Source organism: Mytilus californianus, unplaced genomic scaffold, assembly GCF_021869535.1.
Source record: "Mytilus californianus isolate M0D057914Y unplaced genomic scaffold, xbMytCali1.0.p SCAF_9, whole genome shotgun sequence".
Taxonomy (NCBI): Eukaryota; Metazoa; Mollusca; class Bivalvia; order Mytilida; family Mytilidae; genus Mytilus; species Mytilus californianus.
Genome location: NW_026262745.1, coordinates 55,313,031 through 55,385,119, shown reverse-complemented (window position 1 = coordinate 55,385,119; position 72,089 = coordinate 55,313,031). Strand labels below are relative to the sequence as shown.

The 72,089-nt window shown below is 32.4% G+C and overlaps 3 protein-coding genes across 3 annotated transcripts; 2 read left to right on the top strand and 1 right to left on the bottom strand.

Annotated features, from left to right (window-relative positions):
* Window positions 1-21,177: 21,177 nt before the first annotated feature.
* On the bottom strand, window positions 21,178-31,504 carry LOC127715405 (uncharacterized). Its single transcript, XM_052221440.1, has 6 exons — window positions 31,372-31,504; window positions 28,142-28,188; window positions 23,690-23,801; window positions 22,694-22,740; window positions 22,102-22,152; window positions 21,178-21,615 (listed from the first exon to the last, which is right to left on the bottom strand). The coding sequence occupies exons 1-6, from the start codon at window positions 31,479-31,481 to the stop codon at window positions 21,365-21,367; spliced, it is 618 nt and encodes a 205-aa protein (XP_052077400.1). The 5' UTR covers window positions 31,482-31,504; the 3' UTR covers window positions 21,178-21,364.
* A 5,282-nt stretch (window positions 31,505-36,786) lies between these two features.
* Window positions 36,787-54,653, top strand: LOC127715414 (uncharacterized). Its single transcript, XM_052221444.1, has 6 exons — window positions 36,787-36,837; window positions 40,473-40,587; window positions 42,294-42,477; window positions 52,297-52,599; window positions 53,772-53,832; window positions 54,324-54,653. The coding sequence occupies exons 2-6, from the start codon at window positions 40,525-40,527 to the stop codon at window positions 54,430-54,432; spliced, it is 720 nt and encodes a 239-aa protein (XP_052077404.1). The 5' UTR covers window positions 36,787-36,837; window positions 40,473-40,524; the 3' UTR covers window positions 54,433-54,653.
* A 1,342-nt stretch (window positions 54,654-55,995) lies between these two features.
* LOC127715233 (ankyrin repeat domain-containing protein 50-like) lies at window positions 55,996-65,101 on the top strand. The gene is made up of 4 exons (XM_052221254.1): window positions 55,996-57,264; window positions 58,678-58,710; window positions 59,080-59,217; window positions 62,470-65,101. The coding sequence occupies exons 3-4, from the start codon at window positions 59,163-59,165 to the stop codon at window positions 64,968-64,970; spliced, it is 2,556 nt and encodes an 851-aa protein (XP_052077214.1). The 5' UTR covers window positions 55,996-57,264; window positions 58,678-58,710; window positions 59,080-59,162; the 3' UTR covers window positions 64,971-65,101.
* The last annotated feature ends 6,988 nt before the right edge of the window (window positions 65,102-72,089 follow it).

Sequence of the window (72,089 nt, the reverse complement as noted above, 5' to 3'; positions counted from 1 at the left end):
AGTTTTAGCCGCAAAGGGAGTTCCTATGGGAAATTGCATTGTCTATATTTACAGAATTGCAACCTATATAGGGTTAAAAATTAGAACATACAGAATTTCACAAAATCTTGTTTATCGCAGAGATTTTGAAGAATTTAACTCAAATATGAAGTTTTATAAATATTTCATGAAGATTGAGAAAATCCTGGGCCTAAACTATGATGAGTCAGCATAAATTCACAGTTTACAGTATGCATTGTTTACTTAAAGCCCTGAATTAAAAATAAATTCATAATATATGCCTATTTGTAATTTAAATTGTTTAGAAGTGCTTATATTTACTCTTCGCAGTCATTGCAACTCATTGATCCTTCTTAAATATTTAAGGTGGGGTGTTTTTGTCCTGTCGATAACCCAAAAGTAAGCCGTAACACCTAAATGTGCTTTTTTGTAACTGCGGCATAAAAAGTACAAGCTAGAATTACAAAAAGACGTCAATAAAACTTACAATAGTGTGTTCTATCCTAAATATGTACCAAATATTCCACATTGCTAGAAACAGGGAAAAAAAGTTAGGAAATGTGAGGCCCCAGGGGCAAAAAACAGAGAAAAATGCCTCCCCCTGGTTCATAAAACAGATAATTTAACTTCTAAATGCTATGATTTTATTATTTTAAAGGTCTTTTGTAAAGAAAACAATAACTGTGCTAGGAAGTTATGCAAAAATCAGATGTAAGCAGTCATTTCTATCAAACTTTTAGTGAATTTATGCACCAGACTGATATCTTCATAAATACAACTTTTGCAAATATGGCTTTGTTTAAACACTTCTAGTTTATATATTAACTAACTTATGTTAGATATATGGTTAGGGATGATACTGTTGGAACATGAATTCTAAACTGACCATTTGAGGCAGAAATTGTGAACTTTCATTGACAAATAGGCATACAGTAAGATGTGGACTGGAGACACAGGCAGGATTGGATACTTTGTATAATCTTGAATGTTGGAATGATTAACTACTAAACATAACATTTAAAGTATTTCAAAATGCTTTTAATTTGTTATCAGTATAGTTTCAAACAGGTTTTAGACAGTTCATGTCAGAAAACATGCACATAGGGTAAGCTGGCAATAATTAAAGTCTTGTTTTCAAATTCTTTAAAAAATTGAAACAGGGGTAGGGGTATAAAATGTACTGTAAAAGGAAACTTAGAGTATATGCAGTGATTTCTTTAAGGCTATATTTCTGATAAATAAGTATTGTTGTGAGAAAAAGTGTTTTAGAGAGTTTTCTATTTGAATAAATGTTTGTATAGGTTGCACTTTGTAAATACAGCTGTTTCTCAAACCACGCCTCTTTTGGGGAGATATATAATATTCATAGATATGTTAATTTGTTAACGTACTAGTTCCCATTTATGATCTCTGTGTTTCATATCATAGAGACATCACTTGGGAATGTAACCAGTATAGAAAAACATGGTAGCGCCTAAATTTTAATTCTTAGGAGGTCCAAAAATGGAGGTAAGGGTAGTATAGAATTTTAGTATAAGTTTAAACTCTTAGAAGTTCCGGGCATATAAATGTTGAAAATATGCCGCACAGCCCTATATTTTGACCTTTGAATAAAATAGTAGTGCATATAAACTTTCCGTTCTAGGATATTATTTTTCACGAAACTTCATAGTAAAAGTGTCACAGTTTTAGCCGCAAAGGGAGTTCCTATGGGAAATTGCATTGTCTATATTTACAGAATTGCAACCTATATAGGGTTAAAAATTAGAACATACAGAATTTCACAAAATCTTGTTTATCGCAGAGATTTTGAAGAATTTAACTCAAATATGAAGTTTTATAAATATTTCATGAAGATTGAGAAAATCCTGGGCCTAAACTATGATGAGTCAGCATAAATTCACAGTTTACAGTATGCATTGTTTACTTAAAGCCCTGAATTAAAAATAAATTCATAATATATGCCTATTTGTAATTTAAATTGTTTAGAAGTGCTTATATTTACTCTTCGCAGTCATTGCAACTCATTGATCCTTCTTAAATATTTAAGGTGGGGTGTTTTTGTCCTGTCGATAACCCAAAAGTAAGCCGTAACACCTAAATGTGCTTTTTTGTAACTGCGGCATAAAAAGTACAAGCTAGAATTACAAAAAGACGTCAATAAAACTTACAATAGTGTGTTCTATCCTAAATATGTACCAAATATTCCACATTGCTAGAAACAGGGAAAAAAAGTTAGGAAATGTGAGGCCCCAGGGGCAAAAAACAGAGAAAAATGCCTCCCCCTGGTTCATAAAACAGATAATTTAACTTCTAAATGCTATGATTTTATTATTTTAAAGGTCTTTTGTAAAGAAAACAATAACTGTGCTAGGAAGTTATGCAAAAATCAGATGTAAGCAGTCATTTCTATCAAACTTTTAGTGAATTTATGCACCAGACTGATATCTTCATAAATACAACTTTTGCAAATATGGCTTTGTTTAAACACTTCTAGTTCATATATTAACTAACTTATGTTAGATATATGGTTAGGGATGATACTGTTGGAACATGAATTCTAAACTGACCATTTGAGGCAGAAATTGTGAACTTTCATTGACAAATAGGCATACAGTAAGATGTGGACTGGAGACACAGGCAGGATTGGATACTTTGTATAATCTTGAATGTTGGAATGATTAACTACTAAACATAACATTTAAAGTATTTCAAAATGCTTTTAATTTGTTATCAGTATAGTTTCAAACAGGTTTTAGACAGTTCATGTCAGAAAACATGCACATAGGGTAAGCTGGCAATAATTAAAGTCTTGTTTTCAAATTCTTTAAAAAATTGAAACAGGGGTAGGGGTATAAAATGTACTGTAAAAGGAAACTTAGAGTATATGCAGTGATTTCTTTAAGGCTATATTTCTGATAAATAAGTATTGTTGTGAGAAAAAGTGTTTTAGAGAGTTTTCTATTTGAATAAATGTTTGTATAGGTTGCACTTTGTAAATACAGCTGTTTCTCAAACCACGCCTCTTTTGGGGAGATATATAATATTCATAGATATGTTAATTTGTTAACGTACTAGTTCCCATTTATGATCTCTGTGTTTCATATCATAGAGACATCACTTGGGAATGTAACCAGTATAGAAAAACATGGTAGCGCCTAAATTTTAATTCTTAGGAGGTCCAAAAATGGAGGTAAGGGTAGTATAGAATTTTAGTATAAGTTTAAACTCTTAGAAGTTCCGGGCATATAAATGTTGAAAATATGCCGCACAGCCCTATATTTTGACCTTTGAATAAAATAGTAGTGCATATAAACTTTCCGTTCTAGGATATTATTTTTCACGAAACTTCATAGTAAAAGTGTCACAGTTTTAGCCGCAAAGGGAGTTCCTATGGGAAATTGCATTGTCTATATTTACAGAATTGCAACCTATATAGGGTTAAAAATTAGAACATACAGAATTTCACAAAATCTTGTTTATCGCAGAGATTTTGAAGAATTTAACTCAAATATGAAGTTTTATAAATATTTCATGAAGATTGAGAAAATCCTGGGCCTAAACTATGATGAGTCAGCATAAATTCACAGTTTACAGTATGCATTGTTTACTTAAAGCCCTGAATTAAAAATAAATTCATAATATATGCCTATTTGTAATTTAAATTGTTTAGAAGTGCTTATATTTACTCTTCGCAGTCATTGCAACTCATTGATCCTTCTTAAATATTTAAGGTGGGGTGTTTTTGTCCTGTCGATAACACCAAAGTAAGCCGTAACACCTAAATGTGCTTTTTTGTAACTGCGGCATAAAAAGTACAAGCTAGAATTACAAAAAGACGTCAATAAAACTTACAATAGTGTGTTCTATCCTAAATATGTACCAAATATTCCACATTGCTAGAAACAGGGAAAAAAAGTTAGGAAATGTGAGGCCCCAGGGGCAAAAAACAGAGAAAAATGCCTCCCCCTGGGTCATAAAACAGATAATTTAACTTCTAAATGCTATGATTTTATTATTTTAAAGGTCTTTTGTAAAGAAAACAATAACTGTGCTAGGAAGTTATGCAAAAATCAGATGTAAGCAGTCATTTCTATCAAACTTTTAGTGAATTTATGCACCAGACTGATATCTTCATAAATACAACTTTTGCAAATATGGCTTTGTTTAAACACTTCTAGTTCATATATTAACTAACTTATGTTAGATATATGGTTAGGGATGATACTGTTGGAACATGAATTCTAAACTGACCATTTGAGGCAGAAATTGTGAACTTTCATTGACAAATAGGCATACAGTAAGATGTGGACTGGAGACACAGGCAGGATTGGATACTTTGTATAATCTTGAATGTTGGAATGATTAACTACTAAACATAACATTTAAAGTATTTTAAAATGCTTTTAATTTGTTATCAGTATAGTTTCAAACAGGTTTTAGACAGTTCATGTCAGAAAACATGCACATAGGGTAAGCTGGCAATAATTAAAGTCTTGTTTTCAAATTCTTTAAAAAATTGAAACAGGGGTAGGGGTATAAAATGTACTGTAAAAGGAAACTTAGAGTATATGCAGTGATTTCTTTAAGGCTATATTTCTGATAAATAAGTATTGTTGTGAGAAAAAGTGTTTTAGAGAGTTTTCTATTTGAATAATTGTTTGTATAGGTTGCACTTTGTAAATACAGCTGTTTCTCAAACCACGCCTCTTTTGGGGAGATATATAATATTCATAGATATGTTAATTTGTTAACGTACTAGTTCCCATTTATGATCTCTGTGTTTCATATCATAGAGACATCACTTGGGAATGTAACCAGTATAGAAAAACATGGTAGCGCCTAAATTTTAATTCTCAGGAGGTCCAAAAATGGAGGTAAGGGTAGTATAGAATTTTAGTATAAGTTTAAACTCTTAGAAGTTCCGGGCATATAAATGTTGAAAATATGCCGCACAGCCCTATATTTTGACCTTTGAATAAAATAGTAGTGCATATAAACTTTCCGTTCTAGGATATTATTTTTCACGAAACTTCATAGTAAAAGTGTCACAGTTTTAGCCGCAAAGGGAGTTCCTATGGGAAATTGCATTGTCTATATTTACAGAATTGCAACCTATAGGGCCGAGCCACCTTAACCAGACGTCAAATGTTCTCTTAGAATCTTACTTGGCTGTACTCCAGTAAATACTCGACGTCTTCCCTTCAAAGGTGTAATCGACGCCAGAATGATTGCAGTTGGCCTCTGACACAGAGCACCACGGACATGTTCGCGATATGCAACTTATAACCGATTTTAACTTGCCATCATCAAAAGACTGGTAGTACTAGTGAAGCGCAGGTGGAAGAAAGGTCCGCTGATGTAGGCCCTGAGGTATCCGGTGCCCTCAGGTATCCGGGGGAATTGGTAATCGATTAATTCGCACGAAAATATAGTTCTCTATTTGGATCAATCTTAATACCAAATTGTAATGTGACTTAATACTAAAGAGCAAAATAGATACAATGTTTGGGTATATAATTATGCTGTAATTAAATAATCTCTTCATTCTAAATGTAGAACTTCATGGACGTTGTATTGTTTATGTTATGTATTTGTTAAGGTGAACTGAGTTTATTGGAGATGAAGTGGTTGCATTTTGTGGGTTTCTGGGGTGACCTCAGGTAACCCCCGTAATTAAAGAATAGTAAATACTATGCTATGGTATATAATTATGCTGCAATAAACTATTTTTTTCATTCTGAGTGTAGGACTTCATGGACATGATGGACATTGCATAGTTTATGTAATATATTTGTTAAGATAACTTGAGTTAAATGGGTTATATTTCTTGATTTTTTGGGGGTTACCTTAGGTACCCTTGTAATGAAATAATAATAGATACAATGCTAGGGTATATAATTATTCTGTAATAAATTATTTTCCTCATTTTGAAATGTAGGCCTTCATGAAAGTTATATTGTTTGTGTAATGTATTTTTAAGGTGAACTGAGTTAATTTGAGTAAAATGGGTTTTATTCGGCTTTTTTGGGGGGTGACCTCAGGTACCCCATGATGAATGAATAAAAGATACTATGCTATGGTATATAATTATGCTGCAATAAACTAATTTCTTCATTCTGAATGTAGGACTTCATGGACATGATGGACATTGCATAGTTTATGTAATATATTTATTAAGATAACTTGAGTTAAATGGGTTATATTTCTTGATTTTTTTTGGGTTACCTCAGGTACCCTTGTATTGAAATAATAATAGATACAATGCTAGGGTATATAATTATTCTGTAATAAATTATTTTCCTCATTTTGAAATGTAGGACTTCATGGAAGTTACATTGTTTGTGTAATGTATTTTTTAAGGTGAACTGAGTTAATTTGAGTAAAATGGGTTTTATTCGGCTTTTTTGGGGGGTGACCTCAGGTACCCCATGTAATGAATGAATAATAGATACAATGCTAGGGTATATAATTATTCTGTAATGAATTAATTTCTTCATTTTAAAATGTAGGATTCATGGACGTTGTATTGTTTGTGTAATGTATTTGTTAAGATAACTTCAATGGGTTATATTCGTTTTTTTAAGGGTGTGACCTCAGGTACCCTCTGTAATAAAAGAAAAATTGATACAATGCTAGGGTATATAATTATGCTGTAATATTTTACAACAGATTACATAAGGGTTTTATTAAACCAGTCCTCCTACACTACAGATTACCTGATTTCACCTTCATTCAACCAGTCTTTATACACTACAGTGTATTCAGATTTGTTTTATAAAAGTGACCTCAGGTAATCTGTCTATAAAGACTCGTTTAATAAAGATGACCACAGGTAATCTGTGTATGCAGACTAATTAAGGTGACCTCAGGTAATATGTATGTATGAAGAGTGGTTAAAAAAAGGTGACCTCAAGTAATCTGTAGCGTATTGAGATTTGTTTAATACAGGGGACCTCAGCTAGTCTGTTGTGAATGTAGACTGGTTTAATAAAGGTGACCTTAGGTAATCTGTAGTGTTTTGAGATTTGTTTAATAAAGGTGACCTCAGGTAATCTGTCTATAAAGACTGGATAAATAAAGGTGACCTCTGGAAATCTGTGTATGCAGACTGGTTTAATAAAGGTGACCTCAGGTAAGCTGTTGTGTATGAAGACTCGTTTAATAAAGGTGGCATCAGGTAATCTGTAGTGTTTTGAGATTTGTTTAATAATGCTGTCCTCAGCTAGTCTGTTGTGAATGTACACTGGTTTAATAAAGGTGACCTTAGGTAATCTGTAGTGTATTAAAATTTGTTTAATAAAGATGACCTCAGGTAATCTGTCTATAAAGACTGGATTAATAAAGGTGACCTCAGGTAATCTGTGTATGCAGACTGGTTCAATAAAGGTTACCTCAGGTAATCTGTTGTGTATGACGACTGGTTCAATAAAGGTGACCTCAGGTAATCTGTGTATCAAGATTTGTTTAATAAATGTGACCTCAGGTAATCTGTCTATAAAGACTGGAATAAAAAAGGTGAATTCAGGTAATCTGTTGTGTATGAAGACTGGTTTAATAAAGGTGGCCTCAGGTAATCTATAGTGTTTTGAGACTTGTTTAATAATGGTGACATCAGCTTTTCTGCTGTGAATATTGACTGGTTTAATAAAGGTGACCTTAGGTAATCTGTAGTGTATTGGGATTTGTTTAATAAAGGTGACCTCAGATAATCTGTCTATAAAAACCGGATTAATAAAGGCGACCTCAGGTAATCTGTGTATGCAGACTGGTTTAATTAAGGTGAACCCAGGTAATCTGTTGTGTATGAAGACTGGTTTAATAAAGGTGACCGCAGGTAATCTGTGTATTAAGATTTGTTTAATAAAGGTGACCTCAGGTAATCTGTCTACGAAGACTGAATTGAAAAGGTAACTTTAGGTAATCTATTGTGTATGAAGACTAGTTTAATAAAGGTGGCCTCAAGGTAATGTGTATATGCAGACTGATTTAATAAAGGTGCCCTCAGGTAATCTGTGTATGCAGACTGGTTTGACAAAGGTGACCTCAGGTAATCTGTCGTGTATGAAGACTGGTTAAATAAAGGTTGCCTCAGGTAATCTGTAGTGTTGTGAGATTTGGTTAATAATGGTGACCTCAGCTAGTCTGTTGTGAATGTAGACTGGTTTAATAAAGGTGACATTAGGTAATCTGTAGTGTATTGGGATTTGTTTAATAAAGGTGACCTCAGGTAATCTGTCTATAAAGACCGGATTAATAAAGGTGACAGCAGGTAATCTGTGTATGCAGACTGGTTTCATAAAGGTGAACCCAGGTAATCTGTTGTGTATGAAGATTGGTTAAATAAAGGTGACCTTAGGTAATCTTTAGTGTATTGGGATTTGTTTAATAAAGATGACCTCAGGTAATCTGTCTTTAAAGACCGGATTAATAAAGGTGACCTCAAGTAATCTCTGTATGCAGACTGGTTTAATAAAGGTGACCTCAAGTAATCTGTTGTGTATGAAGACTGGTTTAATAAAGGTGACCTCAGGTAATCTGTTGTGTTTTGAGATTTGTTTAATGAAGGTGACCTTAGGTAATATGTTGTGTATGAATACTGGTTTAATTAAGGGGACCTTAGATAATATGTTGTGTATTGAGAGTGATTAAATAAAGGGGACCGCATGTAATCTGAAGTCTATGAAGACTGTTTTAATAAAGGTTACCTCAGGTAATCTGTGTAGGCAGACTGGATTAACAAAGGTGACCTCAGGTAATCTGTGTATGCAGACTGGTTTAATAAAGGTGACCTCAGTAAATATGTTGTGTATGAAGAATCGTTTATTAAAGGTGGCCTCAGGTAATCTATAGTGTTTTGAGATTAGTTTTAATAATGGTGTCCTCAGCTAGTCTGTTGTGAATGTAGACTGGTTTAATAAATGTCACCTTAAGTTATCTGTATTGTATTGAGATTTGTTGAATAAAGGTGACTTCAGGTAATCTGTCTATATAGACTGGATTAATAAAGGTGACCTCAGGTAATCTGTTTATGCAGACTGGTTTAATAAAGGTGACTTCAGGTAATCTGTAGTGTTTTGAGATTTGTTTAATAATGGTGACCTCAGGTAATCTGTGTATGCAGACTGGTTGAAAAAAGGTGACCTGAGGTAATCTGTATGCAGACTGGTTGAATAAAGGTGACATCAGATAAACTGTTGTGTATGAAGATTGGCTTAATAAAGGTGACATCAGGTAATCTGTAGTGTATTGAGATTTGTTTAATAAAAGGTGACCTCAGGTAATCTGTTGTGTATGAAGACTGGTTAAATTAAGGTGACCTCAGGTAGCATGTTGTGTATTAAGAGTGATTAAATAAAGGTGACCGCATGTAATCTGAAGTCTATGAAAACTGCTTTAATAAAGGTTACCTCAGGTAATCTGTGTATGCAGACTACTTTAATAAAGGTTACCTCAGGTAATCTGTGTATGCAGACTTCTTTAACAAAGGTTACTTCAGGTAATCTGTTGTGTATGAAAACTGGTTTATTAACGTCCTCGCGCAACTTGGTAATCTGTGTATGCAGACTGCTTTAATAAAGGTAAATTCAGGTAATCTGCTGTGTATGGAGATTTGTTTGATAAAGGTGACCTCAGATAATCTGTGTGTATGAAGACTGGTTAAATGAATGTGACAGATTACCTGAGGAATGTATTTAACTAGTTTTCATTCACAACAGATTACATAAGGGCTTTATCAAACCAGTCTTCATACACTTCAGATTACCAGATTTCACATTCATTCAACCATTCTTCATACACAACAGATTATCTGAGGTCACCTTTGTTCAACCAGTCTGCATGCACAGATTACCTGAGGTCACCTTTATTAAACCAGTCTACATTCACAACAGACTAGCTGAGGTCACCTTTATTAAACAAATCTCAATACGCTACTTACTACCTGAGGTCACCTTTATTAAACCAGTCTTCATACACAACAGATTACCTGATGTCACCTTTATTAAACCAGTCTGCATACAGAGATTACCTGAGGTCACTTTCATTAAACCACTCTTCATAGACAGATTACCGGAAGTCACCTTAATAAAACAAATCTTAATACACTACAGATTACCTGAGGACTTTATTAAACTAGTTTTCATTCACAACAGTTTACATAAGGGCTTTATTAAACCAGTCTTCATACACTACAGATTACCTGATTTCCCCTTCATTCAACCAGTCTTCATACACTACAGATTTATTGAGGTCACCTTTATTTAACAAATCTCCATACACTACAGATTACCTGTGGTCACCTTTATTACACCAGTCTTCATACATAGCAGACTACCTGAGGTCACCATTATTAAACAAATCTCAATACACTACAGATTACCTGAGGTCACCTTTATAAACCAGTCTTCAAACACAACAGATTACCTGGGGTCCCCTTGATTAAACCAGTCTTCATACACAACAGACTACCTGAGGTCACCATTATTAAACAAATCTCAAAACACTACCGATTACCTCACCTTGATGAAACCAGTCTGCATACACAGATTACCTGACGTCACCTTTATTAAACCAGTCTGCATACACAGATTACCTGAGGTCACCTTTATTGAACACGTCTTCACAGACAGATTATCTGAGGTCACCTTTATTAAACCAGTCTACATTCACAACAGTCTAGCTGAGGTCACCTTTATTAAACAAATCTCAATACGTTACAGATTACCGGATGTCACCTTTATTAAACCAATCTTCATACACTACAGGTTACCTGAGGTCACCTTTATTAAACCACTCTCCATACACTACAGATTACCTGAGGTCACCTTCATTCAACCAGTCTTCATGCACTACAGGTTACCTGAGGTCACCTTTATTAAACCAGTCTTCATACACACAGATTATATGAGGTCACCTTTATCAAACAAATCTCCATACACAACAGATTACCTGAGGTCACCTTTATTTTTTTATATAAATGATAAAGTAAATGACATTGCTAATGATATTAGACTTTTTGCAGATGACACCTCTTTTTTTGGTATAATAGATGATGATCATGGTGTAGCAGCTGCTTTTTTAACTGATGACTTGGATGTTATGTCAAATTGGGCAAACTCATGGGCTGTTCAATTTAACTCAAAGAAAACTAGAAATATTGTATTTACTAGAAGGGAAAGGGAGCATCCGCCTGTATTATTTTGGGGAAAAATGGCAAAGAGGTTGAGAAAATAAATATTCAATGTCATCTTGGTATAACATTTCAGTCATCAGGTTCATGAAACACACATATTGATATTATTTATAAAAAAGCATGCTCTCGTCTATCTGTGCTTCGTCAGGAATAGATTACCTTAGCTGCATTTGGCAAAACGTTAATGAATCCTCAAATAATGGTCCTCAATGCTCTTCAACTTCGTACTGTATTTGGCCTATTTAACTTTTTTGGATTCGAGCGTCACTGATGAGTCTTTTGTTGACGAAACGCGCGTCTGGCGTAAATACAAAATTAATCCTGGTATCTATGATGAGTTTATCGTCAAGTTAAACATTTATTAAATAGGAGTTCACTTATAGGTATTTATTATGCTCTTATTAGACCTATATCAGAGTATGGTGATGTTTTTTTGGGCAATTTCTCCCTGCATCATGAGTCTGAGCTTCTTCAAAATATTCAAATAGAAGCTGCTAGAATTATTACAGGATTACGATGTAATTCCTCAAGACAAAACATTTTTATTGAACTAGGTTTAGAAACTCTGGAGAATAGACGTAATAAACATAAGCTTATACTATTCTATAAAATATTAAATGGGATGACACCTGCATACTTATATCAGTTAGTCCAGCCATATCTTCCCAGACAAACCCCTGATTCTTTGAGGAATGAAAAGAACACTTTTCACCCGCATCTTGCTAGAACTAGCTCTTATTTTAATAGTTTCATTCCTTCCCCTATAAGACTTTGGAATAGTCTTCCTTTGAGATTACAAAAATCCCCAAATTTGGGTATTTTTAGAAGTGGACTGGACGAGTTTTATAGGACTGATGATATATTTAAACCTTTCAACTTATGGGATAAGGAAACTTAATATAAGTCATTGTCAATTCAAAAATAGTGCTAGCAACCTAAAATCTCATTTGTTTAATCAGTTCTCATCCGAGAATACTTTTTGTACAAACTGCAATCACCCTGTTGAGGATAACCAACATTTCGTATTTATTTGCCCCAAGTACAATGCTGTAAGACAGATCCTACTTGATTCCATTTACTCCATTGCTGATAATGTTGACATAAATATTGAATTATTACTTTTTGGAAACAGATTATTTACATATGATATGAATATTGCTATTTTTAAATCTGTTCAGAATAATATCAGTGACACTCAACGTTTTGTTCGAAATTTACTTAATTTTTGTTGTATTTAGTTTTTTTCTCCTCCACTTCAACATTAATTCATTTATTCCACTAAGCAAGCTTAGTGTCTCTTTCAAGCCATATATATATATATATATATTTCTAATGACTTATAAAGGATATTTGCATGTTTCAAGGTACTTGAATAAATGATGAGTAATTGCCTATATACTTAAATATACTTTACATTTAGTAAGTAACACTGTAAACATATATTTGCTCGTGTGTGCTCATAAGTAGCATGCACGTTCCACTATATTACATTATTTTAAATACAGTTGTTGATAATTGAATTATACCTTGTACATGTAATATGGAGAGAGCTTTTATATGCTGTGCCTGTTGCTCAATCCTTTTCATATCTTAATGAATAAAATATGTTAAATATCAAAGTCACCTTTATTAAACCATTCTTCATACATAAGTTTCGTGGAACTTTATTAAACCAGTTTCCATACACAACATATTACCTGAGGTAACCTTTATTAAACCAGTCTTGTGTACTGTCACAGTCTAAATAGAAAGTAGAATAATGTATTTTTTGTTTATTCTATTTTTAGATCATATTATTACTACGCATATGGGGCACTATTTGCAAGATACCTGAGGGCACCGATTACCTGAGGGCCTACATCAGCGGACCTTTCTTCCACCTGCTAGTGGAGCAGGATATATTTACTCTTTCGGAGAACCTAATGTCAATGGTTGGTTCTTGTTGTTTGATCTTTAAAAGTTTGTTTTGGTAGAATTTGAAGGCTCTTGTTTGACGTTTTGCTGCTTGTGCTTTTGATCATGGTATTGTCTTTAACTTATGACTTTTATTGTCCACTTGGTATGTTCTTAACTTGAGTAGAAAAACTAACTCAAATTTCAATTCGAGGTCAACCCGATCTTCAACAACATGGAACTGTGTGATTAAACCGAGTTTTACATGGAAGTGACTTGTTGAAAATAAGACATCTTTATATTGTGTAAAAAGAAAATCAATTAATGAGTTTATTTGAATAATCTCCATAATTAAAAAAAAATTAAATGAAAGAAGGAAGTCTCACTCCAGAATTCATAGTTTTACTAATAAAAGGTAAGTCTATATGTTTGTTTTTGTTTATTCATAAATTACTGGAAATACACTCAAACTTCCCAAAACTCGATTAAAATTTAAGTTGTCTAATGTCTTTGTCTCTTGGTAAAAGAATAAAATAATTCAATCTATATGTATTCTTCTATATTCCAATGAAGACATGTACACTATTTGTACAATTAGCAATATTTTTCAATGTCTTAAACAATATATACTGTTTAGCTTAAATATGGTATTTTCTTTAAAGGGAGTTAAATATAATATGTGAATAAGTCTTTAATAGCGAATTTCACCTTCCCAAATTAAATTAAGACTAGTACATCAACTACTACGAATAGTTATTACACATTGACAATTTCGCCTGAAACAATGGAAAGCTGATACCAGGTGCTACTTAGTCTGAGGGAGTTTCTTGCTAACTTTATAATGTATCAACTGAAAGTGTTCAAACTGTATGTTATGTTTATATACTATTGTTTTTTTTACGATTTATTAATTATGTAGCAGAATATTTTTTTTTACTTAATTGTAAAGAATTCGCAGGGAAGGTTAAAAATATTGAGCCATATATATGGCGAATGTCAGAAGTGAGCCGAAAGATACCAACAGGACATTAAAATTCATAAGTCGAAAATAAACTGACAACGCCATTGCTAAAAAAAGAAAAAGACAAACAGACAAACAATAGTACACAAAACACAACATAGAAAACTAAAGACTGAGCAACACGAACCCCACCAAAAACTGGGGGTGATCTCAGGTGCTCCGGAAGGGTAAGAAAACAATTATTAGTAGTAATTTATAAAGTAACATTTATTGTAAATAAAAGATTTTTTGACTGGAATTTCCGATAATATTTAGTTTCATAATGCCATGTGTGTAAGAAGGAATTTCTTTGTTTAAGTATATCAACATGAGGTCAAGGACTGCATGTTCAATGCATGATCATCTAATTATATTATCTGATTGGTCAGTTCTTGAGATTAGTAATCAATATCATATTTCTACATGTGCTCGGACATGCGGCCATTCGCCTTTGTTCTGGGAGAGAGAAAAGATCGTTTATGAATTTTAACTGAAAATCCTCCCATTCCCCCCCCCCCCCCTTTTTTTTTAGCATTATTATACATGTATATAAGACATTTATTTTTCTTTAAACATCAATGTAATTTAACGACAATATTCGTAGTATAGTGTTTATATACTTTGTATTTTTTGGTGAGTTAATTTTTTCAACGCACTTTTATTTTTGTAATTTTTATGATGTTTATTATGTAAGGGTGTGGCACTTTTTCAACCCCACCTTTGCTTATTAAAGTCATTGTCATTTATGCAGTACTAATATAACTGTTAAGATGTAAGTTGCTTTTTTAAATTAATTTCTGAATAAATCACATTTTACTTAACTTGTGTTTTATTAACAGCAAACATAGCTCTGACTCTTTGATCTAGGTCATTTATATGTCGTAACTACAATACCCTTCCCTTTTCACGAATGTGACTTACCGAATTAGACTATTTACCGGATTTGTAATAACATAAGCAACACGACGGGTGCCACATGTGAAGCAGGATCTGCTTACCCTTCCGGAGCACCTGAGATCACCTCCAGTTTTTGGTGGGGTTCGTGTTGCTTAGTCTTCAGTTTTCTATGTTGTGTCATCTGTACTATTATTTGTCTGTTTGTCTTTTTATTTTTGGCCATGGCGTTGTCAGTTTGTTTTCGATCTATGAGTTTGACTGTCCCTCTGGTATCTTTCGCCCCTCTTTTATACAGTTTTCTAGTTGTTATCTGTGTCTATGAACATTAGCTGACAAAAAAATATTTTACCATATTTCCAGCTGTTTTAATCTTCATAATAAAAATACACAACAACATTTAAAAACATTTTGTTTTATTATCAGGCTTATTACCTTGTGTTTATGATGCATACCCCTTCCTGGTTCTATTTGCAGTGAGCTATTAAAAAACGGCAAGAAACCTCTACGAAAACAATCCTAAATATTGTTTTTACAACTTTCATCTTTTCCAAAATATTTTAGATATTGATGAAGGATTTCTACAAATCAACACAATAGTACTGTATCCAGTGATAGTTTCCAAAGGATCGTTCATACAAATAATTTTCCTGGTAATCTGTCATTAACCTTGGTTGTACGAAATCACACATAAAAATTGACAGGAAATGCTTCATAATCTATATTTCTATTTATAAAATATATCATTCTTATCGTAATTATAAAGTTCTTGGGAATAGTATCATTGATTTCCTGTAAAATAAATGGCGGAAGATACTAAGGAATATTCAATACTAAAAAGTAATTCTGCATCCTTTATTCCAGAGGGCCATATTTCTGGGTCAATTTAAGTTGTTATATTACGCCGTCTGAATATATACTGAACGTTTGCCACTGAACAGTAAATAGCATGAAAAAAGCATCGAAAAAAATAATTCCTACATATATTTTTCCACGGCGGATTAACAAAACATATCGTTTACTAAGACCAATACAGGTTGTTCGTCAGAGTTTGAACTCCAGTTAATGTTTCCGTTTTACAGGAATTAAGTGTTGATCAATGGTATTCGCTACTGTTATTTTGGAATATATTTTCAATTGATATAAGATATCTATAAGGTATCCCAACATCTCAGTTTTTATTTTTAATTGGTGGTGGGTTTTTTGTCTCGTTTCTGATTACCCCTAGCTCTTTTTTTTTAAATTCAAAAATGAAATCTGCAGACCTCCTGATCTTCCAAAAATTCGATAGGATTAATCACCAACAATATCAAAAGAAAAACATAATTGTGAAAGTAAGAATAAAAACATAAGATGATATGGAAAATTAAAAAAAAAAAACGTGTCATAGTTTCACATGTTTCCATATATATGTAAATATCTGTCCGATAAATCGTAAAGATGTATAATTGGAGGGGCCTAGCTGTGCTAAAATTTCCACGCCAAACCACGCCATACCGTACACTAACTGCCATTTTACAAAAGTTACAATGTGGGAATTTTGTGGTCGCATATTCTTAGAGGAATCGCATTTGAGTGGTTTTGTTGTCTGTTATTACATGCGTCAAATTTCTTTTTTTTTTTGTGTAGTATTCAAAATGATTGTATCACATGAACAACAAATGAGTTAATAAATTGTTGACACAGAAATATATCTCGCCTTTATTTGAATATGAATGTAAATGTTTAAGTATTTCATTTAAAGAAGTAACTAAATGTTAAATTACAAAAAAAGAAGTTCTAACGTAATTACATTAACATACCCAGTATTGAAACGCCTTTAGTATGTGTTTCCCCTTCATTTACCTTATCACAAATTTTTCCGTGTAAACTATGCAAATTTTTCAAAATGGCCTATGACAGATATAAAAAACAAAGTTATCTCCATGAACATTGCATTTGCTGATGATAATACAAATGTTAACCAAATATCACTGACCCAATACCAAATGAGGTTTTTCTCTGACTGTTAATGACGTCTTAACACTAAATCCATTGGATGTTGGATGTGTACTGATTGATATTTTAGTCTTAGATGCATGATTTTTTTATTAGCTGTTATTGGCTCTGAACTAGCTGTCCTGAACTTCTAGTACCCTCAGATCTGTACTTGGTGTCTTTTTTGTTGTGGGGATGTATAAGTACCTTGCAACGTCCACTCTGTGTTTTTTGTAAGATGGATTTCTGCTTTGAATTTATCTGATTAGCTAATGTCTTTTCAACTGATTTTTATTGTTTGTTCTTATGTTGAACTGCTACACCACTGTCCCAGGTTAAAGGGGGCGCCTAATGAATAGTTTAACCCCTCCACTTTCTAAAAGTGCCCGTCCCAAGTCAAGAACCAGTAATTGGATGGTTGTCGTTTTTTGCTGTTTCTCATATTTCGTTTATTGTTTTGCATAGTTTGTTCTTATGTTGTGACGTTACACCACTGTCTCAGGTAAGGGGGAGGGTTTGGCCAACAAACTCGTTTAACCACGCCATATTCTGTTTGTGCCTGTCCCAAGTCAAGAGCCTGTCAATCAGTGGCTGTCGTTTGGTGCCGTTTATCATATTTGCTTTTCGTTCATTATTTTGTACATAAATCAGGCCGTTCGTTCTCTCGTTTGAATTGTTTTACATTTGTAATTTTAGGGCCCTTTATGCAGTATGGATTTAACTCAATGTTGAAGGCCGTAAGGTGACTTATAGTTGTTAATTTCTATGTCATTTGGTCTCTGGAGGAGAGTTGTCTCATTGGCAATCATACCACATTTACTTGTTTTTATATTCACCTTCATCTGGCCTTATTACGAACTTTAACACATTGTTTTCCTGGCGCAGGACGGTTGCAAAACACCAAGTTGTAATATGTACTCTAGTGTGTAGTTACGAAAAACCTGTGGTAGAAAAAGGGGGTTGAGTAACACCAACTCCACCACAACTGGTGGTGAACACGGGTTCTCAGGAAGGGTCAGAGTGTCATGGTCCGGCCCAGGGACTAGTTTCGCTGATGACGAGTTATACCATGTGATAATGGAAGAACAAATGCATACTTGTCAATGTGTTTGTCTAACAAGAAGACATCATCACAAAACACATCTTCGCTAGCCAAGGTTTACAATCCAGTCCCCTCCTCTCTACCCTTGGCAGATTAGGCCAACATTTGTGATTACAATGCTGCGCCATCTCCCGGTAAATAAAAGTCACGCCCATTCCGACTACATCATTCTTGACCAATGGCAGCATTTGAACTCTCTTCAGTGTGGAGGTTTAAAATTGTTGTGTCTAGTGTTTACAAATTTCGCAAAGCAGGAACCGAAATTAAACGTTTACATTCCAAAATTTGCTCGAGAAACATACCCGGGAACTTCCAATTAGTTGATTTTGAACTTTGAAATTTTCATTACATATTGTCATATGCTTTGGGGGTAAATACTTGTTGCACAATCAACACGAGGCAATTGTTTATTCACATATTCTACATTTATACTTGATCACCTTAAAGGCGCTTTTTGATTGGATGCAGCCAGTTACAACTGCGACCAATGGAAATCATTACCTCGTGGATCCGAAATTCTACCTGTATCCGCTAAGGATGGAGAGGAGGGGACTGGATGATAACCCTTGGCTAGCGAAGATTCACAAAACAATGGTTCATGTTAATTTATTCACTCTGAACATTAACAATACATTGAATTTTGAAATGTCAACATATTTTTAGGACAGAGGATAAACATGTCTTTTACTTTGTAAAATTCGATAAATATTAAAGAAAAAAAAGACACAAAATAGAACACTAATAACCAAATTATAAGCATCAGTAATCCAATGTAAACAAAACTTAGGATGACAATGTTCATGGCTGGTTAAAAGACGACTATGAGTCTTATTCAGCGATGTCAGAAACGAGGGGTTAAAATTGTGGTTATAAGTAGAACGAATCATTGGTGATCTGTAGCACGCATACTCAATAACTGTCAACCGAATGATGATTGGTCCGTAAAACATTTGCAAGATAGATCTTGAATTTAACCATTAGGAAAATCTTTGAATTTTTCAAGAGATGACTTCATCTACTAGTATATAATAAAAACAACTTGTTATTAATAATTATAAAAAATATGTAAATCTGTATGTTCTTGTCCACACATGTATGCATTAAAATTGATTTGTTCAGGAAATACTATATTTTTTGTCCATAGAAGTACGTTTTATCAAAGAACTTCGTGTATTCATTATTATGTCGAGTGTGTTGATATATTAAAATAAAATACTCACAGGGCGCCCAGGTCGATCCCTAACTAGTTGGGACAAGTATGGACACAACATTCAAGCTTAGCTCTGAATTTGGATTGTGATTGAAAATTTGACACAGGATAGGTTTCTGACACAGAATCAATGTTTCTAAGAACTTAAAGATTTGAAATTGAACATTAACCCATTACGGTCCAATATCCAAAGTCCATGGCTAGATTCAGCATATCAAAGAACCCCAAGAATTCATTTTCTGATGAAATAAAACAAAGTCTAATTTTGGACCCATTGGACCTCAATATCGACCATCTTGATAATGTGGCCCAAAATCAAAAACCTAAATACACAGTATGATTCAGCATATCATAGAACTCTATTTATACATTTTTTGTTGAAATCAAACAAAGTTTAATTTTGGACCCTTTGGACCTTAATATGGACAAATTTGAAAGCAGGGCCCCAAAATCAGAAATACAAATACACGGTTAGATGAAGTGTTTCAAAGAACCCAAAGAATACAATCGTTGTTGAAAACCCCTTTAAAATTGGTCCAGACATAAGCAGTTTATACAATATTAGAAAAGTATTGTTTTTGGCCCTTTTTGATCCCTTATTCCGAAACAGTTAGAGCCATAACCCCCATAATCAACCACAACCTTTCTTTTGAGGAATGGAACCTTGTGGTACACTTATTCACAAGTTTTTGTCTTAAAACAAGAAAAATGCTTGTTTTTGATCCCTTTTTGACCCTTAACTCCTAAACAGTTAAGACAATAACCCCAAAATTCAATCACAACCTTTTTTGTATGTAATGAAACCTTGTGGTACAATTTCATACAGATCAATTCACTTATAATAAAATAATTGTCAGGAAATCAATTGTCTTCGGTTGACGAAAACATCGCCATACCATTATAGGTATAAATCAAACATGTTGTACTACTTGTTTAAATCAGAAAATATCAGACCAAGAGAGTATTGGGTCGCACTGCTCATGATTATGTCGAGCGTGTTGATATCATAAAAAAGTGTTAAAATCATACATGTTACATTGTATACTACAGAGTGTATGTTCGCATGACGCGTTATGAATACACAGGAGACACACCTTGTCTCGCGCTTTTTTTTCTGACAAAATTTGAATTTGAAAGTTATATGCGTCACATTGGAGGAGAGAAATGTCAACTCTGAACTGACAAATGTCAACTTGGAACTAAAAAAGTCGACTCGAAGGTGAAAAAATATGAATTTTGAAGTGAGAAATATCAAGTTTCAAATGGCAACTTTTACCAACAGAATGTTTTTATTTGTATTTCTTAGTAATAGATATCACGACCTGATACATACCCTGGATTATTAATAAGGTATAAACTTGGAAATCTACCCAGAAAATCCTGCTTTAATTAGTCGACACGGTAATCTGAAGATCACGATATTCAAAGTAAGAATTTGATGCGTTGAACAGAGTGAACTGATGACAAACCCATCATACAAAAATAAGAAGATGTGGTATGAATGCCAAAGAGAAAACTCTCCACAAGAGAACAAATAACACAGAAATTTACAACTAGAGGTCACCGTACGGCCTGTCCATTATTGAAGACCTCTTGATGTCTGTTGACTGTTTACTTTTTTCGTAGGGTTTCGTTCTCATTTGATATATACCATACATCTCCCTTTATTCGTATCGAAATAAAAACAAAAGAATTTGATTTATTCGTATCGAAATTAAAATAAAACTTTTGCTACTATCAAAATCACAAAACATATTTGACTTCTGGAAAAAGAAACTATGTATGTTTTTTTAACTATGGGTTCAAATCTCAAAAAAGCATTCGTCTAAAAAAAATGACGAAGTCCGGTATGACGGGCTTCGAAACTGTTTGCACAAAATTGATTCAAAAATAAAAGAAGACAAAAAAGCAATAGAAGTCTTTTAATCATCACTGCCTATCCTATTCCTAAGTGACTTTTTACCTATAACTTTGTTTTCATTTTACCTTTTGAAATACAATATTTGAACAGCAAAAACTGAAATACGCCAATGAATTAAAACCGAAATATTACCAAAGGTTAATGTTCAAGTAGTTCCATATAAGCTATCATTATTATTCTCCATCGAAATTAATCATGTATTTTTCATTTATTTCATCATACAAGCTTTCTGCCACCTTTTTATTTCGTCCAAAACGGAAGGTAGGTTGCTTTATTTTTTTAATATTGGTTGTAAGAGAATTGTTTCGGGATTTTTGTCTACAAATTATCTTTCTGTTCTTCACAATGAGACTAGAAACAACAACTAGAATGCTGGCGACTGCAACACATGTCATGTAGATAGCAACATTGCCATTACCATTATCTAAATGAGAAATTATTATTGTGAATAGTAATGACTTTAAGTAGTATTTACACAATAGTTGGCTTTGAAGCATTATCTGTCATAGGTACACAATTTGAAAAACAAATACATGTACAATGTAGCTATATTAACAGTGATTTCCTCGGCTTAAGCGAAAAATTCCTTCACATGTTAAGTAAAGTATAAATTTGAGTTTTTACTATTATAGTATATTCACGACAGTTTATATGTTTCATGTATGTTCTATGAAGACACATATGTAGTTTTGTTTGTGGACTTAAAATTTAAAATACAATCACATTCATTGCTATTAAAACAACTACATCTGTTTACTTAAAACAAGTACAAATTAGTAGGGTTATTTCCATACATTGGATAAGTTGAACAGCAATAATGTACATATTTGTGTTTGATAGTTTTATCATGAGATATTTAACCAATGCACCAAACATTTGTGAAGAAAGAAACAAACACACTAATACTTACCAGATTTTGTATCTGTACCTTTATAATTCATATTACTCTCATCTTTATTTTCTAGAAGATGAAAAAACATTTAAAACAATATTATTTATATGAAGACGCTTCAATTTAATGATTTATTTAATAGTTTGAAAAATTAAACAAACAGAGGTGTTAGACACATTGTCTCAGGGAAGAATGCTCGTGAGTATATTACTTATTAATGGAACTGGAATACGTCTTGAATATGGCATCAGTTAGTTTACGCACATTCGTATTTCTGATTTTTTTTAAACTTTCACATAACGCCTCCAACGTTTTTCAAAGGGATTGTGAAATCAAGATACAGATCTTGTGTACAAACAAGACAAATAGCACTAAACGGTACTTAAATACAACCCAACTAGATGAACAACCATCGCAAAGACTATGGATAATGAACACTTAACTAGATCTGGCATCAGCTATTCCAAAAAGATGGCAGTGTTGTTTAGAACATTCAAAGTGCAATACGAAGATAACAAACAGTTTGGCAATAAAACTAGTTTCCGGGTAATATTAAACTACATCCTATTTGTGTTTTTTCTTTGCTTGCCTGAATGTACATATCACTCACCAGTGGTTGTCAGATGATCAAGAATGCATCCTGTTACATGATGGCACCTATAATTGATAGAAGCAAACAACATGTTTCAGTAAAGGTTTATCTTCTGTAGTAGTTACATTATGATTTAGTTAGATGTACGAGTCTATTTGCTGTGCATGTCCTGATTTTGTGTCATGGATTGATATCCCATATTCTTTGTTTTTCTATTGAATACTTCAATAATGACATTCTACAGACGTATGTAGAGCTCAGAGCAACAGGACAACATATTATGAAACACATTTTTCAATTTATCAATACACTTTAATGGAACATGTTTTGAATAGAGTTTTCTTTCATTAACAAGGTAAATATCACATGAAGTATAAACAATTATATAATAATAATAATACGAATACGAATTATGTTTTAACTAAACAAACACACTGTGCCGGACGTTAGTGTGCTATTTCACAAGGACATTACATGTATCTGCATATCTGCAGGACGACTGATTCAAATTTGGCACAACCTTTTATTGTTTTCTGAATACTTTTTAACATCGGTATTTATTTGTTTTTCAACCGTTTTTTTTTCGAGCGCTTTTGATTATTCTTATACCGACAAAACTTGCGTTAGGTGAACCAATTTATCAGTCTTGCATCTTGAATGAATAATTATTTCGAGCCGACCTCGTTTTGCTAGTACCCCATTTTTTTGTTACGTAATTGGCGGAGAATCGAAGAATACCAATTTTTGTCAAAGTCTTCGGTTTGAACTCATATAAATCAGGAACAAATAGAGAACACGTCAACATTTTTCAATAATAATAACGATTCCATGGCAATTGGATCTAGAAGAAATCTGAAGGCATCGAAACGTTTGATCGTCCTAATTTTATTTTGAACATTGGTTTAAAAATTTATTAAATAAGCAAGATTAAACATTAAGAAACAGATTAAGGTAACAAATTAAAAGAGAACTAAGTGCAAAATGTATGTGTGCTCAAAATATAACGATACCTACCTTTCATTGCTGTTACATGAGCATGTCTTCGTACACTTTGTGTCGTACTTGCCACGTGTACACGGTTTACATGTTGAATTGATTTTTAAATTGTAGTAACCTTTTTTACATTCTTTAAAACAAAATTAAAAGTGATTAGCAAAACACTTACTTCATTTCTAGAGAATAAAAAAACAAATTTAATCTCGTTTACGTTCGATGTTGAGAGAATCCTGATCACGCAAAGCATTGAACGAAGAAAGGGACTTGACCCGTACTTAATAAAAAAAGCTATCGAAAATCCTAGATATTCATAGTATTTTTTAACATGAAGATCGTCAATGAAATTAAGAAATCCGAAGGTTCAAGGATACATCCGTTTGTGTTTAATAAAACCTTTCTTACTGTGTTGTTACTTATGGTCGTTCAAGATAAGGAAGTTTTTTAAAGCAAATTACTATTGGATATAATTTGGTAGGAAATTTTCAAATCGATATAACTTTCATAACTAAATAAATTAGTTCCGTGGATAAGAGAGTGTAGGTCTACGCTAAGATTGTCTTTGAGGGTGTTCCGCTTGTAATATACATACAAACAAAACATTACAAAATAGCATATGTATTATGTCTTTTATGAATACTTTTGCATAGTTGTTTCTTCTCTTATCATGTTTATATGAACAATTTTAAAACATGAATGCTTAAAATTTTATGAGTATGTGATCTCATTTTTGTTTGTTTTTTAAATATCGAAATTAAATAATAAAATTAATAGAGCAACAGCAGACTGACACACGAAAGTGGAATGAAATCACAATTAAATCTGTTTGACTATTTTGAATTATAACACATGAGAAAATATGATATTTTCAATTTCGAATCATAACTGTAAACGGACAGACTGACAGACAGATAGATAGATACTAAATAACATAATGCCCGAAAACGTGGGAAAAAAAATATCTGAATTCATAATCATGATTATGATAATAGGCAAAAGAAACTCATCGTTATTTTGTGCATCCGTTTTGTCTCAGGCAGATTGAAGATTCTGAATATGCCTCTTTAGGTCATATATCTCTTAGTCACATATTTATATATCATTGCCTTTCAAATTTTAGGTTTGAGCATTCTTGATGTAGGTTGATAAAAAGACGCAAAAATTCTATAAAGGGTTAAAAGATGCTTTTTCTTTTTCTTTTTGTTTGAATTTTGCTCCATTCGAAATATGTACCCTTACTTGAATACCAACTGTGTTTTTTTATCTTACACTTAGATAAACATGTTGTCAATCAATATGACCAGCGTTGTGAAGATATCGCCTGCGATGTATATTTTGTTGGAATATGTAGGGTTCTTCAGAAAGTAAAATTATTTGCGACCTTAGACGAGACACTTGTATTTACGACTCACAATTTTATAGAAAAGGTGCTGTTCAATGACAAGATGTGGCCGATTCCTTTGCACATGAATAGTTGTGTATAGTGTCGAAAATAGTATTAATATATTGTAAATGTCAATTTAAAAATGTCACCTAAACGGTTAGTCGGATATTTGTTCGACTGATTATAAATGTAACCGGTTAACAGGTATAACAGTTGATGTTTAAAGATTGTGTGTGTACGTAAAAAGTAAAATAACAAAAATACCGAACTCCGAGGAGAATTCTAAACGGAAAATCTCTAATCAAATGGCAAAATCAAAAGCTCAAACACATCAAACCAATGCATAACAACTGTCATATTCCTAACTTGCTTCTTAAGTAGAAAATGGTGGATTGAACCTGGTTTTATACTGCTAGCTTAACCTCTCACTTGTATGACAGTCGCATAAAATTCCATTATATATGAACAATGTGTGAACAAATCAAACAGACATAATACATTGTAGGTAAAAATGTCAAAAATAGGGGTACATGTATGGTAACGGATAAATATGATACATGATATACGATGTGTTGAATTTATCGTGACATCCTTTCCTAGATCTTTTGTGTTGGTCTAATTTGCTCGTTACTGGTACAACCATAACACGCAGTCCCTTATTGCATTGCACAAAATTTGAAAAAGCTTTTCATTTGCATTATGAATTATCAGCATTTTTTTGGTTTGCCAAAAAACCTCGGATTTCAATAACTTAACGATTGTGTATCGAAATAAATGAAAAGAACGTTAAAAATCTTTAATGAAACCTAGTAACCCATCTTTAATTTCTACATAATTATGAAGCCAGTAAGTTTTTCTTTTCTTTCGTTAATTTCAGTGACCACCAGGCATGTCATTTTGTAGCTATTTTAAAACAGTGAAGGGTTGGTTTTGTATATTGTAGATGTTTCCAAAGTACTTTAGAATACTAATTTTATCAGTTTTCACAATTTCAAACGATTACTTCATAATTACAGAGTAAGTCAAACCCTTCTCGACCCCCTACACAAATTCACTGTGACATTGTTTTCTTTTTACAACACATGTCCGATAGCGTTAACAAAATATGTGTCAGGGTTATATTGTGCGTATTGAAAACTTACACATGGGAAAAGTGATAAAAAACATAAACCAAGATTATGAATGAAACTACGTTTTAGAAAATTTCATTTATACTGGCAACAAATCTGTCAAATTAATGATAGCTTATGGATGGACAAAAGTAGTAGAGAAACTACCGGTTCTCGTGTTAATGCTAAACCTATATGAGAGGATACCCAGTGAGGAGACTTTATTGACAATTTTCACACAAACTCCAGGTTTGGCGACAAAAATTAAGAGAAAAGGACTTGCTCGCTTTGTTGTGCATTTTCATTGGATTTGTTTTTTGGAGGAGGAGGAGGAGGGGATATTTTCATATCATCTTACTCGTATGGTCCAGAAGGGTCAGTAAAACTTGATCAACTATTGGCACCTGTCGTGTTGCTCATATTAGTACAAACCGAATGATAAGTCTAATAATACATGAATACTAATTTCCCAAGCACATTTAAATTTTATGAAAGTTTCATGTAACGTAATATTCTTTTATCAGTCAAGGGCATTACTTAAACAAGTAACTTTCAAAATTACCTATACAAGTAATGCTGAAAACACGGCTATTTTAAAATTACTTATATAAGTAACTTTTGTAAAAAAAAATTTATAGGTGTCCATTCATACAGATTTTACTAGCTTTAAAACATTTTCACAGACATCTTGTTATTTTTCCCATAAAATATAGAAATTAATCCTCCTGAAACACTAATTACCTTTCTGACGCACTTACATTTCATATCGAAGCTTATGGGTCAGAGATTGGTTTATTGGGACTATTAAAATATCATTTTCCTTGAAAATTTTGAAGGTAGACAGAGATAATTAGATGGAAACTTGTGATTTAATCAAGCTTGAAGTTATTTATAATTTGCAACCCAAAACAATAACATAATTATGTTCCTTGAACAATTGAAATCATTAATTATTTCAAAGATGTATGATATAACTTATACAAGAAAAATTTTTGTCATTATTTTTTAAATAACTCATAATCTTTATAATTCTCTCAAATTTGATAAATTCTTAATTTCATGTAATAAAATGATGTAAAAATTCATTAAAACTACATTAAGTCCATGCTTCTATTGTAAATTAAAATAACTCCAATGAGTAATTTAATAATTTAAAAAAAAAAATCACCTATACAAGTAACTAAAACAAGTTCATATGATGAAGACATAATCTTTCAATCAGTTTAATTGAGGTCTGGAGCTGGCATGTCAGTAACTGCTAGTAGTCTGTTGTTATTTATGTATTATTGTCATTTTGTTTATTTTCTTTCGTTTCCTATTTTGACATCGGACTCGGACTTCTCTTAAACTGAGTTTTACGGTGCGTACTGTTGTACGTTTGTTTTTTCTACATTGGCTAGAGGTATAGGGGGAGGGTTGAGATCTCAAAAAACATGTTTAACCCCGCCGCATTTTTGCGCCTGTCCCAAGTCAGGAGCCTCTGGCCTTTGTTAGTCTTGTATCATTTTTTATTTTAGTTTCTTGTGTATAATTTGGAGTTTAGTATGACGTCCATTATCACTGAACTAGTATACATATTTGTTAAGGTGCCAGCTGAAGGACGCCTCCGGGTGCGGGAGTTTCTCGCTGCATTGAAGACCCATTGTCGGCCTTCGGCTGTTGTCTGCTCTTTGGTCGGGTTGTTGTCTCTTTGACACATTCCCCATTTCCATTCTCAATTTTACTTGTTTAAGTAATGCCCCTGACTGTTTATAGATGAAACAAGTTTGTCATCCTTGACATATTAGATTTCAATACTTTCAAAATAATATTTTAACATTTTGTTTCGTATTCCTGGTTTCGTTAAAACAATATAATGTAACAAATTTATGGTTCCTGCAGAATAATGCTTAACTTGCTATAATCTTCAGCAATAACAGTTCTCATTGTTGATATCTTTTGATATACTGATTGGTAACCCTTCTTTTCAAAAATACATACTTGTGCAAGTTTGATCCTTTAATTCGAAATGGGCGCAGCAAACTCTCCTGTAAGTATAATACTAAATGTCGAAGATTAAACACAAAATGGTCATTTGAAGTTACATGAAAATAGACTTCTGGAGAAGGAAAAATAAAGGTACTTCGTGTTTTTTCATATAGAGGTCACAGTATAGGTATCTACAAAATATAAAAACAAACAAAAAATAGAAAGAAAGCATTATTACTTTTCACAGTATACTATAAGAGACTTACGAACAAGGATGTGAAAGCCCACAGGTCAGAGTATGCTTTCAATAATTAGCCATTCCGTCCTGTATAGTAAACATTAAAATGTCCCTTAATGATAAAATGTGAATGCAGTCGAAAGAGATAGAAAACATTCGGGATTTATGCTGAGGTACCAGGCTTATAATTTGATACGCCAGACGCGCGTTTCGTCTACATAAGACTCATCAGTGACGCTCAGATAAAAAAGGTTAGAAAGCCAAACTATATAAAGTTGAAGAGCATTGAGGACCCAAAATTCTATAAAGTTGTGCCAAATACGGCTAAGGTAATCTATGATTGGGATAAGAAAATCCTTAGTATTTCGAATAATACATACTTTTGCAAACAGTAAATTTATAAAAATGACCATATAATTGATATTCATGTCAACACCGAAGTGCTGACTACTGGACTGGTGATACTCTCGGGGACGAAACGTCCACCACAAGTGGCATCGACCCAGTGGTGTAAATAGTTATCAAAGGTACCAGGCTCAGATAAAAAAAGTTAGAAAGCCAAACAAGTATAAAGTTGTAGAGCATTGAGGACCCAAAATTCCAAAAAATTGTGCCAAATACGGCTAAGGTAATCTATGCCTGGGATAAGAAAATCCTTTTGATCATACATGGTATGATATTGCCATATTTGTGAAAACTAAGATCTGACAATTCTGAAAATTGAGATACAGATAAACTTTATTACAGTTATAGGCTGCATTTCTGTAAATATAGACAATGCAATTTCCTATAGGAACTCCCTTTGCGGCTAAAACTGTGCCACTTTTACTATGCAGTTTTGTAAAAAATGATATCCTAGAATGGAAAGTTGATATGCACTACTATTTTATATAAAGGTCAAAACATAGGGCTGTGCGGCATATTTGCAACATTTATATGCCCCGAACTTGTTAGAGTTTAAACTTATACTAAAATTCTGTACCACCCTACCTTACTTTGGGCCTACTTCAGAATTCAATTTTCACCGCAACCATGTTTTTATACTGGTAACATTCCCTAGTTATGTCTCTATGAGATGAAACATAGAGATCATATCTGGGAACCAGTACGTAAACAAAACGAAATATCTATGAATATTATATATCTCCCCAAAAGAGCCGTGGTTTGAGAAACAGCTGTATTTACAAAGTCTAACCTATAATGTGTTACACATAACAACTTGAGATAAACCGGTTAAGAATCGGCATTTAATAATGTTTGAAACAATATTTCAAGTTCACACATACTTAAAATAAAAAAATGTCAATTGTAACTATTCAAAGATGAATTTAACAATTAGAAGGGCTAACTCTTTGTCTAATATGAAGAGCAATTTTAACACATCTTTTACAACTTCCGATTTATCTTTTGTTGGTTTTTTATTTTAAGTAATATATATATATATATTGTGTACCCATAACTTGGCATTAAGTATGCCAATACAGTTAAAGACTGCATTTGCAAGTTCAGAAAATGTATAAATGTGAAACTGAAATTTCCTTTGAAAAAATATCAAACAAAATATGAAAGCTGTCTAGACGGTAACATTTTTAAAGAGGATAAAAGGGATGTCAGTGCACTGAAAACCTGAAAATTTCTAAACAATTTGGCATTGGTGTAAATGACCATTCCCCTACCTTCAATACGTTTATTTGCGCGTTATCGTCCAAATTTTGAGATTTCCCCAACTCATAAATTTGTCTTTTTTGACATAGCATATATATGTCTTTTATTTTCTTCATAATGTTTACGTTCCTTAAAACTCCGAAACAAATAGTACAGTTGGGTGCGTTTCAAATTCATATTACATTGAATTTTCGTACAGTTCAGTTTCTACTGAAAAGTCGAACTTTTCCTTGTCAATGTTAAATATTTTCTATTCTTGGAAAAACTATATATTAAAAATACATTCTGATTAGTACCATTCAATTTGTTTTATTATATGTTTTAGTTCAGATATATATTTAAATCTTCATGCTATTCATCGAGTAATATAAAACAAGAACCATTTGCGAACATTAACAATGCCATCAATTTCTTTGTTTATCCGCGAAAACGCCCTTTCCATAGATGAGCATCTTTAAGGTCCAATGTTTTATTTGAAAACGTATAGTTATTATGGCAGTAAATATATGTCATCTTCTTGTCCTATAACATGTCTTTCATTGTATAAGTTTGATTAGTGCAAGTTTTGTATTTTCTTACCATGTATTAGAAACGCAATACATAAATTTCAAGACCAAGACGGCTAAAAAAAACGTGTTCTCCCATTTGTATTAAATCAAGTTTAATTGTAAATTGTAAGAGTTATTCAAAACATATGATAAACTAGTAGGGTAACCTCCAATAACATACCTTAGAGAGAAATTCTTTCGAATAACTTAACATTCTATCAAAATCTGGATTTGTTATACATTCGCAGATGAGAGCAGTGGCATCGACCCAGTGCACATGGTTGTAAAACCTAATAATCGCTTCACACTTGGCTCCAAAGGAATCGAAGAACCAAATTGAATATTAATGTTCAAAAAATGTATAAGGAAGGTAATACAATCATGTATTACTAATAAGTAGTTTTATTTTCCATATACTTTTCTGTTGGGTTTTGTACATTCGAATTAGTTGAATATTGATAACAAAATATAGTGCCAATAGTTTCCAAAATTGCCCTAGATCTGGCGTACATATCTCAATAGATAAGTTTTATTTGAAGCAACTTTTTTGTATTGCCAAACTCCATGTTATATTTATATCATTTTTGCATTTATTCAATTTTATGACATAATTGAACGTGTTTTACTGTAATTTAGTTTGACAAAAGTAAAAGAAGTTCAGTTTCAACATACGGAACCAATATGGCGAGTATAATCAGTAATAAAGTTACAACTTGTCGAGTGACAATTTTATTCTGTCTATATAATGAAAACATATCAGATTGATTAGGTTATATAAACATGCATATTACCTTGTGTTATTGGTGCATATCCCATTCTGTCTGTCATCGCAGTAAGCTGTCAAAATAAGGCAAGAAACCTCTACGACAATTATCAAAAACATGGTTTTTGCAACATTCATTTAATTCAAAATCTATTTTTTATTTAGATATTGAGGAAATATTTGTTGTTACAATTCAATCATTCTATATCCGCTGATAGTTTGACCTTATCAGAATGTATAACCTTGTCCTTGTCCTTGTTACTATCAATCTGTCTTTGGATTGGATTGGTTTTAAGAAATCAAACATGAATGTTGATTGTTAAATAACAAAAAAATATCACATTCAGTATAAAAGCAGAAACATTCATGAATTATATTTCTATCTATAAATGTTATTATTTATATAGCCTTTTTTGTAAGTTTGAAAGGTTCACTTTAAAATATTATAAATAAAATTGAGAATGGAAATGGGGAATGTGCCAAAGAAACAACAACCCGACCAAAGCAGAAAAAAGCCAAAGGCCACCAATTGGTCTTCAACACAGCGGGAAAATCCCGCATCCGGAGGCGGGCTTCAGCTGACCCCTAAACAAAAATGTGTACTAGTGAAAATGGACGCACACTAAACTCCTAAACATATAAATGAACAAAAATTTAAAAAACAAACCAAAGACTACCAAAGGCCAGAGGCTCCTGACTTGGAACAGGCGCAAAAATGTGGCGGGGTTAAACAGGTTTTTTTTAAAATCAAAACCCTCCCCTCTATACCTCTAGCCAATGTAGAATAAACAAACACACAGCAATACGCACAGTTAAACTCAGTTTAAAAGAAGTCCGAGTCCGATGTGTGAATACGTAACAAAAGAAACTAGTAAACAATATGTCATACATAAATTAACAAAGGACTACTAGCGGTTACTGACATGCCAGCTCCAGACCACAAGTAAACTGATTGAAAGATTATGTCTTCATCATATGAAAATCAAGAACAGTTCCCCCCGTTAGGGGTTTAGTATCATACCATCATAAAATATATGAGAAGAACATAACACGTATCATGCCAACAACAGTATCTGTGTCATATGTGACCATAACTATGTCGCGCATAGTCCCAGTTACCATAATTCCGTCCTCCTGTCATCGATAGTGAAAAAACCAGATTTGAACTACATTGTATAAGCAACCTAACAGGTGACATATGTTTATCAGGATACTTTTTTATGCGTACCCTTCCGGTTCACCTGCGAGCACTCAAAGTTTTCGTTGGGTTCGGGTTGCTCAGTCTTTAATTTTCTATTTTCTCGATAAAAATGGCGTTTAGAGAATAAGCATGATATTCAACACCGATGTTGTTCTCACTCAACCACATATTTAATCATAACTATGTCCTAGTAAATCTATTAATTTATTAAATGTTTATTTGAATACTGCTCGTTTAGAACATGTCTAACCCTCTAGAATACGTCCAACCTTCAATTGTTCCTATCAAAAACAGTATTACCTTCCACCATGTTCCTATCACAAACATGTTTATCCTCCATAAGTATCTCATACAAAACATGTTTAGCTTGCTTTGGCATATACATTTGTAACATATATCATGTGATGATACGCCTTGAACTGATTTAATGAACAATGAAGAATTACATAATTCTGATGTCATCGTACGTTTCCGTTGTCGCTTTTGAATCTTTACTTAGAGACATGTTTTCCTCATTTCATGTAATTTTAACCAATTTTCAAGTTTCAGTTTCAATACAATATTCATAAATGCTGAATTTGTAAACTAAGTGTAAATTTTTTTACTAAAGCCGATACTGCGGTCAATGCGTATTTTTGATATAAGTTGCACATTGACTGTTTTTTCAAAGAATGATGTATGATAATATACTCAGTAAATATGATTTGCTTTCTCTGTTTGCTCTGATCAACATTGCAAGTACATCATAAAATAAGTCGTGCTATATTTTTAATCAAATTTCGCCTTATATGGATTTTTTAGGTGAACCATTTTTTATGATATGCGCTGAAAATACCCCAATAAGGCCTATGAAAGGCATTTTCATTAAAAAACAACAATCATGTTTAATTTTACTAAATCTGTGTTTAGATTATTTATAAAGTTTGAAAATTGTCAACGGCATACACTCTGCAGACACCCAACATCAGGGTGGTTTCTTCGCTAAAACTGGGCAGCCAAATCTGAGGTCGAAGAATGTGCCAAAAACTAATAATAAGACTCGGTATGACCAAACTTTGCATTTAAAAAGAATATTTACTGCTTTCATTAAATGTATAACTCTAACAAGTATTTCTATTGTTTTTTTTTTTCAATCTGAACACAAAACTGATTTTTGCCTATATACCACGTGCTTCTTCCCCTGGGAAACTCAGTACGTCCTTGTCATTCGCAGTTAAACATAGAATTTTGCATGAAAAAGAACATTAACTTTCCCAAATGCTTCCATTGCATTAATTAATATTAGATGTAACAGGGATGGAGCTTTGTGGTTATTATGTGGCCTTGATAAGCAATGTGACAGAGTGCATAATTTCCTTTAAAAGAAAAACAAAGGAAATGGGGTATAGCATTCTTTTTTTCTTATTTTTTTAAAACCTTGAATTGATTCATCTAATCAAAAATAATTATTACAAATATCATCTATCAATCAGTGGAGCACAGGATTTCAGTGTAATCTGGAAAACTCTCCTCAAATGGGCGGTTCCTTATGACGTATATTTATTTACTGAATTCACCCCGCTTATCATGTTCTTGCTGTTTTTTTGCATCCTGGAATTTATAGTTTTTCTAATGCATTATTTGATACACGCCACTCAACTTCCAATTGTGTTTGTGTTCTCAACTTTAACACGTTTAGTCATATGTCATGTTTGGCGTATATCTATATTAAATTTCAAGTTTCCTGTGTTCTAACGTTAACATGTTTAGAGGAATATCACATTTAATGATTTAACATTACTATGGAAAGAATTAGAACAACATCCTAAAAATATGTAGATACATGTAAATATGTGCTCAGAAGGTTCTTTCACTATAAACCTTTGTTTTGTAGATGGTATTTTATCCTATAGATATAAGAAGATGTGGTATGAGTGCCAATGAGACAACTCTCCATCCAAGTCAAAACTTATAAAAGTAAACCATTATAGGTCAAAATACGGTCTTCAACACGGAGCCTTGGCTCACACCGAACAGTAAGCTATAAAGGGCCCCAAAAATTATTAGTGTAAAACCATTCAAACGGGAAAACCAACGGTCTAATCTATATAAAAAACGAGAAACACTTATGAACCACATCAACAAACGACAACTACTGAACTACTGAACATCAGATTCCTGACTTAGGACAGGTGCAAACAAATGCAGCGGGTTTAAACGTTTTAATGGTACCAAACCTTCACCCTTTTTCTGAAACAATAGTGTAACATCACAACATAGAAAGACACACTGTAAAATATCAACTGAAATAGCTTAACTCAATCAAAGGACATATTAACACCAGTGAACATACACTGAACAAATAAATTTGACCTATGATACAATGTAAATACAAAATAAATAAACTAAGGGAAGAATAATAAAAGTAACATGTTATATCGGTATGAAATGTTAGACAATTTAAGAAAAACAATATGCTCGAACAAAAATATCAGCCATTTGCAATAATTTTAAACACAGGTAAATGAAAATAATTTTGTTGTTAGGTATACGTGTACAGTTCCAATAGAGAAAGGAAATATTTTTACAAAATAAATAATTTTGATGTTCATAGTACGAAGTGAAAATTTATAGTAGTACCAAACACTTATCAAAGCTGGTATATAGACCAGATATAACCCTGAATAACATTAAATCACGAACAAAAAAGCATTACAATTAGTATCAACAGGTCAAATAAACAAGAAAGTACTCGCAGTTACTGACAGCTAGTTAAAAGCTAAAACAATTAATAATAAAAAATCATGCATCGGAGACTAAAATCAACTAAAACACATCCCAGGGATTTAGTATTTTAACGTCATGGACAGTCAAAGAAGACATGACTTGTGCAATGCCAAAAATAAATGTATCGACAGACAGAAGGATAGTTAGGAGTTTAACCTCTTTATAGATCAAAATGAACGTGGGTGTGTCTTTATACATCCCGTTTGAAAAGAATACAAATTTAGGTATGTTTTAATTTGCTGATGACAAAATCGATATTAGTGCCAATGTAAACTATATTCCAAGATCTTATTACAACATTGGTAAGATAATCTTTACTAATAAGTTTATTTAAAGGTTCGATGAGTATGTCGTTTTTTTGGTTTTTAGGGGGGTTTGTTTTTGTTTTGTTTTTTTTGGGGGGGGGGGGGGGATTGTTTTTTTTTTTTTTTTTTTTTTATTTTTTTTTTTGTGTGTGGTGTTGTAAGTCTTGAAATCATTTATTTTTCTATGTTAACTATGTTGCCGATAACCTTGTTTACTTCTTACATTTCGATATATAGATAGTGTTCAATCATCTTGAAACAGGCGTATAGTTGACTTGATATGATAATTTCGCCGCCTTTTGACGTTCTTAATTTGAAATTCAAAACGTCTATGAAAACAACAATTAATAGATGTAAAATACATTATGCAAAATTTTGAAAAGACAGTTGTTTTCCACTGTTCAAATTTAATGCTTAGGTCATGTATAGCGTAATGGCTTGTAAGAAAATGTCCGACCTGTTGGTAACTGGGTTGTGCAGGGTGTTTTATAGTGTACTTTACATTTACGACTTGTGATTTTTATAGTTGTACACACATTAAACTGGTAAAACATGATTATCTATCATGTATATCTTTACCATATTTGCTGTCTTTGTGTGTACATTTATTAACTTGAGAGCAGTTGGTTGGTTGTGGTTATTATAGTATGTTTATTGTGTCGAGTATGTCTAATATTAAACTCCTCGTAATTTTTGTTTTATGCATAACACAGACGGAGGACGAAAACTGACAAATGTGAATTTAAAGTGAGAAATGCTGGTGAGTCACCAATCAGGTAGTTTCTTTCCACGCAGGAGGAGTAACATACAGGGCAATGCTAGATTTTCACAGTTTTATTTTTTAAACTCGCTCTTTATAGATAACGTTCTTAAAAACTTTAGTTCCGAAAAACTTTTGGACGGGCACGCCCTCGCTTTTTAGAAATATCAGTAAACAACCTAGATATTCACCCCACCCATTCAACATTCGTATATATATAATGAGACACTTACATTTTTTTCTCAAATCTATTTATATATCTTACATGTCTTAAGTAAACTGATATGTGTGATAATATACTGTATGTAAGTTGATTGTGGTGATCCGTAATATAAGTATATTATGTACTTTGAAAGGTTTAGATCAGATGATATAATATGTAAAATTAACAATTACGGTCATACACGATGTTTTAAAGTGTCATGTTTCAAACAAATTTGAATGCAGATGTTCAAATGTGTCGTAAGTACAAAGTATCTTAATTTTTAACATCTGGATTCGATTTCTTTGCATGCTACGAAACGATTATTCAAAAGCATTAATTTATATAATTTTATTATCTTCATTTTAACATTGTGGTGCTATATCTTACTTATAATTCATGAATAAACATACTTACAAATGTATACATTTTTTGTTTACATAGATTAGACCGTTGGTTTTCCCGTTTGAATGGTTTTACACTAGTAATTTTTGGGGCCCTTTATAGCTTACTGCTCGGTGTGAGCCAAGGCTCCGTGTTGAAGACCGTACTTTGACCTATAATGGTTTACTTTTATAAATTTTGACTTGGATGGAGAGTTGTCTCATTGGCACTCATACCACATCTTCTTATATCTATATACATATTGCATATGTTGAAGTAGTTGGACTGTGTCTTCTTTTTTTTATGGATATTGCTTTGTTCTTGTATCTTTTCTTTGTTGTTTCTTAGACAAATGCCCTACATCGCCATTAATACTTTTGATTTTTCTTCAAATGATGGTATGGTAAGGATTCCACACATTTAGATCAGGCATCAATGTGGTGTTATATGGTGATATAGCATAGATTCATTAATAGGAAGTCAACGTTTATAGTAAACAATAACAGGTACAACTTTTAACTACTATAATATAATAATACGAAACGGTATAAATCTGAAGTAAAGGTTTAAATGCCCCGAAATAAGTAAAAGCCTTGAAATGGGGTTGCTATATATTTTTTTTAAATTCCAATCACTTATAGACCGTGAAATGCAAATATCTTTAACATATTTACCATATTTAAATCTCCTGATTGCTAACAAGTGATTCAAATCGTATATTGTGTCATTCTGTTTGTGAGGTGTTTTTTTATGTCAACATAATTCTGTTTATCCTGTTATGATTAAACAATAATATGTGTACATAGGACACTTCTCCCCGCTAGCTCATTTTCACATTTCCGTTCCGTGTCCAATTGACCATGAGACACTAATTTGGCATACACATATATGCACATTTCATTTTAAGATAATGAACTTTGCTTTAACCAACTTTAAAATGATATGGGACGCACGAACTAACGTGCATATCTACCACCTCTCTCTCTCTCTCTCTCTCTCTCTCTCTCTCTCTCTCTCTCTCTCTCTCTCTCTCTCTCTGACGAAAACATTCAGGCTTTGTTTAATGCGACTTTTTACTGTTGAAATAAGGTTGTTTGTTCTGTTAAAAAAAAAAAAACGAAAAAGGTTGATAAATTTACTAAACTTTATCGTCAGCCACAGTACCATTAAAATTTCCGATGACATAAGTTAGATTGAAGAGAAGGGATGATTTATAGTTGAAAATCCAACGCATTCCATTTGTTTGAAACCTTAGTCTTCTTATGTTTTCGCTTGAAAGAAGAATGCCAAATATTTCCTGTATTTGTATCAATAAACGAGTTCAAGTCTGAAAGTTGTTGAAACTCGCTTGAATATGAATATCAACTGCTTAGCCCATCACAAGTTTGGCATAGCCGACAGCCGATTGCAACTGTCATATGCTAACGACAGCAATGAGTTAACAGTAAAACTTTAAAAATGAGGTCTTCATTTTATGTCGGGGAAGTGAACAATTATTCTTCTCTATCAATTCATATTTTGTCTGTGGAGGAGTTTTCAAAGAGAGGTGAAGGATACCAAAGGAACATTCAAACTCGTACGTCTAGACAAACCGACAACGCCATTGACATAAATAAAATACCAACAGACAAACAAAAGTACACAAAACACAACACAGAAAACTAAAGACTGAGCAAAACGAACCCCACTTAAGCTGGGAGTGATTTCGGGTGTTCCGGAAGGGTAATCAGATGCCCTCAGTATAATTATTAACACCCCAAAAGTGAGTAAGATCACCTAAAAGATTTGATACCCTGAAAAAAAAATTTTTTTACTATAAAACACGTGTACATACATGTATACTCCCTTTGAAAAGAATATCTTTCATTTTATCAAAATCTTCAGAAATGTATTGCTTTTGAATCGATGTTTTCTCGTTTTTTAATTCGCCGACAACTTTTCTGTTTGCGGTGACCTTAACCATGACCTTTCTTATTAACATTCAGCATTACAAAACGCTAATGCGAAGAGAAAACCCGCGAGGAGAGAAAAAGTTTACAAACTTGGAAGGTCTTGGAAGGAAAATGGTGTTAACAAATACTGAAAGAAAAGCTCTAATACCCCAAATCATTTTGCAACAGGTACGATAAAGTTTAATAAACATATGAGAACACATGGTCAATATAAGAAAGCACATGAATATCAATCTAGCATCTGACTTATTATACACGTGATCCATGATTCCGAGTGTGTTGATTCTTTATCTAGGTCACGATCAGCATTCTTCGGCATAAAAACCCCAAAATTTAATAAGCGATCAACAATCACCAAATAAGATCTTGTTGTCGATTTTACGTTAAGGGGTCGTAATCAATGTAAAAATCCTGCAATTATTACTTTGTTAAGTATTTACATGCAAATGCATGCATTGGTTCAAGAATTTCCATAACATTATAGTAACTAGAGACTTAATTGTTTCATATGACTTAAATCAAAGTATCTACTATTCTTTGTCTTTGTGATTTATGGAATGGTAAACATTTTTTTTTTATTTGAATATGTTTACACAAGGAACAGCTGTTTATTTACTCATTGCATGATCTATCTTTAACTTTACACAAAGAGCGTTCTGAAACACTTCAATTGAGATTAATGGGGGTCAAACTTTAAGAGCTTATCTTTATGTAGTAAATGCTCAAAATCATCTGTAATTTACAGCATGCATTCCTGTTATAAATGATGTTGAATTCATCAAAGAAAAAAACTAAAGATATTGTTTGATTTATTGTAAGTCAGATATTTTGTTGCTAAATTTCTGTTGAGTAGTATATATGTTTTACTAGATTATAGAGGTCAGAAGTCAAAATTAGAACAATTATTAAAGTACCCATACGAAATTTAAACGATTATAGTATCTATATAGGATAATGAAGACAACTTGATTAGCAGTTGACGTTGCGGCTTTAAGCATGTCTTGCAAATGACGTTGCGTAGTAGATTTTTATTGACGTGGCGTTGTCACAACATATTGATCTGGTCATGGGTGACCATCAACACATCCAATCTGCCTGTACCGTTGATGTAAGGACAGTAAGAGGAGTATCTGCATGTTCGTGTTTTCCCGACTTCGATATTATTATAGCAAGATTCAGATTTTCATGGCTCTGTCTCGGCAATAAAGAATTAATGCAACATGTTTTACTGATTTATAATGCGTGGGTATGGATTTAAAGAATTGCTTCACGAAGACAAAACCTAATAAAAATCATTTGTGGGTTTCAAATATCGCTTTAAGAAATGCATGCTACTTCACAATAATTCGGTATGTTCAATTACTTCATGTGAGTCAGGTATGGCATTTTTTTGTAAACAGAAAGAAGTATGATAAGAATAAACAGTTGTTATATGTGGTTCAATCATGATTTGGTAAAACAATAAAATAAACACCAAATGTGTGTTGCGTTTTTATATTCCTCCAGTATATAATTTAATATCAATGTACTTGGTAAGATATATTATCTTTTCATGACAGGTCAAAATCGAGTAGATACTGTATTCCATTGTTAAATGTATGTGGTATAAATATGATGAGACCAAATGGAAAAACGCCTAAGTTTGACGACTTTATTCATCAATATATGATAATTGTAAGTATATGTATAAAAAAAATACGCTTCTTGTTTAAAAACAATGAAAGTTCGGTACAGACTTCGGCATCTAAAATATTTACAATACATGTAGTTGGTAAAAAAAAACTACTATTTACTTTAAAGTTTTTAATCAAAATACAAAATGTACATTCAAGACATTCAGTAACGCGTACGAGACGCATTTCAAGCCAAATGAACGAGACTCAGTACAGATTTTCAAAATGTACTTGAATCGACAGGCTAAATATCATTTATCACCGGTCATACATGTACTTTTCCAAACTCTAATGAAATAGTAAGTATATTTTGTGTACACGGAGTATTTTTATACAATAAGTACATGTGAAAAAAAAATATGCTTGTACACGTTTTCACAAATGTTTTAATTTCTCATTATACTTGAATAATACAAGCACACTGAAGTGGATGTATACATGTAAATAGCACAACAAAACGATAATAATGTCTACGGAATAATTGACTTATTTGAAGTGACTGCATATAGATTCCATAGCGTATTTATATACATGTAGATCACTGATCCCAATGAACGTTAACTTAATCTTGTCATTACTTGTATGCCTATACTACGTATACAGGGGTATATAAGTTGGTTGAAACTTGTCATTATTTTTGTTATACATGTTGATATAGAACATCATATATAAATTACAGAGGTTTAATAAGGAAGTTTAGCGGAAGTACTCAAATTTGATTTTAAACAGCATAGTTTTAACTAAAATAAAACAATGAGAAATAGTTTATACTTAAATATTTTTTTCTGAAAAAAAGGTTTTTAAATTGTTCTTTAAATCTAAAGTCGTTATGATGAAGATCATTATTGTAGGTTTGTTGTTTAATCATACAATCATTACATGTACACATAGTGTCATGGCCACAAGGGCTATTATACAGTATTTGCTTCTTTTCATACAAACAATAATTAGGTTTCATGATTATGTAAACTTACCTAACACCGGTTTAGATAGTTAAAAGTACTATCTTAAAATATAGAAAATTAGCTCTCCCATATGGCTCGTTAGTTGAATTAGTAGCCTATGAGTTTATAATTGCATTTGTAGTGTTTGCAAAAATCGTGCATTATTACGATTATTTAATAACCAGTTTAGTGCATTACATGTATGTGTGAAACTGTCCCTTTACTAATGAAAGCAAAATTGGCCCATTACAGACTAACAGGGCATTAATACAGGGCCATTATGAATAAACAGGCCTATTATGAATACACAGGACCATTATGAAAAACATAGGGCCTAATTATGAAAGTACAGGGCTATTATGAATAATTAGGTCTAATTCAAATACATTTCAGGGGAAAAGAAGCATCAAGAAATTGAAAATTCCCAAGAGTCATGACTTATCTTATTTCACCCAGTTGTCAAGTTTATAATTATATAATACATTCCTAGATGTCTATCATTTGATTTAATTTTGTGTTTTAATTCCAGAATCAAATCTTGTATTTTGTATGTCATAACTTGCTTTGAATATATATATATATATAGGACATCAATAAAATTATATTTACATTTACATGTTAATCCAGCACATCCCTTTAAAAATTTTTTTTTTAATATTGTATTTGATATAATAATATATAATTTTATACAATTTCTCCACAAAAAAATGATTTGGCTTTGTTTAAATATTACAGATTGACAGTTTATTTTCTCGTATTGTAGATGGTCATCGTAACTGTGGTTATTGCCGATAACAAAACCATGTTCAAATGTCCGGGGCCTTCGCAATGGAAATTCAGAGCAAAGAGTATGTGTAACGATACAGAAAAGTATATATGTCTTTTGGACGAAAACGGACAAAAGGATGAAGAATTCTGTGGATCATGGCCCGATTTTGAAAATCCTGGTATTTATATTCTTGAGTTGCCTGTTAGTTGTACAACATGTGGTAAATATGTTACAGTTAATTTGTAAATCAGATATTTTGTAAACTGGCTAGCACTTTAAGGATGCTTTTTTAATCCCTTATAAGCTGATTGTAATTTAAAGGCATATTGAAAAATAGAAGAAAAGATTAAAGAGATTAAATGAAACCCTCTGTTTAAGACCAACGTCTTTATAGAACCAATAAGACTCGTCATAACCAAAAATAACTTTATTACTAGCATTGCTTATAACGCACAGAGAATCTTCTAGCATTTACCCTGGATATCCTTTTTAATAGGATATAAAACGGTCTGTAATAAAATTGAGAATGGAAATGAGGAATGTGTCAAAGAGACAACAACCTGGTCAAAGAGCGGAAAACAGCCGAAAGCCACCAATGGGTCTTCAATGCAGCGAGAAAATCCGACACCCGGAGGCGTGCTTCAACTGGCCACTAAAATGTGTAATAGTTCAGTGATAATGGACGCCATACTAAACTCCGAAATATATAAAAGAAACTAAAATTCGAAACCCAAAGAAAGATCAAGCAGACTCGAACGGTATTAAAAACCTTAGGACCTGGTTTTTGAAAGTATCTTACATCACCTCCGCTGTTCTAAGGTTATCAGTGTCATTTATGCATTCATATTTGCACATGCAGCCTCTCATGCTCTCTTTTTAGATCAGTTTTTTTTTTGTGTTGCTCAGTATGCTAAATAGTAATGATGTATTCTTCTCGCCTTGTAAAATAAAACTTGAATCTTCCGCGACGTAAAATTGTAATCATATTATTTCTTTCCTTTTAAAGTTGCTTATTAACGGATTTGCACGGGCATTTCGTGACGTAACAAATCTTGATAGTATTCTTAGTTAAATAACACTTCATGTACATATACAATATATGTACATTGTCGGAAAATATAAAATTTATTTGTATGAGCTTTAGAAATAGGACGAAAAGCGAGGCTCGCTGAGCTTTTCTCCTGTTTCGTAGCGAGTACAAATAAATTTGACATTTTCCGACAATGTACATATATTGTTTTTATCCTGAAATTTACACCCGACACTTGAAACTTTAGTTGTTAAAATCTAAATCATTGTCACTATTTTTCAAAGAAATCGACATAGTTTAAACGCGGACCGCGAAGAGGACCCCAAAATGAACTGTTACGCAAAAAGAAATATCCACATTACCGCTTGCTCAACATTGAAGCGGGGTAACAGGAGACTTTATTTGTACAAGTACAAATAAAGCAAAAATTTATTTGTGTACCTGTTATTTGTACAATAGTTGGCGGATTGCAGGATAAATACTAATACATGAACGCGAAGTTCTAGAATTTTATTGTATTACATGTATATACAAACTAGTTTTATTAGTTTTTAATTTTAGTTTCTTTTATATATTTCGGAGTTGAGTATGACGTCCATTATCACTGAACTAGTATACATTTTTGTTTAGGGGCCAGCAGAATAACGCCTTCGTATGCGGGATTTGATTTCCTCGTTGTATTGAAGACCTAATGGTGGCATCGGCTGTTGTTCGCTCTTTGGTCGAGTTGTTGTCTCTTATTTCCCATTTCCATTCTCAATTTTAGATTTAAATAAATTATGTCTCAAATCATGTTTTTATTCCATTTCATGTTATATATACTTACATTATTATTATTCGTTGGGTACCAATTTTCATGGATTTCGTGGGTGGGTACAGGAGAACAACGAAATTAAATGTTCCACGAATGACACATTTCTTATAGGCTTGTATGTAGAATTCGTCAAAACCACGAAATTAAATATCAACGAACATGTAAGTTTTCCTTAATCCACGAAAATTGGTACCCACGAAAATAAATGAATCTACAGTATAGCACGCCTTTAACGATTTAACGTTTATTATTCACGAAAAGCATAGATTTGAGTGAATCAAATAAGTTAATGAGTAAGCCTAGGCTTGGCTATATATGATTTGTAGCATTAAAGGACGATGACCAATGTCAGGGATTAAACTTGACTGTACTTTTCATGAATTAAATATGTCAATCGAATTATGTTGACTAAAAATACAGTGACAAATTTTTTTGGAATATTCATTTTGACACGATAAAAGCAAGTATCCACTAATTTATCAATATTGCCTCTTTTTTATAGACCACATCATTCCTTTTTGTAGCTTTCCTCGGGTATTCATTTGTTTCAAGTATAAAAAAGAACATTTTTAATTTAGGGTAGGTTTATAAGTTTGGCTAGTTCAGCGCTGGATGTTTGTGCTTTTTGATAGGCCGTTTGTGCTTTTTTAATAGACATTTGCGCTTTTTAAAATAGGACATGTGCGTCTTTTAAAGTAGAAAATTTGCGCTTTATCAGAAAAGATATAGTATAATTTATATGTTTCCAGGTAAACGTTTGCGCTTTTTCAATATAGCAATGACTTATCATGGTAAAAAGTTAAAAAAAAAATCAATTAAAGAAAAGACATATAAAAACACAAAATATTCATATATTTATAAATAGCTAAAAAAATCAATCTTTCCCCATCATGGGAATGTCATGTCAGATGAAAACAACAACACTTCAAGAGGGTTGATGGAAATAAATTCCTTACTATTTTAAAAAGTCATCATTTACAGCAGATGGTTTAACAATCAATTTCGGTTTTTACAAATTTTTAGGGTTTTACTTCTTGTTAAAGGCCGTTCGGTAACCTATAGTTGTTAATTTCTTTGTCATTTGGCCTGTGGTGCAGAGTTGTCTCATTGGCAATCGTACCACATCTTCTCTTTTTCTTATATCAGATAAACTCTAATCCTACAATTTCTTAGACTTTTCGTGGAACAGAAGGAACACAAGAGGAATAGTTTTTTTTCAATTTTAATTCCACGAATTATAAAGCTACTTGACGAATTTAGGCATACTTTCAATATCCCGCCCATAAAAGTTTCTTTTTCTCTATCGTATAATCAAAAACATATACTATAATTTAAACTATATATATTATGTCTTTTTTACCCGATTTTTTTTTTCCTTCTGATTTTGCGTTTGTTCGGAAGAAATTTCAAATAATATTTGAACATCTTTATATTACTTTTGGTATATTTCTTAAGATTAGAAGTAAATTGATAGTTAAAAAGCGATAATGTCCATAGTGTTTGGGTCGCAAATGTCCTTTCAAGTAACAGGTAAAAAAGCGCAAACGTCCGGCGTCCGGCTAGTTTTAGGGTAATCCCCCCTTTTTTCCCCGATTTTTTTTGCTTTAGAATAATAACTCTTAATAATATAGCATATCATGAAAATCTTGTGAGTCTTCAGCTTAATTGAACAGCAAGCTAGAATCAGCCAGGTTTTTGTTCATACAGAACTTCACTGTCAACTAGTATGCAAGTGCTGTAGTGAAGATTAAAAGATCAAAGTGCCACTTGGTGTTGACAGTTTGGAATTTTAGCTACTAGCTCCTAACTATTTATACATAAGATTAAGAAGATACAATCAGAACATTGACAGTTCAAGAAAGTTCAAGCTTAAAATTGTTTGTGTGAGGCACTGAAATAAATACTTATCACAAATGAAAATAATCAATATCGTTGGGGGGTGGGGGGGGGGGGGGGGGAGGTTAAGATTTTGTAAAAATGAAATGATCGATTAGTTATGCTTTGCTTTGTGTCCAGTGTCAAATATCTCATGAATATTTCAGAAGAGAACAACATCAATAAATTTAAAAGGAACATTGTTGGTCCACTGCTAGTCTACTGACCCAAAATTGTTTAAAGGCAATAATTTGATACACTTCAACACAATAAAAAATAGAACAAAAAGAGTCAGACGTTGGTCCTCTAAGTAAATTATAATTGACCATCTAACCTTTCTTTCTATAAAGGAAAAAATACCTATATTATGAGCTATTTATTTTTCTTATTCATTATTAAACTCAATGTTGAAATGGCAAAGCATGTATAGCTATACGTTTTGAATGTTATTGTATTATTAGATGATTAGTATCTACATGAAGATCATTTTTGAGGTGAAGTTGAAAAAAATAGACAATTTCAAAAAGGTCCGGCAATAAGGGTAGGCTGGGATGAAGGCGGACAATTTGAAATATAACTGGAAATCGGGAACAATTGGACAAGGACAGACATTTCAATAGGTCAACCTGGGTCCCCCTAAAAGAATTAACACAAGGGTTCTTTAGCAAACAAAGGGCGTAACCAACAAGGGCGGGTACTGTCGGCCGTTGACCCGATGGTCCCTGCTATCCATCCGACACATTTCTTGTTTGCCTTTCTGGCGGGGGAGGAATTTTCGAGATTTTCCAAAAAGATTCGTTTCCCTACGAGGACCCGCGGAAAAACTGTCAGATGGTGGTTGCGGGTCTTAAAACGAGCAGTAGGGGGAAATATACCATCTGGACAATTTTCATATAAGGGGTCCCACTGACTGCCTAAAGTGATGGCCCGCTACATTTATACTTCAGTGATTCCATATGTAATCAACCAAATATTTCCAATAAATAAGGAGGGGACGGGCCCTCAGGGCACCTGGATCCGCCTATGGTAGCACTATCTTAACATTAGTATTAGGCATTGGATTATTGAAATTTGAGAAAATAACAATTATCTTTATGGATTTTTAGCAGCAAATTAAAAAATATTGACCATAAATTATGATAACTCTTTACCGTGAAAGGGTAACTTTAAAAGAATTATATACATGTACCTATAATTTGATTTTCACTGAACATGCTGAAAGCCCATTACAGAAAGATGTTTCTCAAAATTAGTATATTGTTTTTCTTTTAACAAAAAAAAAATAGATTTTACTTTGAAACAGGACTCAATGTTTATAACATATAATACATGTGACTTTTTGTCCTTGACGTTTTGTCTGTGACTTTCTGTCCTATATTCTGACCGTTATCATGACCAGGAAAAATGACTTTATACCTATTTATATGTAATAGGCTTTGCATCAAATTTATAGAAACACTAAGATTGAACCATTAATTTTATCAAATAAGAAAATATAAAATGCTTTTCAAACATATTAGCAAACGATAAATGTATTGACTTTCGAGAACATTTGGCATACCTCAAGTTAAGTCGTTGAATATGTTTACTTATATTTTATTAAAATATTTTAAACTACCAAGAAATCGTGCATGCAGGGGCTCGGGCATACCTCAAGTAGTCCGCGAAATGTTTATTTATTTTATGAAAATATTTAAAACTACCAAGATATCCTTCACAAGGCTCGGGCATGCCTTAAGTTGTACGTGGAAATAATTATTTACTGTTATGAAATATTAAAAAACAATTATATTGGATTTATCAACTTACATGTATTTTTGGCCTACTTCACACCTTTTGTGTGTTACTTTATATTTGTGATCAAACGTGTCAAATTATAACCGGTAATATACAACATAATTTACAACACAGTAAAATACAATATACTACTCAATACCATAACAAGTTTAAATAACCTGGTGCCCGTCACAGTACCCTAAACTGTTTTCCCGGGTTTTTTTATTATTTGATAAAGACTTTACCATTCAATATTAATGGTTTTTTTTTATATAAATTTTAAGCAAATCCTATAAGATATAAATAAGTATTAGGTAGTACAACGATCAGGACACAGTCAACGTTGGTCAGGTCAAGTTTTTTTTTACCCAAAAACATATATTTTCCCCCTTTTTTAATGATATAAAATAACACAGAAATTTTCATCGGTTAGGTCATTGCTGTTGTTGGTCAGGTCATTGTCAACGTTAGAAGGGTCACGTTTTCGGAATTTTTCGGAATTTTTTAATATTTTTTTCTATATTTTTTCCTATAGTTATATATTAAATGATCAAATTTTATTATATTTCAAATTTAACATAAATCCTTTAAAAAATAAAAAAAGAAGTGAGCTTTTTCATTTGGTCCTGTCATTGTCAGCGTTGGTCAGGTCACGTTTTATGAAGATTTGAAAGTTTTCTATATTTTTTATTATATTTATGTATTAAATGGACTAAATTTATAGCAATTCAAATTTGACAACATTTTTAAGAAATAAAAAAGTTATTAGCATTTTCGTTTGGTCCAGTCATTAGTGTAACCCGCCAAAGGGAGATAATTTGTATTGTGAGGAATATTGCACAATGACCATTTTTTAGAAATTAATTTCAGATGTTTCTAGGTAGATTCCCCATAACTTTTTTTGATTTTTGATAAAAACAAGGCTGAAATTAATTGTTTTTGTGTTTCTTTTTAATAGATGTAGCCGCATAATTTCACAACACTACACAAAATATTGTATTTTTCTCAAAATTCCCAACTTTCTCCGCCGCTACCATGGTAACCAACCAATATATATATCGGCTGGCATTATTTTTCTGACTAGGCTAATAGGATAGACATATCAGCCAATTTTCAGAAAGATCGGTGACTATGTGTGCCGAAAAAGTGTAAGTGGTTACAGAAAATGAGTATTAATGTTTTGTGATCGTGGATTTATTTGGCAAATTGCTTGTCCCTAAATCTTATATTCGTTAATCATAAAAATTGGCATCATCCGCCATACAAACCCCCGCTTAGTAAAAAATGTCATTGTGACGAATCAGGAATAGGAAACAAACCGTCGGTTTAATAACAAATGAAACACTATATTGGCATCTCAGTGATCCAAGACAGAAAAAAAAACCATGTTGTTAGTGAGTTTAGACATAAACGCACCGTATCGTTCAACAAATTTGCGGGGATGACCGTTTAACTTATATAACGGGATTTCAATCGTTCTCTCTCATAATTCTGATCGAGCAGTTTTTGGCTATTTTTGTAGGTCCTATTTGTCATATAACTCTTCAACTATTTCGGTTCTTGTACATCGTGAAGTTCAAGTATTCGGATTTGGGTGTTCCATATGAAGGTAAATCTATAACAGTAAAGCGCTTCAAACGGATAAAATGTGTAACGTTTTGTTTTCATTCATTATGGTTCCTGCTGAGAAATTGGAAGTGGACAAAAATTGAAAAGTTAAAATCATAACGTTGATCATAGATTCTATATTGAAGTCGTTCATACATGTATATGTCATTCATATTTATTGTTAATGTAAATTTATAACATTAAAGAGCTCGCGGAAATGACAGAACATTCAAATTTCGTTTTGTTATTTAGGGGAGTTCATTTTTAGAAAATATGTCCACCTCGTGATCAGGTACAAGGATATTGATACTTATATGTTTGTATTATTCATATACATTAGTTTATCATATCCTGCCGAAAATAGAAAATACTTTAAGCAGGTCATTCATACTAAGCGTATTGACAAAAAAAATGTGACAATTTCCCATGTACATGTATTATCCATAATGTATAATCAATACTGATAAGGAAGTAATCAAATATTGAGTTTAGAAACATACACAGTGATTGTTTCCAACATCATAATTTGCACACGTGTTTATTTATTTTATTGCTAAATATCTCATTTGTTGAATAGTATACTAACAGATTATTACATGGCATTTTTCATATCAGATATATTATCAGCCCAAGAGCCGAAGTCTCGAGGGCTGATATTGACCGAGGGCTGATAATACATCTGATATGAAAAATGATATGTTATGATCTTTTTATCATATGCCTCAACAATTGAAAAAAAAAACAGCTTTATATATTGATCCTTTAAAGTGGTTCTCAAGTAGAAGTTCAAATAGTGAAAAGTTTACGGACGTCGGACGCCAAAATAATACATCCGTTATGTAATATTTCTATTATATGCATCAACAGAGGAGAAAAACAACAGTATAATATATATTTATATTGACGATAAAAAAAATTCAACAAAACATAATGAACCTGTTTGGAAAGGTCAAAATTTGGGAAGTAACTTTCTAAATTATGCTGGAAACTTTAAAAAATGCATTTTTTGTATCATTTTTTTTTTTTCTTTTTTTGCATTTTACATAATATATTTTCCTGTTTCCTAATAATTGTTTTGTATCCTACTTTGTTATGTTTTTCACTGAAAAAGAACCATTGAGGTATATTTTCCGGAATTTGCCGAGTAGCACTGGAATGCCATGCGATAACGTTACAAAAAGACATGTGATAATAGCCGGACGCATGTGATAATTTTTTTCTATCAGCCCGCTAAACACCATTTCAGAAAATATGGAATTCACGTTAATTTCATGCTATTTTCATACAGTAAAAATTATTATAAGTTATTTACTTTAAGTATATGATAAATGTATTTAAATTATGGTTGTGGGAGTGTGATACGAAAAAGTGAGACGAAAACTGTGTTATTTAAATTGGCTTATCCAGCATCATGAGACGATAATACGACATTTCCATTGGCTGTTCGTTAGGTCATTGGTCATTGGTAACTTTCAAAGGTTAAGACGATGTTCATTTCGTCCATGGCAACGGACATATGTGAGTTCTTCAATAATATACAAAACACTTACACTTTTCACCAGGATATCTTCTTTTTGTCAAATTTTATTACACTCCGAAGCGTACCAAAAGTTTTAAAATGTCTAATTTTAAAGTTTTACGCCTTAAAATGACATATGACGTAATACTGGTATGTGCAAACGACTAGATCATCGATTAGCGGAATTTTTAATTCAACACAATAAGAGTGTTGACCATAAGAGAAATAGGTTTAACAACTCCTGAGAATTTGATATCGTTTTTCTATACGATTGTAGCATTATAGATCTAAGTCCCGAGTTCTGCAGGTTTAAATCATATTTTTAGTAAGACGTCTGTACACTAAATCCATTGAGTGTTTGATGTGTACTGATTGATATTTCAGCCTTAGATACATTTGTTTATTGGCTTTGAACTAACGTTCAGTAACTGAGTTGTCTCAGACTTGTAATTTTGTGTATTTGTGAGGGTTTTGTTTTTGCTTTGTATCGGTCTTAAGTCCTTTCAACTGATTTTTATAGTTTGTTCTGATGTTGTACTGTTACACAACTGTCACATGTTAAGGGGAGAATAAGGCGCCAGCAAACATGTTTAACCCCGCCACATTATGTGTGTGTCTGTCTGATGCCAGGAGCCTGTAATTCGATGGTTCTCGTTTGTTGCTATATATCATATTTATTTTTCGTTTAATGTTTTGTACATAAATAAGGTCTTTTAGTTTTCTCTTTTAAATTGTTTAACATTTTTCATTTCGAGGCCTTTTACAGATTACTATACTATATGGGTTTTGACCGTACGGTGACTTATAGTTGTTAGCTTCTGTCATTTGGTCTCTAGTGGAGAGTCGTCTCATTGGCAATCATACAATATGTTCTTATTTCTATATTTCTTTTTCAATTGTTGTCCTAGTACTGCCTTATGTATACGATAATAATCAAGCTTTTCCCAAAAAGGCTGAAATGAATTTAACTGCATGCATATGACCATATGACTTAAATATCCAGCGATGACAATTTCACACAGTCAGATACTCGCTCAATGAGTTTTTGTAACTGTATAATGACATCTGCGTCTCTTACAAAAAATGCCCAGTAGAGTAAAAACAGAACTGGCAGGGTTTGGGAAAACCAACAATATTTTGGCATGACTAAGGCATGTTAAGTTGTTTTACAAAAAATGAAGGGAAGGTAATTGAATTGGCAATTTCGTATTATGACTGGAAAATATAATCAAAATACATTTTGCGTATTCGTACTCTACTCCGTTCAGAGTGATACGAGAAGTATATTTTGACTGGAGAAATAAATAAAAGGCCACAGTCATTCGAGAATAACAATTAATTAATCGGGCATCTGATAAAAACTTTTTCATTTTAGGATACAAACAGATATTGCTAGGCGGAACAACAATAAAACCTTGTTCAGAAGACAGATTCCAACCATTTATATTCTGGACTAATGGTAGTAGCAGATGTGTGTTTAAGAAGGAAAATTGTAACCAAGAGGGACAAGTGATTCACAGCAATGGAACGCTACAAACAAACAGAATGTGTCGCTGCGACTACACGAAAAACTATGACTTTGTTTTTAAACCAAAACATGGTTGTTTTTGTCTACCTTCCGAAGAGGATTGTTCGTGCTATGTGAAGCCCTGTCAAATCGGATATAGTTTGACACAAGGTATTGATATATGAATACAACTTATCTTTGACAGGGGTGCGTACATATATGATTGTACAGTGTTTGCAGTACAATTATTCTTATAATGTTGATTCAAAATTACACCAGCAATTCAAATCATCGAGGTAGACGTTTGTCTTTCCCAGCTTATTAAAGCAATTTATATTAGTTGGAAAGTCCGTACGTTCGTTCGTTTGTCGATTCATTCATACGTCACATAAGGATTTGAAATGACAAATGCACTCAAGATATGTATTGTGTCTTTTGTCTTTGTGTTAGTATGTTTTGTAGCTTCGTTTCAATCTGGTGAGTTAAGCCATTGCCATATGATAAACAGAGACTGTTACATACAAACATTACTGTCCCATGTTAGAGGAATGGGGAATTATCATTGACATGTTTTTTCCGACACATTCTGCATGGGCCAGTCCCATTTCAATAGCCTGTAATTTAGTGGTCGTGGTTGGTTGTTGTCTGAAATAACTTGTTTTTCGATTTAATGTTTTATCATAAACCAGACCTTTGTTTTTTGTTTGTTTGAATCAATTCACATATTGTCCAGTCGTTGTCTTTACAGTTCATTTGACTTGGAGGATGTACGGTGATCTTTGAATGCTAAAATCCCCGTCTTGTGAATTAGATGGATAGTTGTATCACTGACAATCTTACCACATTTCCTTTTTTCATGTTTAACGTAAGAGTATAATATACTATATCAATGTCCATATCTTTCATATTCTTTTCAAACAGAACAATTGGCAACTGAATATCATTATAATGACTAAATACAGGTAAATTCCAACAAATCTTTAGGGTTGAATCTGGTGTATACCTTATTGGGAACAGTCAATCTGGATATTCTATTCAAACAGAACAAATGGCAAATGAATATCATTATTATGACTGAAAACAAGTACATTCAAACCAAAAGTGTAAATGGAATCTGATGTATACTGCATTGAAAACAATCAATTTTGATAAATAATGATAAAACATCTTTGAGTTTCATGGTAACCGATATAATAACATATACGTCGTCTTGAGTTTTTCGTTCAGCTATTTTGATATCTGATGAATTACACGAACTAATGGTAAAACTATTTACTACGAGAAAAGAAAAAAAAACAACTAGATGTATGATATTCCAAAAATCTCTATTTGTATCTAATTAGATTATGAATGCCTGAAAGAATCGAAATTGAAGTACAACTGTCCAGAAATTTACAGATATTCGTAAGTTATTACTTTATACTTATTTATCAGTCTACGCTGAATTTATGGTGTCCCTATAAGTTTTTGTTTTATATAATATTTTACTAAAGTTATTCCGTTTGTTTGATTTCTTTAATATATCTAAATTTAATTGCGTGCAAGGATCGAGTACTTTTCCTTTTACTCGCAATCAACCACTGTCTTTTACGACAATACATTTATTGTGGGCCTCCAAATTGTTTAATTGTGTAACCTTGGACGTGTACATTTACATGAGACAGGGTTATGCTATTTTCGCAAACCATCTCCCCTTTTATTTCATGTGTTCCAATTTTATCATAAGAGAGTGTATCACACAAAGCAAAAAAAGTTATATATCAATTAAAATATGCATATAAATTACCCTGTACATCAAAACTACCTCAGGGCGCTACATGAAGCTACTAGACATATATAATTTTGTATGTCAAAAATAATGTTATAATTAAGATGTAGCTTATTATATATTTCAGAACTGACAATCAAGTAACGAAAACAGCAATCATATCATCAGATGAACATGTGACTCCGGCAGGTAATATAAGTAAACTTATCACACATACATTACACAGTACTGATTAAGTGTATTTAGTAACTGAATACAAGGCCGTACGGTGACCTATAGGTGCTTTCTTCTACGTCATTTTTTCACTTGTTAATAGTTGTCGCATTGGCGATCAAACGACATCTTCTAATTTTCATTGGTAAATTCAACAGAATATGATCTGTATTCTGTTCAGGTATACATGCATATTTGCGAAAATTAGATATTGGTCACATATCAACTGTTTCAAACAACCAAATACAACATCAATAATATATCTAATTCTCTATAAAATGCTTTTTAAAAGTTTTTTAATTGATGTAAAGCCAACCCTGGGCTACAACAGCAAATTAGGAATGACGGCTGATAATTTAAAATTTTCGAAATATAGTCATTATCATCATACTTGATTTTTATTAACCAGTGACATACGCATGATTGTGATATTATTTTATTTTTTTTCAAAAGTACTTATATGTGGTTCGCATACAAGCAATACATATTGTAATTTCAAAAATCAAACATGTGAAGGAAATGTACACCTAAAAATAGAATTTAGCTAAAAGTCAGCTGACAAAAAAAAAAAGAAACCACAGGAAACTGCACAGGACGTAAAATGATAGTGATACATTTCGTTTATCTAATATATGCCCTTAAAATAATGAAACATACATGTATATATGTCTAGCTATATTAATATTATCAATTGTTTATGTAGATGTAACTTACAAATTTAAAATATTTTGTGTTGAGAAGGATATGAATGTTTTGGAAAATTTGTTCAATTTATTTGGTGATACATTATTATCTCCATTTGATTTGATAACTGTAAAATATTTTAAACCATCATTTTATGATTTCTGGATTTCTAGAAATAAAGTTTATATGTGTTAAATCCGATATATGCTATTGTATATACATGTCTCTATAAATATGTTTGAAGCCTTATACTAAATGTAAAATAATTTTATTAAAACAAAGTATAACTCTCAAGCCCCCTAGCCAAATTTGATCACTGCTATCAAAAATTAAATTTGCATTTGAGTTCATGTGCTGTAATGTTGAAAACAATAAAAATTGTTTAAATTGTAATACTAATCATATAAAGCTATCATGTAGATAAAACGCTTTAAGTAGACAATGAAATGTAATCTGAAGCTTTTTGTCAAGTGTACTTCCGTTACTTTAATTACAACATACCAATACATGATAAAGCTAATAACCATCAATTTGTGCAGGCCAAAATATCCTTATGCAATTAAAATTAAATATGTATTGCCCACTTTCACTTTCGACTCATTTGTATTGCGTCATCCATAGGTCTTAATAATCGATTTGGCCGTCAAACTGACAAGATTCAAGTACCACTGATGAATCATGATTGGCCGAAACCCGACGTATTGTCACTTCGAATATGAAAAAAAATCCAGCCAATTGAATTGAAATGAATTTATTCTTAATTTCTATTTCTTACATATTTTATCATATTTAAAATAAGTACTGTTTTAATTATACAATGTATTCCATATACAAATATTCTTTTTATAGATTTGCACAATGGCTATGTACATGTACATGATGTAAGAAAGTAGATTTAGTAGAGAAAGATAATGTATGAACATTAAAATGTCAATTTCCGACGATGTTCACTAAATTAATCTGTGAAATATGTATTCCTGTCACAATATTCTACATCGCTTTTAACATCAACATTTTGATTTCTCATGACCCAAATTCAGTACATGATTATAGTTAACTTAGAAGTCCGTGGCGTTCTATTGAAAAGTAACTTAATAATAAATAATTTATAACAGCATGAACAAGTGATATGTAATTTGCATGACTGTATGCTCCTTTTAAAAATAGATCTCAGAGCTTGGCTCATTGTATTTTTACACATCTATCTACTGTTGAAAACCATAATATTTTGGCGTTAAGATTCTTTTATGTTTCATTTGTTGATTGGTTGTTGTGTCATTGCGAATAACCCGCGTCGAATTTACTTTTGTTCGATCATTCATGATAAAGTGATACTTATAAAAAAGAAGATTTGGTATGATACTGTTTATTTGAAGTATATAACGTATGTCATCTCTTCTAACACTGCACTGCCTCAGTTACTAAGTAAAGACATTTTAAATCCTGGGGGAAAAGACTTAACTCAAAGGACAATACTTTAAAGCATATATGACACGTTCGGACGTTTTTGATATATGTCCCTATTAGTAAAACAAATGTTGACAACCATTCCCCCTTTTTAAAACAATTAAAAATGTCAACTTTGCCTTATGGAGTTGAAACATTTTTTTCATTATAATTTGAAATTATAAACTGACAATTTTAGATGTTAATGTACAATCACGCTTATACCAAAAAGAAAAATGCCTTTTGCGAGATCCTAAAGGAAAACCAGTAGAGATTTTATCTAGCAAATCTCAACGTATAGTTTACGCAAAAATCTTCATTGTATACTAAATAAATATTGCCAAGTTGAACGATTGTTGTTTATTACACTTTCGGGTAAAATTATCAGGTGAATATAGCTATCGATTTGCAAACCCATATTTTCGTCCGACTGTCTTCCAGGTGTATGTGTGTTCGAAGCAAATGTGTACCGGCCGAAAACACGAGTGTCCTTTGCTTGATCATAATGTTACATAGATGGAAATCCTGGGAAAGGGACTAACGTATATTGATTTGGGGTTAAATAGGCGAAAGGTTAATGCACAATTACTAACGACATATTGAAAACAGCTTTAGAAAAAAATCAAGAATAAAATGATTGTGTGATTTAATTGCAGATGGTTTTGCGTGGTCAGCTGTTATAGTTACATTTGTTTGCATTACTGTTGTTCTTGTATTGTTTTTTGGTAAGTTATAACAATATATTTTATACATTCATTTTATTTCGTTATCTAGTTCATATTCAAAGCTGATGTCTACGAAAAATATGAACTGTTTTTGGTGTTTCATAAACGATATCTAAGTGGCATTGAATTCCAAAAACGGTTAATTAAACATTAAATTGCAATCAGGCACAAAGCATATTATATATGGTACTCCATTTTGTCCTGTCTACATTTAAAGCCCGTCGTATCGTCTGACCAATTCTTAGAATACTCATCATATCAAACGTGCGAATCAGTATAATAGCATATTTAGAGATTAAAGGCCATAGGAGCTGACACCAATACATATTAGTCTTATGAATATATAGTCAACACCTTGGTAAAAGTAAAAAAAACTAAATAAAACAAACAAAATTCCTTAAAACAATACACGATGAAATGATGGAGCAATTCAAGACAGGAAAAAATCACTTCATGTAATAACACCAGCCGCCGGGCTACTCGTTTTAACAAAATGTTAATAGTAAGGTCTTTCAGCACCAAACGTAGAATTGGTAAATATTTCTAAAATCCAAACATACCTTTTATCAACTATCGGTCATTAAAATTCTCTGGCCTTTAAACTTGCATAGTGTGAAAGTTTAACAGAAAACCAGAAAAGACATAGCTTGCAACCAAACACATGCTTGTTTACATTTACTATATAGATATAAGAAGATGTGGTATGAGTGCCAATGAGACAACTCTCCATCCAAGTCACAATTTGTAAAAGTAAACCATTATAGGTCAAAGTACGGTCTTCAACACGGAACCTTGGCTCACACCGAACAGCAAGCTATAAAGGGCCCCAACATGACTACTGTAAAACCATTCAACCAGGAAAACAAACGGTCTAATCTATATATAAAAAAACGAGAAACACTTATGAACCACATCAACAAACGACAACCACTGAACATCAGGTTCCTGACTTAGGACAGGTGCAAACAAATGCAGCGGGTTTTAACGTTTTAATAGGTACCAACCTTCACCCTTACCTGAAACAATAGTGTAACATCACAACATAGGAAGACACACTATAAAATATCAATTGAAATGGCTTAACTCAATCAAAAGACATTAACACAAACAAGTGAACATACACAGAACGAATAAATTTGATCTATAACACAATGTAAATACAAAATCAATAAAATAAGGGGTGAGATGTTAAACGATATCAGAAAGACAACCATAACCTTGGACAACATGCCGCCAAATGAAATAATGTACACATGTAAATAAAAATAATTTTATTGTAAGGTATACAGTAATGGAATACGGAAATATTTTTTACAAAATAAATAATTTTGTTGTTCATAGTACGAGAACTGAAATGAACATATACATGTTTTACCTGTAGGTGGTTTTGAATGTAATGTTTTTTTTTTTCAGTTTATCGCCTGAGAAAAAATAGAAATAACTTCGGTGAGTTAATTTTAAAAGAAAAATGACATAAAAAAATAACTCATTTCAGTATCACATGATGTTTATTTAATACGATCAGAAACATTACATATGAGTTAGCATCAACGAGACAGTCAGCCTGCTATACATAAACCCAAATGAGATCCAGGACCAACTTAACGTTTTCCTCGGTTTTCATGGTTTTAGGGGTTATTGTTTTTTGGTTTCGACATTTAGTTTTTTGATAAAATAGATGTTGTCGCTTATATCAAGGAAGACTTCTCCTTGCCTTATAGCCCCTTAAACCATAGTTTATTAGTGTTCTTCGCGTCATAAACATTTCAAATATATATCTCAATATTTACTTTGAATGACTGTTTATTTTTACAGGTGTTTCATCAACATCAAGACACGTGCGGGTGGAAGAATCTATACATTCTAAACCTGAGCAGAAAAAGGATCTTCAGACAGGAATGAACGGCTTTAATAAAAATGAAACAACATGCATGATTCCGCATGATGTTTTAGGTATGAAATGTATATATTCATTTGTTATTATCGATAACAAACAATCAATCTTTTGATACAAGGGAATAGCAAAAAATAACAGTAATCTTCAAACATACTTCTTATTAAAGGACGCTACAACAACAGCAGCACCCGATTCTCAAAATAAAACACAAACGAAGACAACACTCAACTAACAAAGTCGCATAACTATAAAGAACATTGTTAATGAATGGTATATGATGATGTATTGAAAATGAATGAAAGACTGCAAAATACAAAGCTGTAGTAGGTCTAAACTTACAATATATATTGATTGTTGGTTGCTTAACGTCCAGTGGCAAATATTTCATGCATATTCAGGACGAGAACAAATTAACAATAAATACAATAGGTAGGTTCTGTAATAGAGGCGTCTGGGACTGAGGTCGGAGAAATTTAAACTGCCACGGGAAATGAGGGTATATTGGATAGGGACAGAAATTTAGCCTTGCAACAGGTCACCTACGGACCCCTCAAAGAGTTGTTGCAAGGGTTCTTAACGTGCAAAGAGCGTGGCACTCTCTTTACACGAGGCATCGGATTTAACGTCCCCATTCTGACCGGACGTGACTGCGAACTTATACATCCCGCACAGCCAAACGGACGCCCCACTTTAGCGAGGGTTTTACCGCCGGTCGGAGGAAGACCAATGATGACCATATTTCTATTCCCCAGTCACCCTTGGGGGCTACAATATATATCCTACGTTGATCTTTCTGTTAGACTTTGTGACACAATGACAATTGCAATACCAATTAGGTTTACCTAATAAAGATTACAACGTACCTCAATGTTTTATTTTTTTTTTTTTATATATAATATTTTTTACATAATATTTTATGTCAATTTTGCATATTTGACAACGTTTGAGGGAACATCATGACATTTTATGATCCAATAACTCATCAAAATATAATAATAAGCAAATATTCAATTGAACATGATTTTATTTTAAATTTTGTTGGATAACGACACTAACAGCTAATGATTAAATACTTATAATCGATGAATTCAATTATAGAAAAAAAAATAATAAAGGAGAGAATTAATTTACGTATGAGCGTACCGCATGTGCTAAGTATCAGTGATATGAGCAAACGCTTTAAACAAAAAAATATTTTACACTCCTTACATGTGATTCGAAGCATAAAAATAATAGCCTGTGTATGTCATTATAAACTCTGATTAGAATGGAATTTACAGTTTACTAAAACATTTACCTCATTTGATAGCTATCATGTTTTGTGTCCAATTGGAATTTTACTTTTGGGTTTCTACTTATTTCATTGTTTTTAAAGTTTAAAGGTTAATGCTTTCCTCTGTTTTTAAACTGAACTAGTAGAAAACGTCGTAAACGTACAAATTAACATTCGAATCCAATAATGTGAAGTTTTGTTAATTTATTGCGACAATAAGAATTCAAAACACTTTAAACAAAACGGCAAATGTTATCTAGTTCGTCCGAAGAATTATTAGAAAGATATATAAATTAGTTGATTCATACTGTATCATCATCCTATGACTTATCGGTGTCCATTTTTCGTAGTAAATGTACATTACGATTTGGTGCCATCTTTATTCCGGTTCTTAATTTTTTACATTTATATATCTTTTATGCTACCAAATTAGGAACAGCCTCACGGGGAAAAGGGGGGGGGGGGGGTTATAATTATTCCAATTTGTGAATAAGAATTGTATTTCCAGACAAAAGAGAAAAAACAATTATTCCGAAAATTTACTAAAAATTTGTTAAAAAAATTTGTTTTACCGTGGTAACATTTTTTATTAAACAAGTGAACAAAACATAGCATCCCCCTTTTATGAATATACTTACACAGTGACTTGGATTAATCATACACCATAACAATTCATTTGTTTCTTGCTTCATGTGTTTATTGTAAGTGGACAGTGATATATAACTTTTACTAGATCTGCCTACATGTACCCTGCTTGAACAATTTCGTCAACGTTTTATTGGCTTTTATGCCAGGTATGACTTAACTATATTTATATTCATTAGTGCGTTTTTCACATAAATATGATCAGTAAAATACATTTTACAGTTCAGCAAAATATCATTTTGTTTAAGCAGTTGCTCTTATCAAATATTAATGGCAAAGTCTAAAAATGAATGAAGATAATTTTGATAGTGTTTGTTGTTTTGCAATAATTGTAAGAAATTTGAAGCCCCAAAGCAAATCTGAAGACAAAATTTGAAAATATAAATACTAATGTCCGACAGACCAATGTGTGAGTGATAAACATCCGTATGCTGTTATGTGGTAGATCTTTAATGAATTATTTTTTAGATTTTCGAATTTTCCTTTGACTTTTTTTTTTTTATCTATGACTATTATTGTATCCTCTTTGTGTTATTTTATTTAAATGTTCAAAAAGACTCGTATCAAAAACCTGACTTGGTCTATTGAACATGAGTAAATTAGAGATTTTTTTTGATTCAATGAGCTTTAGATAAGTATGCCTAACAACCGTTTGTACCTGAATTACCAACGTAGTAAGCAGTTTTAATAAGCGCTACTTGTCCTTCATTCTGTCCTCTTGTCTGAAAGACCTTGGCAGAAAATGTTTAGCAGAGTTTTGTTTGGCTTCTATGCAACGGAATGATTTCGTATTTGGTGTACAGCTTGATGAGGCTGCGTTGTAGCGTCAAAGCAATTTCCTGCCAGAAAAAGAATAATTCAAAAAGAGCAATACTATTCTTCGTATAATTGTATTCTGAGATATAAAATAATGAGAAAATATCTAGATAACAAAAATAATTATGATATTTAGCTAGATAATTGAAATGGAGGCAATTTTTCCAAAAAAAAAAACCATTAATGATAGTATTACAACTTGTTTTCTTTTTCTAAGGGAGGAGGATCTACATTTTATTAATTAAACTCGTAAATCGACTTCTTGGTTGTGACAGTGATTCAGAACATTTTACCTATTATGGAAAGAGTTAATATTTCAATTGAAATCTTTATACGAAATATTTTATTAACTTACCAATTATTGTGAAACAAATTCTTTTTAAATTCAAATGTTGAAAGTTGTTAACATACGCGAAACATTGTCAGTGTATACGTATACATTTCGGATGATATTTAATCCATGATTATATGTCAAATTTCACTCGCATGGAAAACAATTAGCACTCAACCTGCCTATTGGTGTGCTTAAAATTTTGATCGAAATGACGTTTGTCTTGCATTTTCACTTTTCCAGATTTACAAAAAAAGGAAATAATGAAATGGAGAGAAAGACATGTGCTCTTTGAAGAAACTACTGCGTCAAAAACAGTTTCGGCTAAAATGAAAACCCATGGATTTGTAATATTATCAGGTCCCCCTGGATCCGGTAAATCTGCCATAGCATATAACACAGCTTTTATATTAGAAAAGGATGCGGAATTTAATATTTTACCTGTCTCGTCACCAGAAGAAATCCGAAAGTTCTTACTGCCTGAAACAAAACAGGTATTCGTAATTGATGATCCCGTAGGCAAATATACTGTTGATGACTCACGTATTCAGCGATGGAAAAATGAAGAAACTTTTATCAAACAAACATTTACAGAATGTAAGAATACGAAACTTATACTAACGTGCAGATCGTACATTTACAATTCTGGGTTTTGTCGCAAATTACAAATCTCGCCAATACACTGTGATTTGCTATCACATGGTTTGAAATTGTCTTTAGTTGAAAGAACAAAAATCTGCCACAGGTATAACATACCAAAGTTAAATGACGATACTATCATGATGTATGAGTTCTTGCCTTTGTTATGTGTTGTTTACTCAAGACAAGAGGATTCAGCTTTGGCTTTTTTAAATCCAAAAAAAGTCCTTGCAGAAGAAATGATTAACACGAAGGAAAAATCTGATATAGGTTTTCTTGCAATTGCTTTACTTGTAGTGCGAAATAACTATATTGGTAGGCAAACGTTAAGCCTTGAGAATCTTACAAGTAAAGAGTTGTTAAATGATCTGTACAATGAATGTGGATTTAAATACTTCCCATCGACTTCGGTTCTTCTATCATCCTTATGCGACTTGATTGGAACATACATAAACGAAACGGAGGACGGATTTTCTTGTATTCACGATACGCTATTCGAAAACCTTGCGTTTATAGTAGGGAGCAGTATCATTCATTGTTTAATTAAATATGGAAGTAGTGTGTTTGTGGCCAATCGATTGCAGCTAGTTTCTATACAAGAAAAACATGACGAATTGGTAATCATGGTGGAACGGGAACAGGAAGAATTATATTTCCAAAGACTACTTATGGATATAAGAGAAGGATATCATAGCCATGTGTTTACTGGTATACAGATGAAGTATTCACGATTTAGATCAAAACTGCTAACATTTCTTAAACGTCTAAAAGCTGAAGATTTAACTGGCGATAAAAATAATTCTACACCTCTTCATAGTGTATCAGAACACGGCTTTGATGATTTAGCACATGCATTTATGCAATTAAGAAAAGACCAGCTAATTCATCAAGACAAAAACAAAAGAACGCCACTGTACATGGCTTGTTGTGGGGGCCATGACAAAGTCGCGCTTACACTTCTTGCGATCGACAAATCTTCATTTGATATTACAAATAATGACGACTTGACCCCTTTCGATGCTGCTTCAAATAATGGTCATTCGTCTACAGTACGTTTACTTCTAAAGTACGGTGCAAACATTGATAGGCAAGATAAAAAGACGAAAAGAACAGCGTTGCAAAGAGCTTGCAAAAATGGACACAGTGATATAGTAAATTTCCTATTGACTAAAAAATCTGCCGCTGACAATTTAGATATATATGGACTAAAAGCGATTCATATAGCATGTCAAAGTGGTCATTTAAAAATTGTTGAACTTCTTCTTCAATATAAAGATATGATAAATGAATCTGATGCTTATGGCAGAACACCTCTTTTTATAGCTTGTGAAAACAATCATCAAAACATAGTTGACATCCTTTTAAAAGGCAAGGCAAATGTAAATCAAAGAAGCAAAATAAATATTTCACCTCTTTATAAAGCATGTCAAATTAGAAATGAATATATAGTAGGACGATTACTAGATAAATCTGCAAATGTAAATGCTCAGTCTGGTGATGGCTCCTCGCCATTGTACATCGCTTGTTTTAAAGGTGAAAATAAAATTGTTGAAATGCTTATAGACAAAAAAGCTGAGGTGAACATAGCTACTAAACAAGGATTTACGCCGTTTTTAATAAGTTGTAGTGAAGACCATTTAGAAATATGTGAATTATTGCAACTAAGTGGTGCAAATATCAACACAGCCGATAAATTTGAGTTTACTCCACTTCATGTTGCGTGCAGAGAAAAACATGAACGTATTGTAAGATTTTTAATAGAACAAAATGCAAATATTAATGCGGTTAACAGAAAAAAAGAGTCGCCGTTATACATTTCATGTATCAATGACAGTTCCGACATTGTTAAACTTTTATTAAAAAAGGATGCAGATGTAAAACTTTGCGAAGAAAAGGGGAATTCTCCGCTTCATGCCGCATGTCTAAAAGGAAACAAACAAATAGTTCAATTATTACTGGATAGAAAAGCCGATAAACATAAAAGAAATAAAGATGGAAAGACTCCATTTGAAATAGTACAAGGAGGTGAACATGATAAAATGGTAGAGCTGTTGAACCGTGATAAAGAATGTGAATGGACGGAAATTGTCAATAAGAATAAATAATTTGTATAATAACCAGAATTTTGTATAAATATTTTACAACCTTAATGCGTTTTATTAACATGTTGATAACCTTACAGCTGGAGATAAAATTTCTATATACAATATATATTTTTGCGCAATATGTTACATGGTTTATATCCGTTTTTGTTTATTAGTAGTAATTACACGATAAGTGTTCACTTAAGATAGAAACAATGAATGAGAGATAATATCAAGACAGCAATAGAAAAACAGAGCTCGAGGTGCATTAAAGACAGATATGACTAAAACAAAAAGACGGAAAAAATAACAAAACACTAAATCGAAAACAATAGATTGAACAATACTTATATAAACAAGGAGATGTCGAATGATTGCCAATGAGACAATTATCCTCCGGAATCGAAATGACGTTCTTGAAAACAACTTTCGGTGACCGTACCGCCTTCAAAAATGAATAAAACGTATACTGTATTGTCAGATAATAACTGTCCCAAAATGACAAAGAGTTAAAAAAAATAGAAAATAAATGGACTTTTTTATAACTAAACCATTAAACCAAAATAGACCAACAAACGTCGCCCTCGCAATAACAGGCTCCTGACTTGAGACAGGCACATTAAGGATGTTTCGAGGTTAACCATGTTTGTTAGCGCTCAACTCTTCCATTTGAGATTTACATTTCCCAACTCATTCGCTATTAAAGAGCTTGCAACTGCTACTCATACTATACTTTAAGAAAACGTCACTAGTGTCTGAGTAGAAAGTTGATGAACCAGATTTATGTAAAGAAAAAGCATCTCGTCCTTTATCTAAAAATATCATCGAAAGATACCAAGACCTTGTTCATAAATACTCTGTATCAACTTCACAAATAGTACATCCTGGTCTTGAAGCATAGATTCTAGGTAATGACGTTGTTTATCATCTTAATTACGTGTTATAGTATTCTTTTGAATTGTCTTTATGTTTTTTTATTCTTTACTGTTTAGTACAGTTTTGGTAATATCCTTTTGGCATGGCTCGGTATTTATGCATTCCGCCATTGTGTTATTGTGCTATGGTAATTTTTTGTATTTTTGTCTTTCATCTTTGCTTATGTGCCTTGTCTAAAGAGTATCTACATGCCATTTTTGTTTTGTTTTTTTGTTCACTCAGTTGTTTGTTTTATAGTGATTACGATTATAACAATATGTTGATTGCTGTACCCCAATTTCGACATTTTTACCTATTATGTCTGTATATTTTGCTCGGACATTGTTGTCTATATAATGGAATTTTACGCGACTCTCAAGTAAGTGAGAGGTTTAGCTAACTATAAAACCAGGTTTAATCCACCATGAATTGGGACAGGCGCAAACATGCGGAGAGGTTAAACATGTTTTATGAGATCTCAACCCTCCCCTATACCTTTAGCCAATGTAGAATAAACAAACACACAGCAATGCGCACAGTATACTCATTTAAAAGAAGTCTCAGTCCGATATAAGAATAGGTAACAGAAGAAACTAAGCAAAATGACAATGGCAAACAATAATGAACTATCTCTTCCTGATAATTACAAGATGGCACCGCTGTTCCCGGTCCAGCATCTATTTGTTTTACAAATTGATGCACGTGTTAACGCTATGGAATCCATCTACGAAAAATACGCAAGTTTTACTGCTTTAAAAGAAGAATTGAAAAAAAGAAATGCTAGAATTTCAGGACGAAAGAAAGAATTAATTGAAAGGTTTGTAATGTGTTCAATCTAATTTTGTAATAAAAGTAAAATATATGCGTATCTTACTTCGGACGCCGGTCGTAAACAATGAACTTTTTATGAAGGCAGAAATTGTAAATAAAGTTTATTTACAGATAATTCTCATCATAATAACGGTCTTGTTATGTTTAAAATGTCTATGGTTCTATTAAATATATAAGTAAAGAGTTAAAAAAAAACAAATGTTGTCAATAAATGATGTGATGACATCGTTTTCGTTCTCGGTCTCTCATAGTTTTTGGAAGTTGGAAAATCATGCCGACGTGAACACGATGGTTATTATGACGTTGGGGGAAAAAGACTTAATTTTTACAATATTTATTACTTAATAAAAATTCAAAGCATACTGAAAAAAAAATAATGTTCATGAACGATTCGAGACTATCAAGTTGTGTGCACCCGTAAAGTTAATAAGAGGGGTTATCATTTTTGCACGTTGATTGTCAACTAACCCGTTTTTAAACAACCATGTACATGATGTACTTGCTTTATTTTGCCTTTCATATTAATGATAAAAATTGCTTGTATTACAAAGCATTATTAATTATTTGTGTGTGCCGGTTTGGTAGTCTGACTGTGTAATTTTGGGATGATATAAGTGTCAGCAGAGACATATGTCTATGGTGTCAGATTATCGTAGTGTTATTAACTATTTCATGCCAAGATGAACTCTCGAGGATGAACTGCTTGTCAGAAAATTACAAAAGTTCCCAATGTCAAATGAATAAAATTCAATTAAAAAATAAAAAGGATATTGCCATACAATTTAGATAATTTTGATAAAGGTTGATGTTAAGACTATTTACGAAGTGGATTTTTTTTTTTTTATTATTATTAAACAAGAAATCAAGAAAATAGTATTACTTAAGTGGATATTTGATTTTTTTCATCTTATTAATTTTCTTTCTCTATTTTTTTTAGGCTGGTGGCATATGACAAGAATTAAAACTTTGGACTGACAACAGTTAGAACCTGAATACAAGATGACCTTACCTGATCCTTCCACATACTTTGATGTCAATTCTGATACTAAATTTAATAGAACAAACAAAAGGAAATACTTAATGATTATTTAGCTTTGTATGACAAACAGCCTGATGAACATATTTAACGGTTTTATAATGAAAGGACTATTCGTTACTTTCGACTCTCATTTGACTGTGACAATACATATATTTCATCCAGTTGCCATGCACAATATAAGAAAACCATATCCAATGAAATTGACATTCTTTTAGACAAGGCAGGTACCATCATTGAAGCTCAGTGTGAATGTCCCGCTGGTGAAGGACCTAATGCCCATTGTAAACATGTTTGCACGGTTATGTATGGCGCCATTGTGTTCACGGAGTATAAAACAGTCAAAGTTGAAGAAACTTGCACACAAAAACTTCAGATTTTTCATAAATGCCAAAAGATTTTAGGTAGTCCCTTAAAATCTCAAATTTGGATATGCCAGGTGCTGATGAATTTATAAATATGGACTTTGATCCTAGACCTGAATATCTTAGGAATGTCCCAGCGTACCAGGATTTTTTCAGGAATACTTGCCTTAACTTTCCAGGAATTTCTGAAAAGCCTATTTTTCAAACATTTCAGCCTACTAATACATTTGCAGTAGCGCATGACCATGATTATCTTAAATTAACGCCAGAAGATATTTTTTTAGAAAAAAATTCGGTTTAAAGTATAACGAAAGAAAAAAAATTGTGCAATTGAAGAGAGAACAAGGGGTCAAGCAAATAACATAACTTGGAAAGTAGAAAGAACAAGGCGACTTCCTTCTTCAAAGTTTGGTAGGATCTGTAAAGCAACTGAACGAACAGAAAAGCAACTGAACGAACAGATTTGTTCAAGTTGGCCAAATCCTTGATGGTAGTGACAGACATAAAAACTGCACCATTAGAACATGGTAGAATGCACACTTGTTGTCTGTCATGCTGAGAAATTAAAAGTCAATGACATAAAATATGTGCAAGTTTGCAGAGATGACAAATTTATTTCAGAAATGATTATCAAACTTACAACGTTCTTTAATGAGTATTTTAAGCCAGCATTACTTGAAAAAATGTTTTACAGACCATATTATGAATTAATATTTATGAATGAACAAAGGAGTTCTTAATTAAGAAAAAAATTACATCTCGTTGGTTGGTCACTGTCATAATAGTTGTCTCATTGGCATTTTAACCACATCTCCATATTTTTAAGACAATATCATACATTTTAGAAGAAAATGATTCAACCCAAAAACAAAAACTAGTCACAAGATCTTTGAAATTCTTTACACGGTATGGGTTTTTCTCATTGTTGGAGGCTGTACAGTTGCCTGTAACTACTTGCACCCATTTCTTATGCACTCTAGTTCGATACACTCACTGGATACCATAAAACATCTCCTTATTTTTATATGTAGTACAATATACATGTACATGTAATTGTGAATATATATATCAGAACAAAATTCATTGTGTCACTTTCGTTTTATGCATCCTTTGGTACAATACAAGATCTAAAATTACATAACATAAAACAACTAAATGTTATGTCAGATGCAAGTTTTGTTTCAGTTCCATTCATAGGATTTGTCAGAATTTTGTGTTTTATCAAGTCCAATAATTCGCTCAATATGCACACGTTTACTGGAGACTTTTCTGTCCCGTAAAAGAGTTTTCCCACTTATTATTTTTCTCTTTTAAAAAAATGTTGGAATATTAACGGCAACATCCATTCTAGCAAACAAGTCTTGCACATTAAATCCCTTATCTGCCATCACACTGTCACCTGGATCACACAATTGAATTATTTTACATCGTTCAACTATTTGACGGTTACTGGTACAACGACCATATGCATTGGAGACATAGTTTACTACCCAACCAGGTGTCGAACCTACAAGTATTTTCATAGTGTTTCTGTTTTTATAAGAAGAAAAAGTTGCTTGTTGAGCTCTTTTGTTGTTTTTTTTTTCAAGGGACATTCTGTGCCATTGATAATAATCCTAGTTGTAGGAATCTTTGATTTAAAGTCAGATGGAAAAAAATACCTGACTAAACTACTAGATGGCCATGTGTTAACCTCTCGCCACTGTTTGGACATAAATACAGTCCACGTATACACAATATTCTTAACACTAGATTCAGTTATTGAAAAAAACATCTCGACAGTTCGAAGTTTGTTGTATAACGCCTCCATTTCATCAAAGTAATAAAAAACTGATTTTCAACTGACACGCTATCAATTTGAAAATGTATGTTACGTAAAAATGTGCTGCTGGACCAAGTGTGGTCAAAACAAATAAAAATTTTGTATACGATTCTTAACCAGTATAATAATGCATGGCAGTGTCATCATTTGAGAAATTCTCTGCTGAAAACATAGGCAATGATGGTGTTTGCGTAATTTCATCTGAGAACCTCAACAGTAGCTCTGTAGTTGGTGGTGGACAGTCATCAATCCTTTCTGCAGTATAAACTACTTCCTCAGGAAAACCAACTTCACATTCAAAACTTTCCTCTAGATTTCTCCTACAACTTTCATTCAATTTAGTTCTTTTGCTTTCACGGGAAACTGTCCTGTTTTTTTTTTTCGCTGACGCTTCAGTCTCTTGCTTGGTCTAGGAAAATAGGCTTGGAATAGCAGTAGGCAAAAGTCTCTGTATGGAGGGTTTGTGACCTGAAAAAGGTTATAAAACATTAGTTTTACAAAATTGAACGATCCTTTCCATTAGCAATGTATACTTTGAATAAGACGTACTAACTGGCAAAATATTAATTATTATTTATTCATTTACAATGTGGATAAAACTATGTTTGCCTGATTCAATGTATGGTATTTAAAGGATAAATACTGAAAGAGTTATGCAATACATGTACCTAAATAACTATAACATAAATGAGAACATGTTATTGTTTTGCTCCTGTTAACATGAGATTTTTTTTTCAAGAAAGCCTGTGCATTCCTGGCATTGGCATAATTACAGTACTGCTAAAATGATTCTCAGTATGATATATCTCTTATGAGAAATCATTACAAATCTATGTACGACAAGGTATATACATTAACATGTAGAATTCACCAAAAAATCTTAATAAACAGATCACATTGTATCGTACAAATTAACGACCCCCTTTTATTCTAAAACGAATATTGCGGTTGTAAACAGACTTTGGTTTATTCACATAGCGATTATATATATAACTGTATATATTTCTAAAGGAAAATAAAGTTTTACCATGAATAGTTTCCTGTACGTAGTCGTTTTCTGTAAAATGTGCCTTGCAAACAACAGCTGATTGGGATGGATTCCATGATTTCATCGTGTTCTCGTCAATCTGCGTATAGCGTTGATCCAACTTTTCCTTCTTTCTAAGTGATTTGGAAATACGTGTCCTCCTCTTAAATGACACCCAGGTACACAACAACACGTATTAGGCATCGTTAAATAAACATGTGATAGTAAATTTGTCTACCACGGCGCCACCTATTCAGGAACGATAGTTTGCTACTTTTTAGAATTATACATAAATTAACAAAGGAATACTAGCAGTTACTGACATGCCAGCTCCAGACCTCAATTAAACTGATTGACCGATTATGTCCTCATTATATGAAAATCAAGCACAATCCCTCCCGTTAGGGGTTAAGTATCATACCGTCATACAACAATATACGAGATATATACAATATATAAAGAACATAACCCGTATCATGCCTACAACTGGTTTTAGAATAAATGTGTTTATTTCCGATGCAAAGGCGATGTAGAGCAATACATATTGCGTAAACCCTTGTATATTATTTAGAACTATAGGTTGACTTATAGTTGTGTTTTGGTTGCTGTCCCATACATTGCCATACCCAACAACTTATTTCATTCATAGCTATAGGCATTACATGTAGTTGTATCATAAATTTACAAGTAATGGCTTTTGTATCATTCCTTTTTCATTATTGGGGAAAAAATAAGTTGACGAATGCTACACGTAGATTGTTAATTCAAGCTCTACTGTACAAATGTAATGTGAAAATATAATACTTTCAGATACATCGTCTGTTTGTAAAAAAAACCAATTCAATCAAGTACAGCAATTAGATCAATAACACCTACATTCATGAAATTCAGTTTGACACATACATATGTCATTTCAGACTTATGTTTTTTTTAAATGTATCATGATTAAGAGTATGAAGAAATTTGACCTTGCATCAGACCACTTAAAGATCCATCTGAAAAATGTTGCAAGTGTTATCTTAAATATACTGCTCTTAAGCTTGGCACTCACATTCTAGGGGTAACGAGTTAAACGTCATAATTATGACCGGACGTTGCAGTGCAATTTTTACATGCCGCACATATACGACAGCTAAACCCACAT

Excerpts from the sequence above, each read along its gene's own strand:
- LOC127715405 (XM_052221440.1), bottom strand. The coding sequence starts at position 31,481 with ATGAATGTTGCAAAAACCATGTTTTTGATAATTGTCGTAGAGGTTTCT. Across the intron at positions 23,802-28,141 it reads AAAGGATCAAACTTGCACAA|AATGTAAAAAAGGTTACTAC; the intron begins GTATGTATTTTT and ends TTTGTTTTAAAG. Across the intron at positions 22,153-22,693 it reads TGATCATCTGACAACCACTG|AAAATAAAGATGAGAGTAAT; the intron begins GTGAGTGATATG and ends TTCATCTTCTAG.
- LOC127715414 (XM_052221444.1), top strand. The coding sequence starts at position 40,525 with ATGATGAGACCAAATGGAAAAACGCCTAAGTTTGACGACTTTATTCAT. Across the intron at positions 40,588-42,293 it reads TTCATCAATATATGATAATT|ATGGTCATCGTAACTGTGGT; the intron begins GTAAGTATATGT and ends CTCGTATTGTAG. Across the intron at positions 52,600-53,771 it reads CGGATATAGTTTGACACAAG|ATTATGAATGCCTGAAAGAA; the intron begins GTATTGATATAT and ends GTATCTAATTAG.
- LOC127715233 (XM_052221254.1), top strand. The coding sequence starts at position 59,163 with ATGAACGGCTTTAATAAAAATGAAACAACATGCATGATTCCGCATGAT. Across the intron at positions 59,218-62,469 it reads GATTCCGCATGATGTTTTAG|ATTTACAAAAAAAGGAAATA; the intron begins GTATGAAATGTA and ends TCACTTTTCCAG.